Raw genomic sequence first — 72089 nt, 5'->3', positions numbered from 1 at the left:
ATATTAAATTTACTTACCACAAATTTATTATAGTAAAATAGCTTCATCTCCTGGTTTACATGCCTCCATGTAGTATCAGACGCGCAAACTCGTTCCTTCAATTTTCCAGTGATATATGTGGCAACTCGGTGGCCATCAGGAGTGAACCTGCACGAAATAATATTAAGTTATGAGAAATATATTATATATGAACTTGAATTATTAATAAAAAAATACTTACGAGTCTCCGACAACTCTAAGGACCTTGTAGCCACGAGGTGATACAGGCTGCTGCTCTGTCATAATAATATCTGCAAAATAACATTGCAACACATCATAATAAGGTTTAAAAATATGATAATATAAATACAAAATAATATGGAAGCATAATTTACTTGATGAATAATAATGTTAATACTTAATCATCATTAACATCTGACTAATCAACATTAACAGTTTTTATGTCCTCATCGCTAGATGAGCTTAGTTCAACTTCATCCTCACTGTTGGACATCTCTCCATTATCTATCTCTTCATAAGTCACATTAATATCTACAAGTAATTGAGAAGTAGATTGGAGTTGTAAATCAACTAAATGTCTCTCCACTTCATCATTCTGAAATGTATTATGATTTTGAGGAGTGACTGTGTTAGGCATCTCTATGGTCGAGTGAGGCTTGATTCGACAAACAGATAACCATTCACTAGATCTTCTTCTCTTCGTAGGATATTCAAGATAGAAAACTTGACTCGCTTGTATCTTGAAAATAAAAGTCTCAAACTTGTTGAATCGTTTATTTACATAAACCTTAACTAAATTATAATTTAGATGTATTCTAGTACCTATTCTTGGAGTCGGATCATACAATGAATATTTGAACAACACTCACCTCTTTATTGGTGATGCGGGATATTCAATCTCTATGATTTCTTCAAGTTTACCATAGTAATCAAACTCAGTGTTATTCTTGTCTATAGATCCTTTGACGTAAATACCAGAATTATAAGTTAATCTCCGTGAATCTCGTTGTGCCACGTGAAACTTAAGGCCATTAACATAGTAACCAGAATACATCTTTATTTTACGAAGGGGTCCTGATACAATATTCATTATCCTATCATCTTGCACATTTGATATTCTATGGTCTTTCACCTATAAAAATAGTTAACATATAAATTAGGGCACTTCTTAATAGCCATAAACTAAAAAATTTCACAAATTCTCTTACATATATTTGAAACCATAATGCAAATTCGGTCTCTAACTTTGCAGTTACCTCACTTGCACAAATTGATGAATTTTGTAGATATAGTTGTTGTTCGTACAAGCTGGGAAAGAAGATAATTATATAAATATTGGGATATCAAAAAGATATTTAAGAATGAATAAATGTTTAATTAGAAAAGTTAACTTACTTTATGCATGATTTGACCTCTTCACAATTTAAGAGTATGTATGTTCTTGCAGTATGGTATTCATCTTCGGTTAACCATCTAGAAAACGATGCACCCATTGACTTACCAGGAAATTTGAAAATAGAAAGTATCGATGGGTCTACCGGCTGATGAGCATCATCAAAATTTCTAGGACATTTGCAATGTCTTATTTGCACACTATCAACAAAATAATAGAAGCAGAAAGAAGATGCTTCTTCAACTAGATAAACATTAGATATTGACCCCTCAACTCTTACTTTGTTATGAACATTATTTTTTAATTTTCTCAAAAACCTTTCGAATGGATACATCCATTTGTACTGCATATGACCTACTATTTGTGCCTCGTATGATAAATGCACTGGTAGATATTGTTGGTGCAACCTTAGGTCAAGGTTGACCTGGTTGACCCGACTCGAGGTGACTTGACTCGAGTTGTATTTTGATGTTTGACTTGGGAAGATTGTCGGTGCAACCTTAGGTCAAGGTTGACCTAGTTGAGTTGCATGTTGATGTTTGACACTCGTGAGAGAGTTCTATTCTTGATGTGAGACAAGAATAGATGGTTGGGAGATTATTGGTGCAACCCTAGGTCAAGGTTGACCTGGTTGACCTGAAAAGTCCAAGTATGGAGACTTGGCACTGGAAAAGTCCAAGTAGGGAGCTTGGCACTCGAAAAGTCCAAGTATGGAGACTTGGCACTGAAGAAGTCCAAGCAGGGAGCTTGGCACGGGAAAAGTCCAAGCAGGGAGCTTGGCACGAGGGAAAGTCCTAACTGAGATGTTAGGCAATTGGAAAGTCCTGGTGAGTGAAGCCAGGCAGTGGGAAAGTCCTAACTGGGATGTTAGGCAGTGTGAAAACCCTAGTGAGTGAAGCTAGGTGAAAGTCCTGGTGAGTGAAGCCGGGCAAGGGAAAATCCAGATGGATCAAGGGTAATCGGACATCTGGTGATGGGAAGTCCAAGTAGGTCATAGGAGTGACCGGATACTTGGCACGAAGAGGAAAGTCCAAGTGGGTCAAAGGGATTAACCGGACACTTTGTGGGGAGTCTTAGCAGGTCAAGGGAGTGACCGGATGCTAAGCATGATGTACCAATAGGTCAAGGTTGACCGGATATTGGTTTGGAAGGTTTGGGACTTGGTTTGGGCAAAAACCAAACTCTGGATCGGTCTGCAGACCGATCCAGATCGTTGGTATTCGATCGACGGCGAGATAGATGACAAATGAAGGTGATCATGGTTATTTATAGCTGTGATCGATATCTGATCGGTCCCGGGATCGATCGACCTGGGATCGGTCCGGGACCGATCAGATTCCACGGAGAGTTGGGCAACTCTGCGAAAGCTTTCGATCGGTGCGGGACCGATCGATGATCGGTCCCCACGACCGTCGAGGTTCCTGATCGGTCCATGGACCGATCAGGGAACCAAGGAGGCTTCCCTGATCGGTCCACAGACCGATCAGGGTTCTAGCCGTTGCGACGCAACGGCTAGTTTCTTCGCTGTCTTCTTCGCAGGTATAAAGGGGTCGAGGGCTGCTGCTGCACTGGGACTTCTTCTCTTTGAACTTCTGTTCTTCTGCTGCTAAAGCTTCTGCTTCAACTGAGCTTTGATTGAGCTCGCCTCCGAAGCTTCGCATGAGCTTCCAGTCGTCGACAAGCTGCTGCGTTTGGGTTGTGAAGTTGCTGCTTCACCTCCAGTCGACAAGAAAGCAAGCAATTGGTAGAGTGCTATTGTATTCATATTGTATTGTTTTACTTACTGATTCTTGTACTCTTTGTTTGCTGTTGCAAACGTTTGTGGCGAGGTTTCTCCACCCACAAGGAGTATATTGTATTAGCCGGTTCTACGGGGACTCATCCACCGACGGATTGACTGGACTCGTCCACCTTACGGACACGCCGAGGAGTAGGAGCCCTAATCTCCGAACCTCGTTACATCCTTGTGTTAAGGTTTGGTTTTCTTCTCTTTCGTTTCTTTGTATTTTCCGCTGCGCTAACACGTTTTGTAGAAAGAAACGACGATTTGGGGTCGGCTATTCACACCCCCCCTCTCTAGCCGAGTACGAACGATCCTAACAAGTGGTATCAGAGCGAGGTCGCTCTTTATCGGATCAACACCCGTGGGAGCAAAGCTAGAGAATGGATCTCTATGGAGAAGACATCACCATTCCACCCTTCTACGAATGCGGCGACTTCGCGTATTGGAAGGTAAGGATGAAGTACTTTCTTATGACTAACATAATGAATTGGTTTTGTGTACAAGAAGGTTTTACTCCTCCGGTGGATAAGGAAGGAAAATCACTTGAGAAGGAGTGGACAAGAGAACAAATTCACAAATCCGAAATCAACGAAGAGGTAACGAGAATAATTGAATTTTCATTGCCTACTAACATCTTGTGTAAGATAGGTTACAACAATGCCAAGGAATTATGGGATAACTTGGCCAAGTTCCATGAGGGAAGCTCAAATTCAAGCCATGAAGAGGAGCTAAGTGAGCCAAGTAGCTCACATCATGGAGGAGAAGATTTAGAAGTTGAGGGCCACTCAACATCTAAAGAAGAAGAGGAGGAGAGTTCCTCTTCAAGGTCGGAGCAAGAAGAAAAAGCTTCTACCTCCGGAAGGGATGAAGATGAGAGCGTTCATCCATCCTCAACCCTAGGTAACTCAAGCATTTTAATTTCTAGCAAATTACACATAATGTGCTTCGAGTGTAGGGAGTTTGGGCACTACAAGAGCAAGTGTCCAAAGAGGGTTAGAAAGACTCCACCGGCACCAAAGGTCAAGGAAGCCGGCGTCCCAACACGCAAAGGCAAGAAGCACGTGGTGTGCTTTCAATGCAAGCAACGGGGACACTACAGGAGCCAATGTCCGAAGGGGAGGAAACCTCACAAGGACAAGGGATGCACATCGATAGGGGGAGCTAAGGCAAACCCTAAGGTATCTTTTAAGGCTCATTCGTGCAATTCTAGTAGGATACATGCTAGTAATTTTATTGCATTAGTCAATAATGATAAGCATGTTAACACTAGAAATCAATACATGTGCTTAGGTGCTAAACATGTCAACCTAGATAGGGATACTACTAGGAATGCTAACCCTAGGATTAACACTTCTAAGGTTAAGGAAAACCTAGGTAGAAACCCTAAATCAACTAGACACATGCCTAGAAACACCTCAAGGAAGAATGACAAATCAAAACTTGAGGTAATAGAAAAGGAGAATCAAGTCTTGAGGTCAAGACTTGATACCCTAGAAAAGGCCCTTAAAAATTTAGAGAAGTCAACTCTAGGGCCTAAGGGTCAAAAGTCCCAGGACAAGAAAGGTTTGGGTCACAAATCTAAGTCCCAAGTGGTCAAGCCCACTTACCACAATGTTCCATTCGATTATGGAACAAAACCTAGGGCTAGGAAGACCACCACCAAGGTCACAAGGGGAGTCACCCCTAGAGTTGATCTTGATGAGTCCCAAATGACCAAGGCTTTAAAGCCTAAGAGGGTCATTAGGAGGGTTGCTAGGGAAGTCATCCCTAGTGAATGTTTAGTGAACCCAATGAGCTCAAATAGGTATTGGGTTCCTAGGAGCATCTTCTCTACCCCATAAATGGGTTAGAGAGTGTCAACTCCAATAAGAAGGGTAGTTAACCCAACTTTGAGGAAATTGACACTCAAGGAGCATTTTCAAGGTTTTGTGAACCTTTGAAAATGAAATGGAATTATCATTTACTCCTTGGAAGAGTAAAATGTGCCATTATGAAAAAAAAATGATTTTAATTGGCACTGATCCGGTAGTAAGAGCGGCCCCCCCTCTTGCAATGTCAACGCCAAGTGGAAGTCACCGGAGTAGCCGCCCATCCGGGAGGAGTGTGATCCGACCGGACGGACGGATTGTCGGCCGGCTGATGGAATCGAATACCCGGATGGGTCCGGCCGGCTCGCACTTATGGTTGGAAGGCACCCTATCAAATCGGGGTTCCGACGCTCAGTTAAAAAGGTCATGGACCGAGCTGACCTTTTGACCGACCACAGTCATAAAGCACCCCTGTTTATTAGTCTCCACAAAGCACAAGTAAACCACTGTGGATGTCCGGTCGGATGTTGAGGGAGATGTCCGCTTGGACGACAAGTTTGGAGCAAGGGAAAAGACCCGAGGATTTCTTCTCTGACAATCGGTAGGCTTCACGTGTGTGCCATGCTCCAAATCTTGTGACAGGGGATTCTGCTGTCCCATCGAGGGCATGCTTTGACTATAGCGATATGGGTCAGGTAAGCTTTCTGACAGCCGCATACCTAGGAAAGGACGGGTAAGCTTTCTGACAGCCGCATACCTAGGAAAGGACGGGTAAGCTTTCTGACAGCCGCATACCTAGGAAAGGACAGAGGACACGTATGCACCTAGGTACGCGTGCCCAAACCCTTCACCAGCTCTATATAAAGAACCTCAGGTTTCGCCGGGGGGTACGTATTCTGAGACTTTGGAAGCCACTTTGTTCATCGTAGCTTACCTGACTTGAGCGTCGGAGGGTCGCCGCCGGGAACCCCTTCCCGGCTCGACTTCTGTGCAGGTTAGCCGGAGCGTCGCGCCACCAGTGGAGGATCTACATCAGCGAGCCGAAGAGCGCCCCGTGCCCAGCGTCTGTTGACTTCTGGTTCGGACAGGATCAATTTGGCGCCGTCTGTGGGAACGCTCCTGCATCCGACTGGAAACAATGGATGAGGCTGGACGACAACACACGGTGGCGCTTTCGACGGAAGAACTCGAAGCTCTGGTCGAGATAAGGGCCGCCAAACTTGTGGAACAAAAACAGAAAGCAGCAGCCGAGCGGCCTGAGCAACAAGCAACATCTGCGTCAGGTGGCCGAGCGGAAGCACCTCCAGCCACCGTCGCATTCCATCGAGCCTTGTTTCGCACCCCTGAAGCCGTACCAGCTCGAAGAGATAGGGGATCTTCTTCAGACGAAATGCCAAGGCGGGATGACAGAAAAGGGAAAGCTCCCCGGGCGGACTCATCTCCCGAGCGGATCAATCGCCAATTTTCGGAGGCTATTCTACGAGACCCTCTTCTCAAGCACTACGTGGCTCCGACGATCGGCGAGTACAACGGAACAACGGACCCGGATGATCATCTGGGTAAGTTCGATAACACAGCTACGCTCCACCAATATACAGAGGGAGTAACGTGTCGCGGCTCCCTTACCACTCTCTCGGGATCGGCTCAACGGTGGTTTCGGAGGTTGCCGGACGGATCCATCACTAGCTTCAAGGACTTCCGAACGGCCTTCCTCCACCACTTCGCTAGCAGTCGGCGTTATCAGAAGACAAGTGTCAGCTTATTTGCCATCAAGCAAGAGTCGAGAGAATCGCTTCGAGCTTACATCCAGCGATTCAACCAAGTGGCGATGGATATCCCAACGACCACATCAGAGACAATGATGAATGCCTTCACTCAGGGCCTCGTGGATGGAGACTTCTTCCAGTCGCTGATCCGAAAGCCGCCCCGAGATTATGATCATATGTTACATCGGGCCAACGAATACATAAACGTGGAAGAAGCGCAAGCCGCCCGGAAAAAGGAAACTCCTACCGAGCGGGCACTTATTCATGCCGAGCGGAAACAGCACGCCGCTCAGCAGCCGCCCAAAGGACCGAGGGCCGAAGCAATTCGATCCCCCCACGCCAGATCGCACGTACAAGAAGTGGCTGCCGCTCGGCCCAAGCCCTATGTTCTGCTCCTTCCACCAGACGGATACGCACAACACGAGGGATTGTCGAAGTCTTCCCTTCGTGGTCAATCCCGTTCCCAGGAAAGCCGAACGACGGTCTCCTCCCATCGACAGGAGACAAAGGACCCATGAAGCCGACCGGGCCCGCACCGAAAGGCGACATCAACAGACACCCGATCGGCACAGATCTCCGAGACAGGAGAATCGCCGGGCGTCCAGAGAACGGTCACGACCCCACTGGAAGAGGAAAACAGAGCAATACTTCCGGGCGAGATCAGCGTTATTCTTGGCGGGCGGCCAGGAGGAGACTCCAACCGAGAAAGAAAGGCGAGCGTCCGGTCGGCTGTAGCCAAGAGCGGGCAAGTGGACCGGAAATCACTTTCGGGCCGGAGATTTAGAAGGAGTAGAAGTGCCCCGATGCTCTGCTCATTAAAGCGGTAATAGCAAATTATACTATTCACCGCATATTTGTTGACAGGGAGCTCGATCAACATCATATTCAAGAAGGCGTTCGATCGCTGCAAATTGATCTGCTTCCCATGACGACCCCGCTCTACGGGTTTACGGGCAACGAAGTTCAGCCGGTCGGACAAATTCGGCTGGCTACCTCATTGGGAGAAGAGCCGCTCAGGAGGACCAGGGCAATAAACTTCGTGGTGGTAGACTCTCCTTCGTCCTACAACATCATTTTGGGACGACCGGCGCTCGGCGAATTCCGAGCGGTTGTCTCAACCTTCCACCAGAAGATAAAGTTCCCCGTGGAGGACAAAGTAGGAGAAGTACGTGGAGATCAGCTAATAGCTCGACGGTGCTATATAGAGATGGTCCGAGCAGAAGCTTGTTCCGCTAGGAAGGCGCCCCGAATCGAGGTACACGCCATAACCGAGAAACCTCCTGCTTTAATTTATGATGAAAAGGAGGAAGTTCAGATCCATCCGACCCGATCGGAGGCCACGACTTTTATCGCTTCTGATCTGGAGGAGGAGCAGAAGGAGGAGCTGATCCAATGCCTCCAACGAAATCATGATGTTTTCGTCTGGTCGACACATGAGTTGCCCGAATTTCGAGTCTAGCGCATGAGTTGCATGTCCGGACCGGCGATAAAGCGTAAAAAGGGATTTCGGTCGGCGTAATGCCATCATCCGGCGAAGTAGAAAAACTTCTGGAGGCCGGCCACATACGCGAAGTGCAGTTCCCGAGCTGGCTGGCTAACGTAGTATTAGTCTCCAAGCCGGGCGGCAAGTGGAGAGTTTGCATCGATTTTCGGGACTTAAACAAAGCATGCCCCAAAGATTTTTATCCCTTGCCCCGGATAGATCAGTTGGTGGACTCTACGGCCGGTTGCGAATTGATTTGCATGCTCGACGCATACCAAGGCTATCATCAGGTGCCGCTCGCCCGTGAAAATCAAGAAAAGGTTAGCTTTGTGACTGTCGACGGCACATATTGCTATAATGTGATGCCGTTCGGATTGAAGAATGTCGGGGCCACCTATCAACGCTTGATGAACAATGTGTTCAAGGAGCAGATCGGGCGTAATCTGGAAGTCTATGTGGACGACATTCTTATCAAATCCGTCCGAGCGGCCGATCTCTTCAAGGACATGGAAGAAACCTTCCGAACGCTACGCAAATATGGAGTCAAGCTAAATCCTCAGAAATGCTTGTTCGGAGCAAAAGGGGGGCGTTTCTTGGGATATATAGTGACCGAGCAGGGAATTGAAGCCAATCCCAGCAAGGTGAAAGCTCTGCAAGACATGCCGCCTCCTAGAAATACAAGGGAAGTACAACGGTTGACCGGTCGGATAACTGTTTTGTCCAGATTCATCTCCAAAACCGCCGACCGGAGCTTACCATTCTTCAAGATCCTGCGCAAGGCTACTAAGTTCCAGTGGGATGAAGAATGTGACCGAGTATTTGAAGAATTGAAAACATATCTAAATTCTCTACCTGTACTTGCCAATCCGATCGGGGGTGAGTCACTTTATATTTATCTGTCGTCAACTGAGCATGCTGTAGGCTCGGCACTTGTGAGGGCGAGCGGCGAAGAGCAGCCGGTGTATTTTCTAAGCCACATTTTGAAAGATGCTGAATCTCGTTACACCGGGCTCGAGAAGTTGGCCTTTGCTTTGGTTCTAGCCGCTCGGCGCCTTCGACCATATTTCTTGGCTCACACCATCATCGTCCGGACGAACAGTCCACTAGGAAGAGTGCTGTTGAATCCAGAAGCGTCCGGACGGCTCATCAAGTGGACGACAGAACCAAGTGAATTTGACATCCAATATCAGCCCCGCTCGGCGATCAAAGCGCAATCCTTGGCTGATTTTGTGACCGAAGTGCAGAGGCCAGAGCCGGAAGCTCTGTGGAGAATATATGTGGATGGGTCTTCCACTCGGCTCGGAAGTGGGATAGGAATATTGCTACTCTCACCTCAAGAAGAAAAGATGCACCTATCCGTCCGACTAGATTACAAGGCCACCAACAATGAAGCAGAGTATGAGGCCCTCATAGCCGGATTGCAGGCAGCACGGCATGTAGGAGCCGGTCGGGTGACACTCTATTCGGATTCACAGTTGGCCGCTCAGCAACTTTCTGGTACCTTTGAAATCAACAGCGTTCGGCTTAAGCTCTACGCTGAAGCCTTTGAAAAACTCAAAGCCACTTTCCGAGAGGTCCGTATTCAAAAAATTCCCCGAACGGAGAACCAGGCAGCAGATGACTTGGCCAAGCTAGCAAGTTCTATAGTGCCGATCACCATTCAGCAACCTATTAAAAAAGTACTGCTGGTAGCGCACGTCGACCGGATGGAAAGCCTCACGTTTCCAAGCGACTGGAGGACACCCATCATAGAGTTCCTCCGCTCGGAAGCCACACCGGCCGATCGGGATGAAGCCCAGCTGCTCAGGAGGAGGGCCGGTCGGTTCACACTTATCGGCGATCAGCTCTACAAGAAGGCTTTCTCTCGCCCGTTGTTGAAGTGTGTGAGCTCGGAAGATTCGGCTTACATCCTCCAGGAGGTACATCAAGGATCGTGCGGAGGACATCCGGGTGGACGATCACTAGCCAAGAAGATTCTGCTAGCTGGATACTTTTGGCCGACCTTACAAATGGACGCCGCTCGGACCGTCTCTACGTACCTTTCATGCCAGAAGTATCACAACTTCTCTCACCGACCGGCAGAGGTGATGAAAGCATCAACCGTTTCATGTCCGTTCGATCAATGGGGAATGGATATTGTGGGTCCCTTTCCAATGGCGACCGGGCAGAGGAAATTTTTGCTGGTAGCGGTCGATTATTTCTCCAAGTGGGTAGAAGCCGAGCCACTAGCCAGGATCACTGAACAGATGGTCAAAAAATTCATATGGCAACACATCATCTGTAGGTTCGGTATCCCTCACCGATTGGTTTCCAACAATGGGCGGCAATTCACAGGGAAGGTGCTGGAAGATTGGTGCAAAAGCTACGGCATCGAGCAACACTTCACGTCCGTGGCTTACCCCCAAAGCAACGGTCAAGCCGAAGTAGCCAACCGGGAAATTCTCCGTACCACGTGGGAGGAAGTTGGTCGGATGAAGTGCCGGGCGTTTTATGGACCATCCGGACGACTCCTAAGGAAGGAACGGGCGTTACACCTTTTCATCTGGTGTACGGCGGTGAAGCGGTCATTCCGGTAGAAGTCGGCGTCGAGTCCGTCCGGGTCCAGTGTTATGATGAAGGCAACGCCGAGCGGAGGAATATGGAGCTAGATTTGGTTGACGAAGAGCGTGCCAAAGCATCCGTTCGGGCGTACCGACAACGAATGAAGCAAAACTATAACCGGTGCGTCATTCCCCGATCATTCCGGATCGGCGACCTTGTTGGAAGAAAGTCAAGCCGGTCGGCAAGCTTGAAGCTCCATGGGCAGGTCCCTTCAAAATCATCGAAAAGCTCCGCTCGGGCGCGTATTATCTGAAGGATGAGGACGGTCGGCAGCTAGATAGGCCGTGGAGCGCGAACCACCTCCAGCCTTACCGGGCAGGGTGAAAGGTGTGCCTATGTAGATCATCCTGTGTATATTTTTCGACTGAATACTTGAAATGCAGAAATGAAAAGTCAAAAGAACGAATATAAGGCATCGTCATCAAGTAACGAAGGCCCCGCGCCGCTCGGCCGGAGGTGCATGGGTCGAGCCAATCGCTCGAGGAACGAAGGCCCCGCGCCGCTCGGCCGGAGGTGCATGGGTCGAGCCAATCGCTCGAGGAACGAAGGCCCCGCGCCGCTCGGCCGGAGGTGAATGGGTCGAGCCAATCGCTCGAGGAACAAAGGCCCCGCGCCGTTCGGCCGGAGGTAAAAGGGCCGAACCAAGCGCGCGAGTATCGAAGGGCCCGTACCGTCTGGACGGAGGGAAATTATCCGAGCCAAAGTGCTCGACGAAGCAGAGCCTGAACCGTTCGGCTAAGCGTACGTTCTCCAAGTCGGGTGAAAGGTGCGCTAAATATAAATTTATATACTTTTTGGTCGCCTAGGTACTTGCGATGCAGGAAGTTGAAAGATGAAAGCACATTGAGTATTCTCTGCTGAAAGGAAAGCCTAGGTCGCTCGACCTGGTAAGGAGTTAGCCTTAAAGGCCGTCTAGCCCAGACGTTAAACCGTAGAGCCGCGCCGTCCGGCTATAAACAGCCGTGCCGACGAGCTCCGTCGTTAAAGATCGAGAGCCGTGCCGTTCAGCCAGTAAATTATCCGAGCCAAAGGCTCGAAGATCGAAGGCCCCGTACCATTCAGACGGAGGTATATTAGCCGAGCCAAAAGCTCGAGTATCGAGGAGTATGTTAGCCGAGCCCCTAGCTCGACGACGAAGGCCTCGAGCCGCTCAGCCGGAGGTATATTGTACAAGCCAAATGCTCAATTCCGAAGACTCTGTGCCGTTCGGCCAGGTAAGCGTTATCCAAATTAGGCTTAAAAGCCCGACGAGCTCCGTCGTTAAAGATCGAGAGCCGCGCTGTCCGGCTATAAATATCCGCGTCGACGAGCTCCGTCGTTAAAGATCGAGAGACGAGCCGGCGTCTATAAATAATCCGAGCGGACGAACCGACGAGCTCCGTCGTTAAAGATCAAGAGCCGGCGCGCCGTCCGGCTATAAATATCTGTGCCGACGAGCTCCGTCGTTAAAGATCGAGAGCCGCGCCGTCCGGCTATAAATATCCGTGCCGACGAGCTCCGTCGTTAAAGATCGAGAGCCGCGCCGTCCGGCTATAAATATCCGTGCCGACGAGCTCCGTCGTTAAAGATCGAGAGACGAGCCGGCGTCTATAAATAATCCGAGCGGACGAATCGACGAGCTCCGTCGTTAAAGATCGAGAGCCGCGCCGTCCGGCTATAAATATCCGTGCCGTCGAGCTCCGACGTTAAATATCAAGAGACCGACGCTAAGTTCCGCTCAGATTCGAGGTATATAGGTTCTGATCGGCTTATAACGAGCGATTCTTACTAGCAACACAGAATGATATGAGGCCGAACGGAAGGGCTGGGGAAAACACTTGCAAGAATGCACCTCGAATGCCAAAGGTGTGATAGCAGACGAGTGGACAGCACAAGTATTAGCAAGGGGACAGTGCAAAAAGATAGAGTACACGAAAGGAAAGCATCTCATTAAAATTAAAACCTTAGGCCGAGTGGCCTAAGTACAAAAAGGTTCATGTTCAGCCAAGCGGCGATATTACAAGAATTACTCGATGTAGTCGTAGAGGTCCCTCGGAATGTTGTTAAGGAGCTCCACTTGATCGCCGGCCGGAATATTGGTGGAATCCGGAAGAAGGCCCTTCGACTTCAGGTAGGTCGTAGTGGCCTTAATGGCCAAGTCGAAAGCCGAGTACATCCGCTCGCAAATTTTCTCCGAGAACTCGGGCGATCGGATGTGTCTTTGTCGGAGAGCGGCGACTCGGCTCGGCTCGGCATCCTGGTATTCTTTGAGGGTCGCTTGGGAGCTTGTGAGGGCTTCATTCAGATGTTCAATCTTCTCCGCATCGGCCGAGCGGCTTTCCTTCTCCCGGTCGAGCTGCTCCGTCAGCTCCTTTATCTTCAACTCCAGGCCCCGGGCCTCCACGTTTTTCTTCTCCAGATCGGAGATGGCTGTGTTCTTCCGAGTGGTGGCCAAAGTTATCTTTGTGTCAAGCGACTTGACTTGTCGCTCGGACTCAGCTAGGGCGTGGGCCTGGTCGGTTGTTTTCTTCTGCTCAGCAGCCAGCAAAGTTTGAGCTTTCTTCAGCTCTTTTTGCAGCTCAGAGTAGGAAGGGCCTTGGGAGCCGCTCGGACCGCCTGCCGCCTGCAGTTGCCTTATCTCCTCGTCCGCCATAGCCAGGCGGCTGGCAACTGCTATCTCTTCCACCCATCTCTGAAGCAAGAAGGCGCAGTTGTTAAAAGTCGAGCGGAAATATTCAGGCAAAACTTCAAAAACAACAAAAAACAAAAAACTTACCCCCGTAGCCGCTTGCATGTGGTTGTTGGCTAAGTTCCGGAGGGGGATCATTGCTACGCGCGCCCGAGCGTCGGCCCACATTTCGGCAAGGGGCCCTTTCAAAGTAATGGTGTGCTCGGGCACGGTTGGCCGGTCGGCTTCTGGTAGCAACTCTTCAGTTGGAAGATGAAGAGTAACCCGTATTGTGCGGCCGTGACCAGGGATCGCCCGACCGGGGTCAGAAGATGGCGCAGAAAACCGCGAATGGATGGTCGAACGTTGGATCGATCTCAGGCGCCTTGCCTCTAGCGACTGCGGTGGGCCGGTCGGAGGGTTGGACCGCGGAGGTAGCCGAGCGCAGCGGAGTTTCCACCCGGCGCCTCTTTTGCAGTGGCTGTTCCTCCTCCCGAACGGACCCTTCCTCTGGGGCCGTTGGTTCCCTGGATGGGGTAGCTCCGCTGGCTCCCTGCTGTTGAGAGGCCGGAGCGGCCGATTCAGCCTGGGTGCCGCTCTCTCCCTCGTGAGAACCGACCGGCTGAATACCCAGCGCCTCCATTTCCTTTGCCGCCGCGGCCTCCAGCGCCGCTGCCTTTCTCTTCAGAACGCCGGCCATCACCGAGTCCATGACGATGTCAGCTGCATGAAAAGAAAATTCTTACCGAAGCCGGTCGGAAGTGGGGTCCGTATAGGACTCAGCCCAAAAATGTACATCACTCCCTCGCGAAGAAGTTTGTTGATGTCAAGCCGCAGACCGGCTAGTACATTTGCGGCGTGAAGGTAATCCGGTCGGGTCTTGAATTTCTTCAACTCGGGAGTAGGAGGTAGACTGACCTGCCACTGGGTCGGAAAGTTGGGCTGAATGGGCATGCGAATGTAGAAATAATAGTCCTTCCAATGTTTATTGGAAGTGGGTAGTTTATTGAAGAAGACCAGACCGGGCCGAGCTTGGAACATAAAGGTGCCCGGCTCGGCTTGCTTAGGGTAATAGAAATAAAAGAAGACCTCCGGTCGGAGGGGAATGTTGTGAATCTTAAACAAAACGACAACGCCGCAAAGGAGACGGAAGGTATTTGGTACTAAACTTCCGAGCGGCACGCCAAAATAATTACAAACGTCTGCTATAAAGGGATGCACGGGGAACCGCAGACCGGCGGTAAATTGGTCGCGAAAGACACAGAAACCACCGCGCGGCGGTCTATGTGGCCGAGCAGCGGGACCAGCTAGACGAACTTCGATATCCTCGGGGATTTCGAAATTGTCAGCCAAAATATCAAAATCTCGTTGTTCGAAACGGGATCGCATGGTAGTATACCATGGGCCTAGGGGTTGTTCTTCGGGATGAGAGGAACTGGCCATGATCCGGATAGGAGAAATAAAAAAAGGAAGTTCTAAAGACGAAGAAAGGGAATTTCAAAGACTGGAGCTAGGGGAAGAAAGGCGAATTAGATACCGGAAAGGAAGGAGGAAAGACCTAAGACCTTACTGAGGGGAGATGGATCGAGGAAAGGCGCCGGAGAGCGTCAGGAGGCAGCAACAAGATCGCCGGAGCTCCAAAGCGCAGAGAGCAGCAGTAGAGGTAATGGAGGCGCGTGAAGGTGAGAAGGAAACGAAGAATTTTTAGGGTGAGGGCCGGGCGGCCTCCACCGTCGGATCCAGGTCACGGGAATCAAAGCATACATCTAGCCGTTTATTTCGAATTGCTTCGATCACATCAAAATATCATGCAACCGCCTCCGTACTCTGGTGGCATTGCTCCACGTGGCAGTCAATCATTCGGAGCATTTAATGAAGGTATGATCGACCTTGATGTCGAAGATTGGCGCAGAACGCGAGGAGATCCGGTGAAGGCCATCGTTGATTCATTCAAGGATATTTCCGCGGTTGACTGAGCGGAGAGTATTAGCATGGAGGAGCCGTTCGGCTAGACTCACAGTCCAGTCAGTCGGACTATTCGCCTCCTTCGACTAGACTTGAAGGGGAGGCAAGTGATCCGGTAGTAAGAGCGGGCCCCCCCTCTTGCAATGTCAATGCCAAGTGGAAGTCACCGGAGTAGCCGCCCATCCGGGAGGAGTGTGATTCGACCGGACGGACGGATTGCCGGCCGGCTGATGGAATCGAATACCCGGATGGGTCCGGCCGGCTCGCACTTATGGTTGGAAGGCACCCTGTCAAATCGGGGTTCCGACGCTCAGTTAAAAAGGTCATGGACCGAGCTGACCTTTTGACCGACCACAGTCATAAAGCACCCCTGTTTATTAGTCTCCACAAAGCACAAGTAAACCACTGCGGATGTCCGGTCGGATGTTGAGGGAGATGTCCGCTCGGACGACAAGTTTGGAGCAAGGGAAAAGACCCGAGGATTTCTTCTCTGACAATCGGTAGGCTTCACGTGTGTGCCATGCTCCAAATCTTGTGACAGGGGATTCTGCTGTCCCATCGAGGGCATGCTTTGACTATAGCGATATGGGTCAGGTAAGCTTTCTGACAGCCGCATACCTAGGAAAGGACGGGTAAGCTTTCTGACAGCCGCATACCTAGGAAAGGACAGAGGACACGTATGCACCTAGGTACGCGTGCCCAAACCCTTCACCAGCTCTATATAAAGAACCTCAGGTTTCGCCGGGGGGTACGTATTCTGAGACTTTGGAAGCCACTTTGTTCATCGTAGCTTACCTGACTTGAGCGTCGGAGGGTCGCCGCCGGGAACCCCTTCCCGGCTCGACTTCTGTGCAGGTTAGCCGGAGCATCGCGCCACCAGTGGAGGATCTACATCAGCGAGCCGAAGAGCGCCCCGTGCCCAGCGTCTGTTGACTTCTGGTTCGGACAGGATCAGGCACAATTTGGGAAAATCTAGAGAACTCTCGAGGAAAAATGAAACATGCAAAGTTTTGAGGATAAATTTGATCTTTAAAATGGCATGAATTAATCTAGAGTTCAAGAAGTGTCAAAATTAGGATTTTAGCATTTTAGGGCAATCAAGGGTTAAATTTTAGGTTAGCAAAGTGGTTAAGGATACTTAGATAGGTAATCTAGGTATATTTATGCTAAATCTTGCCATGATTGTTTGCCCTCACATGTCATGACATCATGTTTAGTTTTATTATCATTTGAAATGTCATGATAATGCTTAGGCTAGTTTATATGTCATGCTTTATTTAAGTTTTCAAACTTTATGCCCATGACATCATGACATTGGCACATGTTTTTACTTATGATATCATTATATGCCATGTCATCATCTCTTGCATTATAATCAATGAAATTGATTTAAGGACAAACATATAATTTGATATTGAGATCAAATTGGTGTTTAGAAAATGCATGAGAACTTAGCCTAAGTTGACCTTAATCCATATCTCACATCAAATTGACTTGAATGTGGTTTGATACACCTTAGATGTGTGTGAGATATTAGGATCATGAGTTAGGATCAAGGTGCATAGTCCTTGTACCTAGATGACTCTAATTCAAGAAATTAAGGATCATAGGGAAAGCTTGTGTACAAATCATGTACATCTAGCCCTAAGATTATGGTCCTAAATTCAAATGGTTTTAAAAGCATTTTAAAATTGATTTGAAAAACCTTGATGAAGCTTTCCTAGTGATTGCATTCATCATTGAACATTGTGATACAAAGTTGAGTTAAACTTGAACTATTTCAAAGTTTTTGAACTTTGTATCAAGATTGAAAAATGGAAGTTATTTTCATAGAAAACTATTTTTCCATGATAGTGTATGATATGAGGAATGTATCCTCAAAGTTTCATAATTTTTGGAATTTTTTTGAATTTATTAGGAGTTTCTGATTTTCCGGAAGGGGAAATCAGAAGTTCTGATTTCAGTGGCTGGATCGGTCCGGGGACCGATCCAGGGAAGATCTGATCGGTCTGCGGACCAATCCAGAGTATTGTGGATCGGTCTGCAGACCGATCCAGTGAGTTCCAATAGCACGAGTGCGATCTGGTGAAGGGCTGATCGGTCTGGGGACCGATCAGGGCGTGCCAACTTGCCTGATTTCAGTCTGTTGTCTGAAAGTTCAGCTAGAAGTTGGGTTTTGTGGATTTCTAAAGGTTTGGAACTCACAAAGACATTGTTGGTGCAATGGTCAAGGGGAAGTTGACCTTTAGGGGGAGTTTTACCTAATTGTCAAGGGGGAGTTGACTTTTAGGGGGAGTTTTTACTCCTTAAGATTTTTGAGGATTAGTGATATGGGATTATCACTAAGTTGATTGTTGAGTTTAGTATCAAGGGGGAAATTAAGAGTTTCAATGAAAAGTATGGGACTTTCATTAGGAAGAAACTCTTAACCTTGATACCCTTCTTTTTCTTTTTGATGTGTGTCAAAAAGGGGAGAGTGTTCATTGGAGAATTATTGGAGAACCCAAGTTAGGTTATAGGGTTAACCTAAACTAGGGGAAGAATGTCAAGGAATGTTCGAGGAAGAACATTGGAATTCTTTTTGATGTGTGTCAAAAAGGGGGAGAATTATTGGAGAACCCAAGTTAGGTTATCGGGTTAACCTAAGGGGAGAATGTCCAGAGAATGTTCAAGGAAAGAACATTGGACATTGGAAGATGGTTAACCTAAGGGGAGAATGTCCAGAGAATGTTCAATGAAAGAACATTGGACATTGGAAGATGGTTGGAAAACCTAAGTTAGGTTATCGGTTTAACCTAATTTGATTATGGGTTTTGTCAAACATCAAAAAGGGGGAGATTGTTGGTGCAACCTTAGGTCAAGGTTGACCTGGTTGACCCGACTCGAGGTGACTTGACTCGAGTTGTATTTTGATGTTTGACTTGGGAAGATTGTCGGTGCAACCTTAGGTCAAGGTTGACCTAGTTGAGTTGCATGTTGATGTTTGACACTCGTGAGAGAGTTCTATTCTTTATGTGAGACAAGAATAGATGGTTGGGAGATTATTGGTGCAACCCTAGGTCAAGGTTGACCTGGTTGACCTGAAAAGTCCAAGTATGGAGACTTGGCACTGGAAAAGTCCAAGTAGGGAGCTTGGCACGCGAAAAGTCCAAGTATGGAGACTTGGCACTGGAGAAGTCCAAGCAGGGAGCTTGGCACGGGAAAAGTCCAAGCAGGGAGCTTGGCACGAGGGAAAGTCCTAACTGGGATGTTAGGCAGTTGGAAAGTCCTGGTGAGTGAAGCCAGGCAGTGGGAAAGTCCTAACTGGGATGTTAGGCAGTTGGAAAGTCCTGGTGAGTGAAGCCAGGCAGTGGGAAAGTCCTAACTGGGATGTTAGGCAGTGTGAAAACCCTAGTGAGTGAAGCTAGGTGAAAGTCCTGGTGAGTGAAGCCGGGCAAGGGAAAATCCAGATGGATCAAGGGTAATCGGACATCTGGTGATGGGAAGTCCAAGTAGGTCATAGGAGTGACTGGATACTTGGCACGAAGAGGAAAGTCCAAGTGGGTCAAAGGGATTGACCGGACACTTGGTGGGGAGTCTTAGCAGGTCAAGGGAGTGACCGGATGCTAAGCATGATGTACCAATAGGTCAAGGTTGACCGGATATTGGTTTGGAAGGTTTAGGACTTGGTTTGGGCAAAAACCAAGCTCTGGATCGGTCTGCAGACCGATCCAGCGATACGTTTGTGTATCTGATCGATCTGGTGACCGATCAGATGACAAACAGAAGGTGATCATGGTTCTGTGGGCTTACTGATCGGTCTGGGGACCAATCAGCGAAGCTGATCGGTCCCCGGACCGATCAGACGCTTCGGTCCCCGGACCGATCAGATTCCACGCAGAGTTGGGCAACTCTCGACCGATCGAGCTTCCGGGACCGATCAGGCCTGATCGGTCCCCACGATCGATCAGGAGGTTCCTGATCGGTCCATGGACCGATCGGGGAACCGGAGTCTTCCTGATCGGTCCACCGATCGTTCTAGACGCTATGACGCAACGGCTAGTTTCTTCACCGCCTTCTTCGCAAAGGGCTGCTGCTGCACTGGGACTTCTTCTCTTTGAACTTCGTTCTTCTGCTAAAGCTTCGCTTCAACTGAGCTTTGATTGAGCTCACCTCGAAGCTTCGCATGAGCTTCCGGCTCGATCACCTGCTGCGTTTGGGTTGTGAAGTTGCTGCTTCACCTCCAGTCGACAAGAAAGCAAGCAATTGGTAGAGTGCTATTGTATTCATATTGTATTGTTTTTCTTACTGATTCTTCTACTCTTTGTTTGCTGTTGCAAACGTTTGTGGCGAGGTTTCTCCACCCACAAGGAGTATATTGTATTAGCCGGTTCTCCGGGGACTCATCCACCGACGGATTGACTGGACTCGTCCACCTTACGGACACGCCGAGGAGTAGGAGCCCTAATCTCCGAACCTCGTTACATCCTTGTGTTAAGGTTTGGTTTTCTTCTCTTTCGTTTCTTTGTATTTTCCGCTGCGCTAACACGTTTTGTAGAAAGAAACGACGATTTGGGGTCGGCTATTCACACCCCCCCTCTCTAGCCGAGTACGAACGATCCTAACAGATATTCCATTGAATCAAAAAAACTAGGTGGAAATATGCGCTCCAACTTACATAATATAAGAGGAATGTCTGTTTCTAGCCGACGCATATCATTCATCATAATACACCTCGCTGTCAAATCTCTAAAAAATAGACTCAATTCAATGAGTGCTTACCAAACATTTTAAGAAAATAAGTCATGAAAAGCTACTGAAATAAGTCTTTGCATGAATACATGACAGTCATGACTTTTCATTCCAAACATCTTTAATCTATTCATATCCACACATCGAGCCATATTTGAGGCATACCTATCTGGAAATTTGATTTCTTCCTGTTGGTTGGTCCTAGGAAGATCGTACCGATTCCACTGTACAAAAATTTTGTACAAATGTCGAACCTTTCTTAACAACCTATTGTGTTCTTTAGAAATTAAATTCGGAATCGCAAACGGAACTTAACATTATTGATTCCAAATTTAACTTATCTGTTCTTAATGGTTTAGACTTGGATCGCAAGCGGAACTTAACACTATTGATCCAAATTTACCTATGTTACAAATTCAATTAAATATTTATTTCAAAAATTGACTCCCAAGTCAAACATGGCGAGGCACATGACCTTCTTAGGTATGGGAGCATCCACTACTGCCTCGACAGAGCCTCTTAACGAAATTCAATATTTAATTTCCTAAAATAACATTAGATTTAACCAAAAAGAATAATCGAATCACAAGATCGAAAAAATAAAAAAAAACACACAACTTCGAATATCTAATCCGAAAATCTAGAATCATATGTCTCTTGTGTTTGGAATTCATACAAAGAAAAACTAGTATGATGCAAAAAATAATTACTAGTTATACCTTTCTTTGTACGCAACGACCTCTTGATCTTCTACCGTATTCCTCTTCTTATCTCGGATGTTATGTGGGCAACGATCTACCGAGATGAGAACCACCCAAGCCCTTCTTCTTCCTTCACCAAGTTTCGGCCACCAAAGCTCCTCCAAGGATGTAGAGGTTTGGCCACCACCACCAAGCTCCAAGGGATGCTAGAAACAAAATCTCCTTTCTCTCCTTCTTCTCCTAGTTAGAACTGGCCACCAAGGACTCCTTCTTGTGTTGATGCCGCCGACCACAAAGGAGGAAGAGAAAAGGAGAAGAGCTAGAAACAATGGCTGACCACCACCAAGGAAGAGAGGGAGGAAAAATAGAATAGAGTTAGCACCCATGAAGGCACCCCTACCCCCTCTTTTATAATCTTTGGTATTGGCAAATAAGGAAATTTTAAATAAAACATTCCTTAATTTCTTTGCCATGAAAAGGAAAATTTAATTAATTAAAAATAATTTCCTTTTCATGAATCAAGTGGTCGGCCACCTTTAAGCTCCCAACAAGGAAAGTTTTAATAACACAAGAATTAAAACTTCCTAATTTGCTTTCGAAAATTTTAATAAAAATTTCTCTAATAATTTTTCCCTTCATGGTTGGTTATAAAGGAATTTTATAAATTAAAATCTCTGATGATTTCGAAAAAGGAAAGTTTTCTTTAAAATTAAAATCTTCCTTTCAATTTACAAATAAGGAAAGATATCAAATCTTTTATTTTGTAGAAACTTATAAAAGGAAATATTTAATTTTTAAAACTCTCTTTTAAAATCATGAACATGGTTACAAAAAAGGAAAATTTTATCAAAATTAAAATTTTCCTTTCAATCTACAAATAAGGAAAGATATCAAATCTTTTCTTCATCTTTTGTAGAAAGATATAAAAGGAAAGATTTAAATTTTAAACTCTCTTTTAAAACCATGATATCCACATTAAGAAAAGATTTTAAATAAAAATAAAACCCCTTTTAATATGGCCAGCCAATCAAGCTTAGGCTCCAAGCCATGGCCAGCCACTTAACTTGGCTTAATCCTTTTACTTGGCCGGCCCAAGCTTAGACTCCAAGCTTGCTTGGCCGGCCCCTTTAGGTTGGGTAAGGAAGTGGGTATAGGTTGGTATAATTCTCTATATACAAAATGCTACGATAGGGACCGAGAGGAGGAATTGGTTTTGGTCTCTCGATGAAATTAAGCTTCCCGTGTTCGCCCCGAACACCCAACTTAATTTCATCAATAATAATTCATACCACTAAAGAACTATTATTGAACTACCGCACCAATTCCAAATTACGTTTTGGGCTCCTTCTTATTATGAGTGTGTTAATCTCCATGTGTTTAAGATGTCGAATGTACACTAATTAAATGAGTTACTGACAACTCACTTTAATTAATTTCTTAGTCCAAGAGTAGTACCACTCAACATTATCGTCATGTCGAACTAAGTCCACCTGCAGGATTTAACATGACAATCCTTATGAGCTCCTCTTGGAGACATTATCAACCTATATTACTAGGACACAATTTCCTTCTATAATCAACAACACACACTATAAGTAATATCATTTCCCAACTTATCGGGTCTATTGATTTATCGAGCTAAATCTCACCCTTTGATAAGTCAAAGAAATAAATACTAAATATATGTGCTTGTTATTATATTAGAATTAAGAGCACACACTTCCATAATAACTAAGGTCTTGTTCTTTTATTAAGTCAATATAAAAAGAACTTACCTTAAATGGTCCTACTCAATACACTTAGAGTGTACTAGTGTAATTTATTAATCAAAATAAATTAATACCTAATTACACTACGACTATTCTAATGGTTTGTTCCTTTCCATCTTAGTCGTGAGCTACTATTTGTAATTTATAAAGAACCGATAACATAATCTTCTGTGTATGACATCACACACCATGTTATTTACAATATAAATTAATTGAACAACTACATTTAGCATATAAATGTAGATATTGACCAATATAATTCTTATTTCTAAGTAAATGTTTATACAAAAAGTTAGGCTTTTAGTATACATTCCAACGCTTTCAACCAATTACATAAAGCTTGCTTACCATCTTTGTCTAATGTATAACAAGCTTTTGGAAATCTATTGATTGTTTCATCCATATACAACTCTGGTCTATTAACTAGTTCTTTTAATTTTTCACGTGATTTTGCAGTGTCTTTAATTCTTCTAGGCATGTTCATAACAGTATTAAAAATATTATCGAAAAACTTTTCTCAATATGCATGACATCTAAATTATGTCGAATAAGTAGATACTTCCAATATAGTAACTTCCAAAAAATACTCCTTTTCTTCCAACCACACTTGCACATCCTAACAATGTATTTATTTAACTCATCGGAACCAGGTTAAGATACTAGTAGAAATCCATAACTATCTATTTGCTCAATGATTTCTTCACCTGAAACATGGACTAGAGGAGGTTTTCTCATTACAATATTTTTTTAAAAAAAAATCTTATTTCGTCTAAAAGAGTGATCAAGTGGTAAAAATTTACGGTAATTATCAAACCAAGATACTTTTCCACTGTAAGGTAATGAAAATACATCAGACTCTGTCATGCAGTGTGAGCATGCTAATTACCAATCGTACTCTATCCCGACAATATTGAGAATGATGGAAAATCTTTCATACACATCCATAGCTGTAAATTGTACGGTGTTAATATAGCTGGCCAAGATAAATATTGTTGCCCTGATTGACCAAATAGCTGAAATCCATCTGCGGAAAGTCTCAATCTCACATTACGTGGTTCCATTACAAAAGAGGGAAATAAAACATCATGATGTTTCCATGCAGGGGAATCACAAGGATGGCACATTATACCTCCATCGTGCTCATGCTCATGATGTCACATTATGTGGCAAGCTATAGCAGTAGATGCATACAAACGTTGAAGTCTAGCGGTTAAGGGAAAATAATACATCACTTTCCAAGCAATTTTTTTCTTCTTCTGCCCTGGTATACGAGTATCATGCTTATAACGAGGGTGTGTACAGATTTTGCATTCACGCAGATCATTATCTTCATTCCAAAATATCATGCAGTTATTTATACAACAATCAATCTTCTCTACAGGCAAACCTAAACCTCTGATCAATTTCTTTATATTATAAAAATTATCAGTCATTATGTTATCAGCAGAAAATAATTCTTACATCAATTTACATATGTCATCGTAACATCTTTCTGAAAAATGATGTTCTGCTTTCATATTCAATAACCTTGCAGTAGATGATAACTGAGAATGACCAAAGGGAATGTCTTCCCACACTTCTCTTTCACTAGCCTTTAACATTTTATATAGTTACTAATATTCAGGTGTTAGTGTTTCGTCTATATTGGAATAATCAACTGCAGCATTCATCACATCATGAACTATTAATTGCATTGCAATATCATTAGTTGATAATTCAGGAGCAGTAAAAGTTGTGACAAATGACGACCCACCGGAAGGCCTAATTGATTCATACAAATAAGGCTCTCTGTGATAATATCAATTATAATAATTTGGTACAAAATCATTTCTACATATGTGTACTTTCACGGTATCCTCATCACGAAAGGCTCTATTCCTACATTTCTTAAAATTACACGGACGCCATAACTTAGCATCATTCATACATTCTGGATGACTCTTAGCAAAGTTTACAAACTCTTCAACTTCAGCAATAAAATCATCTCTAATAAATCCATTTTCTAATCGATTGTATATCAAAATTTTGTTCATAGACATTTTCACCTAAAACTAATAAATTGAGAATTTAAAATTAGCTTATATTAACGTACAAACAAAAGAACTATATTATGTTACAGATTAATATACGAACATAACATATATCTAAATTAATCATGCTAAATAATATAAAATATAATTTACTAAATTATACCTGAAGATGTGTAGGTCAACCAGAGAAGAGCAACAAATGTTATCTATTTACAAAATAAAAATAATTTAGCACAAAATTTATCAAAAAAAATAACAAGTAGAAAGTAGGAACTGCTGCTACCGACCGGCACAGGCCAGCACAGCAGCATCCGGCACAGCCGTCAGCAAGTTGTTGGCGGCAACCGACACAACTAGGGCTAGCGTTCGACACAGCAGTGTCAGGCACAGCAACATCCGACACAGCAGCCAAACCAATAACACTCATCCATCTTTATCTCTATTCTAACTCTTTTTGAGTTTTGTAAAGATCCACAAAGTTTATTCATTGCCAGACCAATAGTACTCATCAACCTCGAAGGCAATCCACCCTTGGTTCACTTATCCTCAATCTCAGATCGAAACATAATGCTTTTATTTTAACCTTCTATACGTATTCATGTAATGTTGTCATTGTCAAAGTAGATTTTTCCATATAGATGATATTAAAACAAAAGGTGATATCAAATAATTCTATAACTTGTTCAAGTTCCAATTTTTTGTAAATGCATGCAGAACTTTCAAGTCTTGAAAGCACAAAGTGACTGCTGATAGGAAGATGATTTACAATCCAAGCAAAAGGGGTTGCTAGTTCAACTCAGATTATGACATCAACCAGCAGTAGCATAAGAATCAAACATATAAAATAAACAAAATATGGAAAATGTGTGCATGTCTATATTTTGCCCAAATATTTCGTGGTGATCAAGTCATGCTTTGCGTTAAACTGTGGCAACATAGTGCATTAAATTAATCCTACACCCAACAGCCAACTCTCCAATCCAAAGGTCAAAGGATTGACTTCTTCCAATCCCATCACAAAAAGAACATAAGAAAGAAGGTGAATTGTAGAAACATGGACTTTTACCTTGTGTAGGAAACAGGAATCAAAGAAGCATATGCACTTTGAATCCGGTACCTGGTCAACAAACTCCAAACTCCCATAAAGTTCATTAATTTCGGAGTACAATGTATTCTACTCCATAATCATCTGGCTCTAATAGCAACCTACTGAAAATCACAAGTTAATTCTGGTCCTTTCTAATTTTCTTCGCATTTGTGATGACAGCTTGAGCATTGACTTTGAATCACAGTGCTGGTGGAATGGTAATCGTAGTTGTGCCCACAAATAAAGACTGGATGGCATCAACTCCTAGTTTTGCCAGATTTCCTACGTAGTCTCACCTTGTTGCATCCTAGATATTTGGAAACCTTCTGCCTCAGCTCCAGAATCCCAATCCAGGTGAGAAGCTCTCTTCTTTCAAAAAAAAAGGTATTGATTTATTTTCTTGATGTATAGATTTATAAATTGTTCTAAGATGAGAAATCAACTTCTTTTTTTTTTCCTTCGTCATTTTGTTGTTTTCCTTCGCAATGTTACTTATTTGTTTCTTTCTCAATCATCATGAGACAGACTTAAACTGAAAGAGAGTAGCCATGAGCAGCAATTACCTTGGAGCAGAGGAAGGCCAGCATCAGCAATTCAGGCATGATCTCCTGGAAAAGCAGCTCAGTTCCATGAAGAAATCATGGTCAATAGATTCTTTTACAAGCCTCTCCGGAGGGGATAAATCCTGCATCTGTGCACCGACAAAGCACGAAGGGTCTTTTCGTTGCAGACACCATCGCCGTTCCTCAAGCATAAGTTTAAGTCAAGCCCAGCTCCCGGCTCCTCCCAAGCTTCCAACCTCACAGGAAGTTGATGAAGAAGGCAGGGGAACAAAATCTGGAAAGGCCATGGTGTCTGTCATAATTGATTGATGCTTGCAGTGGTTTTATACAAGTTGAACCTGTTTGCTGAGATTGGTATGTTAATACTACTAGTGCTTGTGTTATAATTTTACTTCAATATCCAGAGTGTTCGTGTCATAATTTCCCTTCTGCGTGTGTAATGAAGATCTTCGATATTCTCTGTAAAATAACATATGAAGTAAATAAAAGAAGGATTTTGAGTTGATCGTCTTTTTTGGGCAGTAAGTTATAAAGAGGCGTAGAAACAAATTTACAAACTTACTCAGCCTTGTTCTTCAAGTAGATACAAATTGACTCAGCCTTGTTCTCAACTGACTAGTGATTGTTTGATCTTTTGAGAAGTTGAGCCTCTGATAATATTTCAGTATCAATTAGCAAAGTATGCATATGATCCAACTGTGACAAGTTCATCAGAAAACAAACCTCAGCATATATATAGAGACAATCACAAACACCATGTGTAAGTATCTGGGTTCATTTTGATGTGATCAACCAAGTTAAGTTAAGCTCTGCATTTTGCGTCTAAGTATACAAGGACTTAGGAAAACAAAAAATCGAACAAAAGATGTTGCTAACGAGAAAGATGACACAGGAAATAAGTCGACGGACTCGGTACATTCGAGGGACAAGATGCTGCGGAAGAGTACACCGGTGGACGAGAAGGACGCGTGCAGTGTTTTCAAGGGACGAGAAGCTGAGAAGGACGAGAAGGCTAGAGTTGAGTTCATGTGAGCTCAACCCTGGATGGCCGGAGAATCACCCAAGCGACTGGAACAGCAACCGGACAAGTCAACATGAAGTTGACTTGTCTAGGCGCCCAAACTTGACAAGTCAACACGAAGTTGACTTGTCCAAGCGCCCATACCGTCTTGGGCCAGCATAGGCTCCCTTTCGGAAACGTTGTAGCAGAGATAGAGTTTGGATCCACGTCAGCAACACTCCAGGCATCCGAACCGATCCAAGCGCCCAGGTATTGATAAAGACTTTTATTAAGTCATTGAAGAATTGTTACGAAGCAGATAAGGTGCACCACTAGGGGCACCTGGACCTACTCCAAGCACTCGGAGCTACCACGTCAGCCAATGGATAAATTCGACCAGTAGACTATAAATAAAACTCTGGTCCTAGGAGTTTAGAAGAACATACTGTGCTTTCATTTCCGAATTCATTCTTTGTTTTTGTTCGAGTGTTAACGTTTGAAAGAGGTCATTCTGCCTTCACCAAAGATCTTCTAGTTGAGCTTCCACAACCTTGAATTAGCAACCTCTCCTGTTGCAAACTAAGTAAATTCTTTTATCTCTTACTGTGTTTGTATGTTTTTAATTTTTGTTAAACTAACGTGCGTTCCTTGCGAAGTTCCAAAAAGAGAGAAGTGCTAACTTTCTTACAAGGCAATTCACCCCCTCTTACCATCCTACTCGGGACCAACAATTGGTATCAGAGTCAGACTGCTCTAGAAAGATTAACCGCTAGCTAAAGCAAGGAGACGATGGCTGAACCAAGCATCTATCAGCCAAAGTTGGAGGGGAAGTTCGTACTTTGAAAACACCAGATGGAGGTATTTTTCAAAACTGATTTAGAAATTCTTTTAATAATTGTTCGTGTCGAGAATCTGAGATGACGGATCTGCCAGCGTGACGTGTCTGGAATGTTGACCGCATCTCCATGACCCGGGTGGTGAGCTGTCTTCTGTGTTGACCAAATCGTCAGAGGACCTCCGGTCAACGTTACCTGCAGCCAGCGACCAGGTTGCCCCGGTCCCTGGTACCCCGATGCTCGAGGCGAGTCCCACGAATATATAAGCAGCCGAATAGTAGGACGATGAAATGAATAAAAGAATGAAAATGGTGACATACCCTGGCCCCGGGGGGCGCCCTCGGATGAATCGGTGAGCTGATCGCGGTGTCGATCGAATCGTCGCGGCCCTGACGAGTAGATGGATGTGAGCCAGTTGAGGAGGCAGATTTGAGGGCGACGAGATGGAACCCGATGCAGCATGGATCCAAAGAGACGACACGTATGCCATATATGATAATAGCTGGCAGGCCGGCACACGGCACGCAGGTCGGATAATACCAGTAAATCACAAGCATAATAACGGTGCACACAGCGAAACACGACGGCTCGATGGCCGGAACCACATCGGCTCGCTAGCCGAACACCATCTCAACCCAAAGGCCAGCGTAGATAAATAGTACGAGCGGCGCCGGTCACTGGAGGAGGAGGCGGCGGCGGCGGCGACGGCTGCAGGAGGCTGAGGTGAAGCCCGCTGGGGGCGGCGGTAGCACCCGCTGGAGGAGGCGGCGCGAACTGGCGGCAGAGCCCGCTGACCACGGCGTGTGGAGGCGCCTGCAGCGCGTGGAGGCAGCTGGCCAGGGGGTTGCGGCGTGCTCCCAGCGGCGGCGATGGCGTGAAGAGGACGTGACACATGAAGTGAAGTAGCGGGAGCGACATCGGAGCCGTCAGTCGACGTTGGCCTCCCTGAGGCGGCGGACCAAACCCTCCTCTTCCCTCCCTCCTAGTGGTGGAAGGGATGAGGAAGTTCTCTATTCGAGATGGCGGCGCGGAACTAAAAACCAGCCCCCCCCCCCCTCGCGGCCCCGTCGGCATGCCTCGCGGTAAAGAGAAAACGAACCTGTCGGGGAGGAAAGGGGTACGCTATCACATCCCTCCACAACGTCCTAGGCCACGGTCCTGTCTTCCGATGGGAGGAGAGGGAGAGAAGAGAAGGAGGCTGGCAGTTGCGGCGGCGAACCCAACGAGCCCAAAAAACCCCCCTGGTGGCGGAAGAAACCTCCTCCAAGCGCCGGAGGGAGGGGACGAGGAAGAGGAGAAGAGGAGTGGCCGGCGGTTGGAGTCGGCGCCGACAAAGGGCGTGAAGGGAGGAAGAAAATCCTCTCTGCGATGGCCAAAAGCACAAACCGACCCTCCTCTGTTCTGTGAACAGTGCTCATAAACTCAAAACCCTTAACATATGACATGATGAAAGTGCCCTCCATCCTTATCACATTTTAAGACCTCCAGATATATCCGTATCAATAATCAAATATGATTTTGTAATACTCAAAGAACAATAAGGAGAAGAAAAAGAATAATATTTGAATTAAGGAGCAAAATGACTTCATAGTCAACGGCAAAGTGGAATTCCACTTACTAAGTGTACTATCGCCTCAAGAAGTCAACAAAATCAGCGTCTATGGATCAACTAAAGAATTCTTGGAGAAGTTCCTCGAGTTGCATGAAAGGACCTCAGAGGCCAAAATTGTAAGACGTGACCTGCTCCGAAACAAACTCAGTAACCTTTGAATAGAAAAGGAAGAATTGGTAGCTCATTTACATGCAAGAATTAAGAATCTAATCACCGGACTCATGAATCTCGAAGAAATGGTAACAAACCGAGACTCGATAAGGTATGCGCTGAATGCTTTCCTAAGAACACATGAGTGGACGTCCATAGTAGACTCTTTCTACATCATGAATCAAGATGTGCAGGTTTAAGAAATAAAAAAGAAAAGTCAGCTCAAAACCTAGCACTGAAAGCTAACCAGAAGCAAATTGGATTCTAACACATCACTCGACAAAGATGAAACAGCTTTTATGGTAAGGAAATTTTCAAAAAAAATTAAGTCTAATAACTTTGGTAAGAAACAAGCAATGAAGATAATCTGAAACAAAAAGAAGGCTTGTTGCTATAACTGTCAAAAAGAAGAACACATAAAAGACGACTACCCTAAATTGAAAAAAAGGGAGAAAGAAAAAGGAAAAGGGTCAAGACAGATGAAGCACAAAAATTTAAAAGCCACGTGAGATGAGTCTTCGTTAGAGTCCGAGATTGAGGCCTAGGCCAGACTTGCACTTATGACAAATCATCAAGAAATCGAAGACGAAGCAAGCTCATCCGAAATGAGCATCGATAAAAGGGGAGCTTCGAATTATGAGTCTGACACAGTGAGTTAGGTATAACTCTTACCTCCTAATTAGTTGTATGAAAGTATAAAGATGCTATCTAGATCATTATGCAAACTACGGAATAAATGCATGGATTTAAAAATAGAAAACAATGAGCTAAAATTAAATTTAGCAAAAGTATATCCATTAGAACTTTTGATAAAATTCAAATGGAGAACTCTAACTTAAAAGAGCAAATAGGAATATTAAAAAGAATTATCCATGTTCAAATGGTCAGAATTCTAAAAATTTTTATAAGCTAAATTGGTATTTTAGATTTCACAAGGGTCAAATTAGAAAATTTTTCTAGAAATTATATACCATGAAAATTTCTGATAAATCTAGTAGGTAGAACCTTATTTTGGGTTCCTAAATCATGTTTAACTTGATTAAAATTAATTTGTATACATGCTTTAATTTTAAATATTGTTTACAAAATCAATTAGTTTGTATACCTACTGTTCATATTTTCTGTCGAAATTTTTTACTGTGATGCACAAATGAATTAACAATTAGTATAAAAAATTTTGGGATTTGTGTTTTATTTGATACTTTGAGTCTAAGTATGCAGGAACTTAGAAGCATAAGAAGTTGAACAGAAGATGCAGCTAGCCAAAAGGATGACATAGGAAGCGAGTCAACGGACTCGGTGCATCCAAGGGGCGAGGTGCTGCGAAAGAGTACACCGGCAGACGAGAAAGACGTGTGTGGCGTTTTCGAGGAATGAAAAGCTGAGAAGGAAGACTACTCGAGGAGAAGGTCAAAGTTGGCTTCGAGTAAACTCAACTCTAGATGGCCAGAGAATTACCCAAGCAACCGAAGCAGCAGTCGAACAAATCAACATGAAGTTGTCTTATCCAACCGCTCGGACAAAGTCCAATCGCCCGGATTTCAGGCACCCGGACCTGAACTATCTTGGGCCAACACAAGTGCCCTTTCGGAGACGTTGCGATGGGGATAGAGTTTGGGTGCACATCAGCAACACTAAGTGTCCGGACCGATCCAAGCACCCAGGTACCGATAAAGACTTATCATCAAGTAGTTGAAGAGTCATTGCGAAGCAAATAAGGTGCACCGCTGAGGGCGCCCGGAGCTGCCATGTCAGTCAACGAACAAATTCAACCAGTAGACTATAAATAGAGCTCTAGTCCTAGGAGTTTAGAAGAACACATTGCACTTTCATTTCCGAATTCATTCTTTGTTTCTGTTCAAGCGTTAATGTCTATAAGAGGCTAATCCGCCTTCCCCGAAAGATATTTTCCAGTTGAGCTTCCAATGTTTTGAATTAGCAATCTCCCTTATTTTTAATTAATGTGTGTTCCTTGTAAAGTTCCAAAAAGAGAGCGAGAGAGAAATGCTAACTTTTTTTCAAGGCCTACTCTGGACCAACACCATGACCTATATTCAGGAAAAAGAGGTAAGCATTATTTCTAGAGGATAACTGGATCACATAATGTTCTTCAAATGAAAGGCAGATCCTCGAAGAAAGTTTTTAAAAAGGATCTTGATATATCTCGGATGCACGAGCACTTGTTAGGCTAGGTTTATTTGGGTGGAAAGATACGAGAAATGGACACAATGTGAACCTTTCATGTCTATAAATTATGTGCCCCTTCCCTTCCTCTCCCTTGCTCCTAGTTATCCATCCAAGTAAATCTAACTTCAATCTACCCAATTGAATAAAGAACAGACCAGGTAGCCACAAGCTAGAAACTATTAATGAATATTTAGCATAGTGCTGAACCTATCACAACAACCAGATACCAAGGGTGACATTGGGAAAAAAATGAACAGGTTTTATGTAATGTTTCCTTAAGGTGGATTAGATACACCAGGCTCCGCCACAAGAAAGTGTAACTTCATGACATAGAAACAAATCAACAATGTTTATGGAAATGCAGAGAAAAAAAAATCAGAATTGCTTCACTAACTGTTGATAAAAATTTGTTAAATGACTACAGTAGCACAATAAAACAGCCCTTCATACCAATCAGCAAGATGCCACTACTAAGATCACTGTGCTGTGCGCAGACCTGTTCTCAAAATGTTAGGATTCAGTGTTAGTGAGTGAAGACTAGTGTAAGGAATGCTGGCCCATGCATGCATCTTGCGAAGCTTCTCCAAAACTTGATATCTTTATCACTTTCATATTAATCTCTACATCTATGCATAAAAACAAAGACTAGATAGAAGCTAAGAGGCACATTTTGTGGATGAAGCAAAGAACGCGAAGAGGGAGCTGAAGCAACGCAAAGGACACAACACAACATACTGCAATCAAGCAGATAACTAGGTCATTGATGTGACCTATGAATACAAATAAAAGCTAAACAGTTCTCCACAAAAAGTCTACTAATATTTTCAGATTTCTAATGTTTAGTGTAATAAAATAACTATGATCAAAGAAGTGAAAAATATAGTATTTCTTGAGGAAAGTGACTTCTTTTATAATGAACGGAAGTCATTTCTAAAAGCATAAGCAATAGAAAAATCTAAAAACTAGTTTCCATGAAAAAAAACAGAAGCTCTTATTCATATGGATAATGTTGTCTGTCAAAAATTAACAGGTTTAGATAAAGACAAGATACACATACAAGCATCCAAACGTTCTAGAGGGACTACAACATTGTAGCAAAACAAAACAACATTAAATAAAGAAGAACGCCAAGAAAAAGAGATGCTGATCAGCAAATTTGACGATTTTCTTGGGCAACAATCAACAACTTATTAGAAAATTGACCAAAAAGAAACAACGTTGACCGGAGAGAAAATTCACTATCCTAATAGTGGCTCAAATTCGATATTTCAGTACAAAAAGTTTATAGAAATGCAAAGCTTCTCAAACTCTCTTTTACTGGTCCATCCCAATTAACACTTCATCAAAAGAACACTTACTTCGCTTACGCTCATTCATCAATCATCGATATTCTCTGAATCTGTAGCTTTCTCGCTGACCAACTTCTCCTTGATATCTTCTACCACCTCTCCATCCCCTGCCGCCTTCTGAGATCCGGTAATCCTTGCAAGCATAACAAAAGACATTCCACCAAGCACATTGTTCAAACACCTAAGCACCACCACTGAAGCCTTGAAACCAGATGAAGGCAACGCCTTCTCCATAGTGTACTCAATCCCATTAAGGGTCTGGTAACGGAAATTGCTGCTCAAGCCCATATGCAGCGCCCAGGTCAGCGCATTCAACACAGTTGGCGGCGGTTTGTTCGGTGGCACAAACCCTGGATCCATCTTCTTGCGCAGAGCGATCAACCCATTTGAGATCGCCGTCCCGGCAAGCCCCGCAGCGAAACCAACAGCAGCAAAGGTAACGCCTTTATAGGCAAAGGTGCCCATACGGGAGAATAGGGAGTAAGACCCCGGCTCAAACATGTGGCTGGTGGGGCAGGTAGCAAATATGCCAGGTAGAGCAGAGGCACCGGCAGCGGAGGCGGCGGTGGGCGCCAAGAGGTACATGAGGACGAAGTTGACGATGGATCCGACAACTAGGGTGCAAAAGACGAAGTCGAGTTCGTTGAGACCAAAGTTGGGTCGGGAGGCCATGTCGCCGAGGACACAGGCACTGACGCCGACAAGCTCCTCCATGAGGACCTTGAAGGGGAACTGAGGATCAGCGGCAACCCTAGATCTCCATCCCTCGAGGAAGAGACCTAGAGGACCTCCCAGATCGGATGAGGCGGGCTCCTCGGGATCGCGATCATCGTCTGAAGTACCATCGCCGCCTCGGCCGTTGTGGCCGGGTCCACCCGGAGGAACGGCAGGACCGCCGCCCGATAAGTCCGTGGAGATTACGTTTTGAGATAGATTAGGGTTCGCGTAGCGAGCGACGAGAAGTGGGAAGGAGAGGGTGGGGAGAGGGCGGAAGGTGGGAAGAAGGGAGGGGTCGCAGCCGAGGCGTGCGCCTCCCGCCACACGGCGGATGCCGGTGCAGTTCGGAATGGATGAAAGGTGGAGATGCGCAGAGGCGGCGGCCATGGCGGTGTAGTTCTCAGGCGAGATCAGCGATCGACCGATCGAGCAATCGGATCCTGTTATTAACGAAACGGAGATTGTGCTTCTCTATATGCTCCAATATATCGATCGAACTATAATTGATATCTATTAACGAACAAAGTCAAGCCAAATATGACAATTTGTGCCATTTTTACACACGTGCTGATACCATAAGATTACTTTGCTGTTTCCTGTGCGTGAAGAATCATAGTGGAAACGTTACAACCACTAGACTTTTGTCCAATTGCGCATATAAAAAAAAAAGATTCCGCATTCTTTTTGTTAGAGCATCCACAATGTTTAGTGTTATAACACCTATCATATTATCAAAATATATGAGTCCACTCATATACTTTATAACAACATATTTTTTCACCCACATCCTTTTTAACATTAATACTTATTATTCATGGGTCCCACCGTCCACTCACTCATTTTAACATTATACCATATTAAATAAATATGTTTTAAATATGTTTTAAAATATTTAAATTATTATTATTTTTTTAATAATAATTTTAAGTTTAAAAATAAAATTTTATTATTTTTCAATAATAAAATTATTTTTTAAAATATATTTATTAAATAAAATAAATGTTTGTGAGAAAACGAAATTACAATGTTAGGAAAACGAAATTATAAAGTTAGGAAAATGAAATTACAACTGAACACCTAAAATTATAAAGTTGGGAAAACGAAATTACAACTGAACACCTAAAATTATAAATTTGGGAAAATGAAATTATAACTGAGCGACTAAAATTACAAAGTTGGGAAAATAAAATTTTTTAAAAATATTAATTCATGGATTGTTGTTGTATTGCCCCCAGATATGCTCAACTAAGTCGACGCGAAGTTGGTGATGAACTTGAGTGTCACGTAGCTCAGAATTTGTTCGAAGATCATCCTGAAATCCTCGGTTTGAGCCATGGATAGGTTGTGCGGGTTCATCACCTTCTTCGTTGTACCAATTTGTCACGTGACCTCCCTCATCCTCAACAATCATATTATGCAAAATAATGTATGCTAACATGATTTGTTTTAACTTTTTCCTATACCAATACCGAGCTGGACCTCTGACAATCGCCCATCGAGATTGGAGCACCCCAAATGTCCGTTCAACATCTTTTCTTGCAGACTCCTGTCTTTCCTTAAACAACTTCCTCTTGGGATCCTCTGGGCAAGGAAAAGCCTTAACAAAAGTAGCCCACTGGGATATATTTCATCTGTTAGATAATAGCCCTTCGTATATGTAGTGTCGTTCACCGTGAAATTAATCTCCGGCATATTTCCTTGCAAGACGTTGTTGAATATGGGAGATTCATATAACACATTAATATCGTTACGTGAACCGGCGACCCCAAAAAATACATGCCATATCCACAAGTCATGAGATGTGACCGCTTCAAGTATGATTGTTGGTGACCCATGTCCCCTTGTAAATTGACCTTTCCAATCAACTGGACAATTTTTTCATTTTCAGTGCATATAATCAAGGCTACCTAACATGCCAGGAAAGTCATGTCTCTCATCATGCATTTAAAGAAGACGTTGAACATCATCAGCATTTGGCCTTCTTAATTACCTATCACCAAATATTTCAACAACGTATTCTCAGAACTTGAAAAGGCACGCAGTTGATTCACCCATACGTAGGTACTCGTCAAGATGATCGGCGGGGACTCCGTAAGCCAGTTGACAAATCGCAGCGGTGCATTTTTGTAGTGGTGACAACCCTTTTCTTCGTACAGTATCGTCCCTTTATTGAAAAAATGCTGAATGATTCTCTAATGCATTCACTATGCGGAGGAATAACTCTCTTCGCATTCGAAATCGTCTTCGAAATATTTCATCGTGATATACCGGGGTTATAGAGAAATAATCATTGACGAGTCTCTCATGCCGGGCTTCACGATTTCTTTGGACGAACCTTCTTCTGTGCGTGTCCCTCCTCTGATATGCTTCCATAAGTTGTTGGTGTTGTTGAAGAACCAATAACATCAGTTCTTCACCCGGATCATAAGCTTGCTCATCGATTTCAACATGGACTTCGTCTTCGATTGTCAAGCTGGAACTTGAGCTAGAGCTGCCTGTAGAATGAGACATTTTTGAAGGAAACACGTTTTAGTATATGTGTTTGAGAAATGGTATGATGGTCTATATATATTGTTTTTCTCATGCAACGACTAGTTTGCAATGACTAGTATGCAACGTCGCATTGCAACGGCTAATTTGCAACGGTAAGTTTGTAACGCCTAGTTTGCAACGGCTAGTTGTAACAGCTAGTTTCCAATGGCTAGTTGTAACAACTAATTTCCAACGACTTGTTTATAACGACTATTTTACAAAATTATAATAATTAAAAATCACATTAATCGAAATGAGAAATACAATAATTAAAAATTACAATCACTCAAAAATATAATAATACTAGAAAATGAACGTTAAGTAAACAATTTAAATATTTCATCTCGACCTAATATCCTTGCATAGACATTCATGTATGATAAGCTGCTCCTTTGTCATCTGCGAAGTGTCTTTGTTCAATATTTCATACTCCTTCAACTTCAAGCGACGATTCTTAGCTTCAGATTTGGACAATGCAACTTTTGCCTTAATCTCCTCTACTTCGAGTTGTTTTTGTTTCAAATCGACTTCGGACTTCTTCACGCTTGTGTACTCAGTGAACTTTGTGATAATATTGTTGTAGTTTAGTGTCAAATCCTCCATGGTCGATTTTACTTTGTCTTTTCCCTTTCTTTTTGCTGCCTTCTGCCCCATTGGACGAGTATCTTCATAATCCAGGTCTATACTCACATCTTGGTTGGAGGAGGTGTTGCTTGCTCCTGACTCTGAGGTCCTCGTCTTCTTTGTCACCACAAAGTGATCAGCGGACTGTGGAGTAAACATTGGGCGATCTTTGACAATTCTCCACACATGTTCGAGATTGAATGCAACACCATTGTTTTCGGATAGATATTTTTCGTACGCAAACCTCAATATATCTTCATCACTGTGACCACTTTGATATGAACTATAAATACTATTGTAATTTGCGTTGAATCGATATACCTTCTTTTGGATTGTATTGTGCCAATGTGACCGTATAACATTTGCACTTCTGGTGTTTGAACCTAGGGGAAGATTCTCATTGTAGTAGCTTGCAACCCGTCCCCAAAAAGCATCCGCCTTTTGATCGTTGTCGATTATTGGATCATCACTGATAGTGACAAAACTTCTCGCTAAGACCTCGTCTTCAACCTTTGTCCAACTTAAACGCTTTCTTGTACCCTCAGCATTTGAAACAACCTTTTCTAAATTAACCACCTCAATTGGGGATTCACGGCCGGAAAGTTGAGTCTCCGGGACAAAAATCGGAGTTGCAGGTTCATTCGACATCGAAGGAGTGAAAGACATACCAGTTGTGTGCGGGGTACCATATCCATGAACAACCGACGGCGTGAAATACGGATGACTCATGTTTTGCCAATATACGGCTGGAAGCGGTTGATATGGATCTCGAGGGGCATAATTCAGATGATTCATAGAATTTCCAAAATCTTGGAAATTTTGAAGATTTTGTGGAGGAAATGACATATTGGGAAATGGATGTGGGCAGGGGCGGATCTAGGCGAGGGCTGGAGGGGGCTGAAGCCCTCGCCAAGATTTGCCGGAGAAAGAGCTAAAGAGGAGTCACACTTGTTTTGTGTCCGGCGGCGGCGTGAGAAGCCGACAACCACTGGACAAAAAATGAAGCAGCGACGTTTTCATCTTGTTTTTTTTTTTTTTTTTTAATAAAATTTATAGGCCTTTGCAGCCCAAGCCCAAGCCCAAATGCCCAATAGGTCATGTTTTGTTTTTGCCGTCAGTTCGTCAATTGCAATTTCTCCCTCTTCGCGATCGCGAATCTCGACTCCGCCTCAGCAGTCGGCGACTCGACGCTTCGACGCTTCGTTCTGTCGTCCTATGTTCGCCGGTCCACCGCCCACCAGTCCGACACCCGCCGGTCCGCCGCCCACTGCTCCGCCCGGCGGCGCCCGCTGACTGCAGCAGCTCCCTCTAAGGTTTTTTCTCAACTTTTATTTTGTTTTCTTGTGTAGTGTTGAATGTTGATTCCGTCGTCTGCCGGTCCATCGTGGCACCGCCGACCAGTCTGCCGGCCGCCCGCGGCCCCGGCCCGCCTGTCCGCCGCGGCGTCACCCATCCACTGCAGCAGGTCAACAGCTGTCAGCTGCAAACCGCTGTTGATTTGATTAATATTTTTCTTAACTTACTGAAATCCAAAAAATACTACCCTGTTGTCTGTTGAAAGTGAGTACTATTGTGATTTGATCCTAACAATTATTTAGATTAAGATTAAAACTTGTTAATTTCAGGACTCTGTGCATTTTGTCCGGGATCAGAAGATTATTATTTGGCTCTTCCAGCAAGTACAAGTAAAGGATCTGTCTTACTCTTGATTTACAACATAGGTGGGCTCACGTCATTCACTTAATTTGTGAATTCAAGGTTATTTTTTTTACCTTTCTTATTATTTTTTTTACTTTTTTATTTCAATTTAAATTAAGAAGTTTAGGGTTTAAATTAGTTGTGATTTATGAATATTAATTTAGTTACATCATATACATGACTTTATTTTTAATTATTTATTTATGTAGATTATGGAGAGGTTTTTTAAACCTAAACGTTTTCGTGAGGGTTCTTCCAATGATCCTAATATTAATGAAGTTGTGGAAATTCAATCTCATGTGGAATTAGATTTAAATGATATTGTTAGTGATCCTGGATTACGAAAATCAATTGAAGAGTTTGATATTTCTATTCGAGATCAAGTCCGAAGAGAGTACTTGACTAGGGGGCCCTGCCAACCAATTGGGCATATGTATCCAAAAAGATCTTTTGGTAATCAAGAAAGGAGTTTCCAAGATAGTTGGTATAAAATATATACATGGTTAGAATATAGCATATCAAAAGATGCGGCGTTTTGCTTATGGTGTTATCTTTTTAAACCATCAAATAAAGGAGGTCGATATAAAGAGGATGCCTTTGTAAAAAATGGATTTATTAATTGGAAAAATGCTTTAGAAAGATTTAATTTGCATAATGGTGCCGTAGATAGTTGTCACAATCATGCTAGAGTACAGGTTGAATCTTTTCAAGATCAAAGACATAGTGTTTCAAATATATTACGAGCACATGGGCGAGATCTAGAGATTTCTTATCGCATCCGTTTAACAGCAATGTTGGATGTTACGCGATTTCTTTTAAAGCAAGGACTGTCTTTCCGTGGACATGATGAGTCAAGTAGTTCTTTAAATAGAGGAAACTTTCTTGAATTGCTTCAATGGTACAGTCAACGAAATGAGGAAGTTTCAAAGGTTGTTAATCAAAATGCTCCCGGAAACAATCAAATGATTTCTCTAGCAATTCAAAAAGACCTTACGCGTGCTTGTGCCTCTGAGATCACACTTTCCATAATCGAAGATATTGGAAACAATGTTTTCTCCTTAATGGTTGATGAATCTCGAGACATTTCAGTGAAGGAGCAAATGAGAGTTGTTTTGAGATATGTGAACAAAAGAGGACAGGTGATTGAACGATTCCTTGCAATTGTACATGTATCTGACACTAGCTCTCGTTCTTTGAAGGATGCTATCGATGCTTTATTTGCGAAACATGGATTATCATTATCTAGACTGAGAGGTCAAGGATATGATGGAGCTTCAAATATGCGGGGTGAATTCAATGGATTGAAATCTCTCATTTTACAAGAAAATCCATATGCAAGTTATATTCATTGTTTTTCTCACCAATTGCAGTTAGTTATTATTGCTATTGCCAAGAGTAATCTCAATGCGAGTGATTTTTTTAACTATGTCACTATGATTGTTAACACAACGGGAGCATCATGTAAAAGGAGAGATCAACTTAGGCAAATTGAACATGATAGGATTGTTGTAATGTTGGAGGGTGGAGACATTAGTACAGGCAGTGGCAAAAATAAAAAAACTAATTTAGTAAGGCCAGGAGACACTCGTTGGGGATCACACTACTTGACATTGGGTCGTCTATTATCTATGTGGCCTTCAGTGATTCAAGTGTTGGAGAATATTTGTGATGATTCTAGTTCTTTTGATAGTAGAGGGGTTGCCAAAAGTTTGATTCAGAAAATGAAGAATTATGAGTTTGTTTTCATGTTGCACTTGATGAAGATGATATTGGGAATGACAAATGAGTTGTCACTTGTGTTACAACAAAAGGATCAAAATATTGTCCAAGCCATAAGTTTGATTGAGAGTGTGAAAGATCAATTTCAAATATTTAGGGAAGACGGATGACATACAATTATAGATAAAGTCAACCCATTTTGTGAGTTGAATGAGATCCCAGTGCCGGAGATGAAAGACAATTGTATGATTGGTGGTCGTAGTAGACGTAGAAGGCAAGTCATCACCAATTTGCATTATTATCGTGTGGAGATTTTCTATCAGGTATTATTTTTTAAAAAAAAATATTATTATTATATTATTCATCGATCCTAGATTTTTTACTTATTAATTATTTTTTTTGTGAATTATAATGTTAGGTTGTTGATTCAGTTATACAAGAGATGAATACTCGTTTTTCAGAAGTTGGCACAGAATTGCTTAGTTGTATAGCATGTCTTTATCCAAGGAATTCTTTTTCTGAATTCAATGTTCAGAAACTCGTTCGACTTTGTGATTTATATCCTGAGGACTTCTCAACAAATGATTGTATAGTTATTGAACAACAACTTCAGAATTTCATTCATAATATACGACAGGACCCAAATTTTTTTGGAATTGAAGATTTGGGAAGTTTTGCTCAGAAAATTGTTGAAACTCAAAAAAATCAAGCTTATCCATTGGTTTATCGTCTGATTGAGATGACATTAGTTTTACCAGTTGCGACCGCTTCTGTTGAAAGAGTATTTTCTGCGATGAAGACGATAAAGACTGATTTACATAACAGAATGGGAGACGAGTGGATGAATGACAGTCTAGTCGTATACATCGAGAAAGATATCTTTTCAACAATTGAAAATGAGCAAATATTGCAGCGTTTTCAAAAGATGAAAAGCCGCAGGATGCAGCTACCTCCTCTTTCTTATCCAACGATCACCTAATATGTCATAAAGTGTTAACCGATACTTCAATAAGCAATAGTCTAATTGCAATTTATTAATTTAGTATTTTATCATTTTGTGATGTCAAATTGAACTTTTTGTTATTAAATATATTTTTTATGTTACAAAAGATATTCTATTAGCCCTCGTTAAAATTTCTCTTTGGATCCGCCCCTGGATGTGGGTATAGATAATTTGGTGGAATTTGTGGATTTTGGGAAGATGAATATTCTTGCGAGTTGTTTGTAGGATTCAAGAAATTTGTAAAAAATGCCCTATTATTTTCATCCATTTCGGATAGAAAATAAGATGGTAGGAATTTGAAAAAAATATATGGGGAGAGAATTTAGAGAGTAGAATTGAAAGAGTAGTGAGTTGGAATGAAAATATGTGTGCATATTGATGGTTATTTATAGATGAAATTTCGATCTAACCGTTAACTAGCCGTTAAAAAGTAACCGTTAAATAACTAACCGTTATTTAATTTTTAATTTAAAAATTTATATTTAAAAAATCTGTTATTTAAAAGAGTCGTTGTGTAAAAATAAACATTTTAAAAAAGTGTTACATTTTAAAAAATTTTAAAAACTAAAAAACATTATCCCTGACTTTAAAAAATATTTGTACATGGGTGGGCCCGCCCTGGCCCACCCCATGAACACTTGAACGCGTTCAAGAGATTGAACGCATTCAAGTGGTTTAACGCCATGTTAGCGTCCACAACGCGGTGTTAATGCACAGTAACATTATAACGTAACGTTTAACGTTGCGTTGTGGATGCTCTTATGAATTTGATGGCATTATGATGATATTATGTTAAATGATAAAATTTTGTTTTAATTTGATTTTGGTCGATTAATTAAAGTTTTTACGTTTTTAAACATGTTTAATGATCAATCATGAAAAACACATGTCAGTATTTGGATCATTTGGCCAAGCCCATTGTCACTGCTATAAATGGGAAGAGGTTTTAGCTTTTTAATTCATTAAATATTAAATAAAAATTATAAATTAAATTAAATTAAAAATCATAAATGAAATCAATTTATTAATTAAAAATTATCAATAAATTAAATTAAAGATCAAAATTAATTAAACTATTAAGTAAAAATGATATAGAGGTATTAAATAAAAATAATAATAAATGCAGATATATGATTTATAATATAGAATCTATCCAAGTCAAAAAAGTTATATAGAGTTTTTTTAATTATGAAAAGAATAATAAATTTTTTAGGTTTGAATTAGTATTGGTACAGCATATTGAAAATTAAAAAAAAAACTTATGAAAATATTTAATTTATGGGGAGCATGGATATTTACGGATCGAGGATGATTTATTTTTTTAGACTTTTAATTTAGATTGACTTCATCTATTTATAAAGGGAGTCTATCCAAGTCAAAAATTTTCTTACAATGAATGATCTATAAATTATGGACAGAGGATCCCAACGGAATGAATTATGAGTCATCATCTAAGACTCACAAGTATTTTTTTTTTTTTTTTTTAATCAAGCTATCCACGCCTGATTAGTGCCAGGGATGAATGACTTTCTTCCTATTCACCCATCGGATGAATCCGGAACATGAGTGGCCTATTGGTCCAGTAGTATAAATATTTGAACAAAATGATGAATTGTTTTGCCAGTTCTGAGTTTCGAACGCTGATTACATGGGTGATCTAATAGGCCTTGTCCTCGCCGTGCCAATGGTCATAAGCAAGAGACGTATTTCAATTGGATGGCCCGAGTCAATTACAATATGGGCCTCTACAAAATTTGGTCCAAACGGCAGTATTTTAATTATTTTTAGTAAAAGAAAAAAAAAATTAAAGGTCGAATTCTTAACGTGCATAATTTAATTTATACTATAGAACCAATCTACCTCTTATTAAAAAAAAAAGAAATATTCTCAGCGTTGGTATACTCATGGCCCAGCATTAGCTTTAGCATCCGTTGACATTAAAAACAAATAGAAAGAGAAAAGAAAGTCAAATAAAAAAAAACAACCAGACGTACAATGTAACGTGTATGAATGTGCTTTTATTTATTATAAAAGGCGTCTCATTTCCTTTCAATTTTTTTAAATTTTTATAGTAATTATGACTTCATAATTACTGTAATACGAATTATAATTAATATTATATAGATAATTTATTTATAATTAATACTGCCATACTAATCAATATTATATTATATAAGTTATAAAATTATAAATTTTGAATTTTAAAATGTAAAAAATGTAAAAAAAAAAAATAAAAAAAATTAAAGACGGGATGAAGTATAAATAATAATAAATACACTTTTGCAATGATCTTTTATTTTAATTGACAAAATGAGAGCAATACTACAATGTGACGCGTACCAAACCACACTACTTGAGTTTTGTGTTTCTCATTTATCCACTTAAATCTATAAATCAGTGACGAGCGGCAGTCAACGTTCGCATCAACAACGTAGCCTCGTTGACAATGGTGAGTGAGACCTGGGACGACTTTGATGTATTATTTTGCTAGAACTCAATTGCTAAGCCCATTCAAATTTCGAATTAAATATATATTTATTTTAAAGTGGGAGAAGACGATAATATCCGTCAGTTTTTTCTTCGCGAACCACGGAGTGTCTAGATGCATTCACATTCGACTGCGCCGCAAATAAGAATAGTAAGCTTATAACTTTCCATATGTGCCACAAAGGGCATTACAAAATAATATTGTGATATCGAAATATCGAAGCGTGACTGACGTGGTCCCCACGCGGCTTGGCGGGCGACGTCCTTCCGCCGACGCCATGCGCAATTAGTTAACTTTGAATGCTGCGGATAATGGTAATCCTGAATTTATAAATTTAATTTTATTATAAAATCTAATGTATTACAATATTATCACATTAAAATAAAAAAATCTATAATTTTTATAAACCCCTCCCCATAATTATAAATCTAAAAAATAATTTTATACTGGGTCATACTAATTCACGCAGTTAAAAATATTTTTATTATTTTTTAATGACCTCATGCATGTAATCTGCAACTCGATAAAATTGAGAATTTTCTAACCCACGGACTGGCCACTCCGCCCCGCCATATGAATTTTGCCTGACGACGACCTCAGCATGGCCTCATTCCGATTCTTCGAATAACGCCGCAAGTGAGAACGCGGCACTGGTTTGTCGGTTCGAGCTAGGCGTTCTAGACCGTCCGGATCGAATTAGAAATCGCCGGGTTCAAGGCGTCGGCCTCTGCCGCCTCGACGACCAAGTCGAAACGCAATCCGCGGGGGTCAGCTCGCACGTGATCTGACAAATCCATCTCATGTTTTCGATTGTTGAATAAACAAAGCTAGAAATTCATTTCAACCCCTAATGTTTATTAACTCTACTGACACTGGAAATGTTTTATAATATCCAAAAATAAAACTCTTAACACTTTCAACTTGTTATTGTTTTTCCTCCAGTTATTTAGTAATATTAAGGTTATTAATTGTCAAGGTGGTCAACAAGGGCCCGTCCGACGGGAGGTCAAGATGATCGACACCCTGTAGGTGTCCGACCGAGCAAATCACCTCCCCGATCTACGGAAAGCCGACCCGACAGATCGGCTCGACTCGGGCACGAGCTCTTGACGCCCGGCGAGTGACTAACGCGACTTAGCAACAAGAGATGGAGGCGGAGTGATTTTCGTCTCGACCGAACGAGAACTAGGACCACCGAAGTTCTCCTATTCGGTCGAGCAACGCCAAGACCTTCGTATGAGGGGCTGAGCAGATGTCCCGCTCGGCCGATCGCAACGTTAGCTGAGCGGTTCTTCCATTCGGCTGAGCAGGTGACTCTATTCTCCTCGAGACAAGTGTCGCCGACAGGCAGCATGACAGGCGGTCGGATCACTGACGGAGCCAGGATTTGTAGCTCGCCCGGGCTATCAATGTCTTTCAAATTACTTCCCGGGCTAAAGACCCTATTTTTTATTTAGGAATAAAAAATTAATGGCATCAATAGATAAAACATACATCATTTTAACTCATCCACCCGGGCTATAGCCCAGGGAAGTTTACACCTTGCTCCGCCTTTGGGCCGGATCAGACAGAGAATCGTATGACCGAAGTTTCCATTGTCACGTCAGAGATATGCTCGCGTTATTGAGGTATGGCGTTAGACACGCTTTTCTGATACACTCATTACAAGTATGCTTTGAGAGACGTACATGTCTCGGTAAGCATACACGCGCCTTCAGGGAACCCTATATAATGACTCCCATACTCTAATGGAGATATGCATGATTCATCACTATAGTTATAGTTCTCGTCATTCTACTTCGATTTCTTGCTGTCGGAGACTGACTTGAGCGTCGGAGGGTCGTCGAAGGGAACCTATTCCCGGCTCGATTTTGTGCTTGCAGGTTCTCGCCGAAGGTTCACGCCACTCACAGGGCTGCGCGGAGTCAATGAGAGCACCACGTCCCCAGCGACCGTCGACTCAGCACTCGGACAGGATCAGTTATAAAAGAGTTAAATTTAATTAAACTTTTAAAAGAGTTATAAAAGAGGCACCCGGGCACCCTGGAGGCAAAAATTATCCTGATCGCACGTCGCCACTTGGAGCTCGCTGGTTGGACTTGCCACATCTCACCAGGGCGTCCGGAAGGGATCCAGGGCGCCCCGAGCTTCATATAAAAGATGGGGCGGAGGCAGAGCTGAAAACACAACTATCAACTTAGAACTCTTAGACTGCTTGCTCTGCTGCTCAGCGCTCCAACGACGCTAACGAAGCTCCGACAACGCACTCTTTTCCTTGTAGCTTTCCTTCTGTCGGTATAGCTTTGTTTTACTGTTTATTAACATTTCTTGTACTGCCTTTGTAATTATCATTTCGAATTGCTAGTAAATTAGCCAACGAAAGTACTCACGGAGTACGAGCCTTCAAGTAGGAGTCGTCACAGGCTCCGAACGAAGTAAAAGCACCGTGTTCATTTGTCTATTGTTTTTAATTCCGCTGTGTTTATACTCATTGTTTTTTTGAATCGATATTCACCCCCCCTCTATCGACGTTTCACGATCCAACAGTAAATATCTCCCTTATGTACTAGTCACTATTTCAAAGGGTAGTAGCCGCCCGTGATTTATCTCCTCCGTGTTGGCCTTAAGACGAGTTGACGGAGACGCTGGGGACGAACGTATTCGTCTTTTTGCCACAACCAATATACAGTCACATCAAATGGAAATTTGGATGGATTAGTATGATAACGACCAAGGTTAAAATGGAAATTTTTAAAAACGTTAAGGAACATTTTGAGAATAAGGATATTACACGGGACATATTGAAATGTTAAGTATGTGAAGGGTGATATATGGTGATAAATGTTTCGTCTCTATCAGAAATTGATCAATTCTCCTCTCTAATCAACTCAGCATCAGCATCAGTAAGCATCCTGGACTCACAAACAAACCCTCACGAATGTTATAGCCGAGGCCGGTTCAATCAGACCGGTCAAAGGAGTACGCGCGACGGCAGCCGTTCCTCTATAAATACACTACAATGCACTTCGCTTCTCTCCCACTGCGTGTTCGATCAAATGCCTCAGAGAAAAAATACTTGACAGATTTTTTTTTTTGTTTTTGTTGTTAAATCATCGATTGGAGTTCGAGAATGGAGAACAGCTCTGTCCTCGACCAGTGGGCGCACAGCTGCGCCGACGCCTTCCCCGGCGACAACGACGCATCCTTCGCGGCCCTCCTCTCCCACTCGACACCTCCCGTCGTCGGCGCCGTCGCCTCTCCGGAGTCCCTTGCCTTCCTCCTGCAGCCGCCCCGCCTGGACTCGATCGCCGGGGAGCGCGTCCAGAAGAAGCGCAAGTCGCGGTCCTCCAAGCGCTCGCCGATCACCTACTTCACCGCCGACCCGGCTCACTTCCGCGAGCTTGTCCAGCGAATCACTGGCGCCCATCCTCCGGAGACGGCAAGGAGCTTTCCTCTTCCGACGCTCGACGCGTCGTCGTCGTTCGATCCGGCCGGCTTTATCCGGCCAACACCTTTCGGATCAGACCCGCTTGCCGGTGAGTTCGATCCGTTGCTTTTTGCGTCGGGTTTTCCGACGCCAGAGCTGGATTCATGGGGCGGCGATTTGTGAGCAAAAAGGCAATTTTTTACAGACGTCTGATGGGCAACGGACGGCTTCGACCCGTTCAGTTCAGAGGCTAGTGCTGCTGTAGTTTAACATAATCCTCCTAGCGTTGATGCATTTCCGCACCAGATAACACTAAAATTTGGCTGTTAAAAATTTTTTTAATTTGTATAATATTATTATTGAAAAAAAAATAATTTTACCGTATTTAGTTTACTAGAAAATAGAGAGATGAATTATCGAACTCGAACTTCAGTTTTTTTTTTTTTTTTTTTTTTTTAAAAACTTTTTGATTTTATTCTTGAAACGCAACTTTCATGTCTCAACTACCAATCTTTGAGCTTCCACACTGCAACACTATACAGTAAAAAGCACGAGAAAAAAAATTATAATTAAAAAATATATTCAGATATTGTATTCATATATTAGAAACTATTATGTTATAGTTATGTAGTATGCAATGACTCAACTAAGCTGTGCAACCAAATGCAGATACAAAAATCTAAGAGAGAAAAGGGAAATTCTTCCATAGACTCAACACAGTTATCATATAATGATACAAACAACAAAATACAACAAGAGTGTGATGAGTTTGTGCGGTAACAACTTCCCTTGATGTAGTCTTTTAGAGGATCAAATGGCACAAGCAGAGTACTACTTCGGTTCGATGTTATAAATAATTAGTTCTTGTAAATAATACAGCCATCGTAGACATAGGAACCTCCCACTTTTCACATGTCTTAGCCCATTGCATACCTCTGGGTCCAGCTCCTCGCTGTGGACTCGTACTTGGTTCTGTCTGTCCTGTACATATGGGCAATTTCAGGAACCAAAGGATCGTCTGGGTTTGGATCAGTTAAGAGGGAGCAAATTGACAACAGCACCTGTATGAGCAAAATTACAGATAGTTCTCAATATACTAATTGCATGACAGTAACAAGCCATAGGTGATTCTTGAACTCTAAGGTCTATCATTAGTAAATACAAGTACATTTTTATTCATATTTTCCAGTATAACGTGGAGCAAGGACACAAACTCAGGAATTAAAGCAAATAAAAGTGTATAACTTACCTGAACGTACTGGTACTTGTAGCTCATTAACATGAGCAAATTAAATAAGATGGACACAATCAACTTGCTAGGAGATTTGTACAAGGGAAGAAAAGGTCACCTTGGAAATAGTTAAAGCAGGACTCCATTGTTCCTTTAAGATGTCCAGGCAAATGCTTCCATTGCTGTTGATATTTGGATGAAAAACCTTGGTCCTGAAAGCAACCTGAACAAGGCATCCCCCAATACCAATAAGCCAAGCGAATATATAATGTTAACTGACTTGATTTAGTTAGAGGATCGTGTTCAAGTGCAATAGCAATCCTATGCTGAATGAATGTATCACTATAGACCAAACAATTTATCTTCAGCAATAAAGGGACTAATGGCCATCCCAAGCCTCACAATTTCTCTTGTTTTAAGCTTGATTTTTTTTTTAATCTTGAAATTAGGTAAAAAAGGTCAAAGCTTTTGCTTACTATCCACTAAACCTTATTTGGACCAAGTTCATTATGTCCAACATGTTAAGACAAAATGAGCCACCACCAACTAGACTTCTATACCTATAGTATGTTAATATGATGGAAAACAAGTGCCAAGTATCAGATTAACACAGCTAGTCCTTCAATTTATTCAACTATTTAGTGAAAAGCCACACTTCAACTACTAAAGTAGACAATCATAAAATTGTAACGATAACAATCATTTTTCCTAAAGTAGCTTGGTTTTGAACCTTTTGATAGGCAATGAGCATATCAAATTATCAATTGTGCAAATGCGAACCTATTGCTGAAATTAACTGAATTTCTGAACTTGTGCAAATGTGTCAATAAACTGAACTTGACTATGATTAAATAAATTGGCAGAACCAACATTGACATTAGCACTTAGGGGTTACCATTTCAGGTATGTGGTTTACTTGGATTCGGTTTTTTCTAATTTTTTTTACAGAAAATAATGCCCTGTGGAAAGTATAAAAATTAAACAATGTTGTAAAATAAGGTATGTGGATGCCCATAACCCCCAATGACTTCATAAACTCCCTCATCTACATAACCTATCATCTTTTAAACTCCTAAGTTATGTAAATTCATGAGGAGTTTCAATATGATTGTGTACCTATAAATACATATGTATTCATTTCAATAAGTAAGAAAAAGAGAGAAAAGGTTAATAATATTTCCTTTTCATATGCAATTGCTTATATAATTTTATAACACGTTATCAGCACGAAGAGCTCTACTTTTTCTTTTAAATCAGTTATAGGTAATATCAAAAAAAAAAAAATATATATATATATATATATATATATATTTTTTTTTTTTTCTCAATCAAAATTGTTCACATGCCAAGAAGTTAAATTTATAGTTCCTTTATCATTTATTAGCTATTATCCGATTAACTATTAGTTAGTTACTTATTTGTATGATTTGCAACGTTTTAAAAATTTTACAATATTTTACAGTTAAGTATTACCAAATCATCTTTTGATTATATCATGTTTTATCATTTATTAATAAATATATATGATGCACGATAATTATTATTAATAATTTAGTTTTCTTTGTAATAGATTCTTACTATGTCCAATCTTTCAGAGTTAGAGTTTGTGGCTCTTGACATTTTGGGAAAAAATTATCTATCGTGGATTTTGGATGCGGAGATTCATTTGGATGCTATGGGTCTTGAGACACCATAAAAGATGGAAATAAGGAATCTTTACAAAATCGTGCAAAAGCAATGATATTCATTCATCACCATCTTCATGAAGCATTGAAAATTGAATATTTGACAATTAAAGATCCACTTGAGCTATGGAATAATTTGAAGGAAAGGTATAGCCATTATAAAACCGTTATTCTTCCACATGCTCGTTATGAATGGATTCATTTATGTTTACAAGATTTTAAATCTGTAAGTGAATATAACTCAGCAATGTTTAGAATTAGCTCAAAATTAAAATTATGTGGTGAAAAAATTACTGATGAAGATATGTTGGAAAAAACATATTCTACCTTTCATGCATCTAACATGCTCCTGCAGCAGCAATATAGAGAGAAAGGTGTTAAGAAATATTCTGAGTTGATTACATGTCTTCTGGTGGCTGAGCAAAATAACGAGCTTTTGATGAAAAATCATGAGATCCGTCTAACTGGTGCTAGTCCAATCCCTGAAGTGAATGAGATAACTGGTAAAAATGATAAACAACAGCACAAAGAAAAATTTCATCATGGTCGTGGTCGTGGCCGTGGTCGTGGATACGGAAATGATCGATCTCAAGAAAATCATGATGGTTATAATAAAAGAAACACAACAACTCACCAGAAGTGGATTAACAATAATGTTCATCAAAAGTGGACAAATGACAATGGTAAAAGGGTTCAAAGTGGACAAGATAACGACGAAAAGAAATCAGAAAATTCATGTTATAGATGTGGCATGAAAGGACATTGGTCACGTACTTGTCGTACGCTAAAATACTTTATTGATCTCTACCAAGCCTCTTTAAAGGGCAAGACAAAAGATATAGAGACAAATGTTGTCTTTCAAGACAATAATACAATTGTTGATCCTTCTATGACAACACATTTGGATGTTTCTGATTTCTTTACAGATCCTGATGGAGGTATAGACAATTTGACTGGAAATGAAGATATTTATGGAAATGTCTAAATCAATCAAATATTTTAAAATAAATTAGTTCATTTGCTATTATGTTTTCTTTTACTAATCTTTTAGTTGTTTCTCATTATGTATCTCTTTTGTTTTAATGAAGAATATCATAGCTTTTGGATTAAATAATGGAGATTTATGCCTTATTGATAGTGCAACGACACATTCTATATTCAGAAAGAAAAAATATTTTTCTTATTTAGAAATGGGTGAAAGTAATGTTAATACAATATCTGGTACTACAAATATTATTGAAGGTTCTGGAAGAGCTAATATATCATTATTTGGAGGAACAAAATTTGTTATTGACAATGTATTGTTCTCTCCTAAGTCTCAAAGAAATTTGCTAAGTTTTAAAGATATTCGCCGAAATGGATATCACATTGAAACATATGATGAGAATATTGAATATCTCTATATTACAAAATTAGTGTTGGGTAAGAAACATGTATATGAAAGATTACCCGCTTTCTTATCTGGTTTGTATTACACAATAATATATGCAGTAGAAACAAATGCAATAGTAAACCCGAAGTTTACTGATTCAAATGATTTTATATTTTGGCATGACCGATTGGGACATCCTGGTTCTACAATGTTTCAAAAAATTATCAAGAATTCACATGGACACCCATTAAAGAACCAGAAGATTCTCCAATTTAATGAATTCTCATGTTCTGCTTGTTCTCAAGGAAAACTTATTATGCGACCTTCACCATCTAAAGTTGGAATTGAATCCCCTGCATTTCTGGAACGTATACAAGGTGATATATGTGGGCCTATTCACCCACCATGTGGACCATTTAAATATTTTATGGTGCTAATTGACGCCTTTGTAGGTGCAGCGGAGGCCAGCAAGAGGGGGGTGAATTGCTTCTGAAAAAATAAAGTATACCCTCCTCGAATCTTTTCAACTCAAAATAAAAGCAATAGCAATAATAATAAAAGAACTAAAACAATAAAGCTAGAGACTCGGGAGTTAACTTGGTTACAACCAAGAAGGTTGTTAATCCAGGGTGATGAGAAGCGCGCACTAGAAAAATCTCTTTCTCTGAAGGCGGAGAAGTCTTTTACACTTTGGAAGCTTAGAACTATTACTAGGAAAGACTACACAGTTGATTGCTTGAGTTGTTAAATATTTCCTAGCTCCAGGGGCCTTTATATAGCTCCTGGAAAGTCTATCCCGAGAGTCTAAGGCGCCTCCAACAAGGTTCAAGGCGCCTCCAGCTCGGTCAGCGGATAAAACTTTATCCGCAGCGCAAACGGTCACTTTTGACCAGTTGAAGGCGCCTTCATCAAGTCTGAAGGCGCCTCCAGTCTGGCTTGAGGCGCCTTAAGCTCTATTTCCAGCATCCTTTCGCCTTACTTTGACTTCTGTAGCTCCATGCGATTGGGTGATTTTGGCCAACCAAAATAGGGCTCACCCGAACCCAATTCCCGGTCTTCTCCTCGAGCAGTCTTCCTCCCCGTCTTAACGTCCCTCGAACGCCACGCACGTTCTTCTCGCCCACCGGTGTAATCTTCCGCAGCTCTCTCGTCCTTCGGACGCACCGAGCCCTTCGGCTCCCTTCTCGTGCCGTCCTTCTCGCTAGCTGCGTCTTCCGCTCGACTTCCTGTGCTCCTAAGCTCCTGCACACTCAGACACAGGGATCAAACACAAAGAAGGACCTAACCAACTTGGTTGATCACATCAAAACACCCACGGGGTCCAATAATCTCCCCCTTTTTGATGTGCATCAACACCCAAGTTCAAGTTAGGGTTAAAAATAGACAAAAAAGTAATTTTAAAAGAAAAATACTAAACTAACATGTTAAGCATCAGTTTGCAATAAATAAAATTGCAACTACTAAATTAAGAGTTAACTAGAATTTTTCAAAAATATTTTTAATTTTTAAAAAATTCTCTCCCCCTAAACTTGTACTTCTCTCTCCCCCTTTGATCACAGCAAAAACGGGGTAATAAGAAGAGAAAAATGATTTAATAAAAATATTTAGCAAATTTTAAGTTAGAAATATTTCTGAGCAAAATTTTTTTTTTAAAAAAAATATCTTAGCAAAAATGAATTTTTAGAATTTTCCAAAAAAATTTCTAAGTAAACTGAATTTTTAGAATTTTCAAAGTAATTTCTAAGTCAAAATTAATTTTTAGAATTTTTCAAAATAATTTCTAAGTCAAAACTAATTTTTAAAATTTTCCAAAAAAAATTTCTAAGTAAAACTTTCAAGAGACTTTTTTCTAGATAAAAAAATTTTAAAGAATTTCTAAGGAAATGTTTAAAAACTTTTCAAAGCATTAGTTAATTCTAATTTTAATGCTTTTATCAGAAAGTTAATTAAACATTTTTATTTCGATATTTCGGCTTCCAAGTCGTGGCGAGGCACTAGGACTTCTTGGTTATTGGAGCAACAACCACTTCCTTAGACAAAGCTTCCATAAAGAAACTCAATGTTTAATTAAAAGAGAAATTTTAAACTAGCAAAGATTTTGGAACTCAATAAAAGTTCCTTCCTACAGGGTTGGTCAAAAACTTAGGGGGTACATATCCTTTAGGTATTCTTCTAAGTTGGCCCTGATGTTTTCTTATATACCAGTTCAATTTTCTATAAATTCTTAATTTTGATTTTGAAAATTTATTTAAGCATGCATTATTATCTTTCAATTTCTCAATTTCAACTTTTAATTTTTCCTTTTCTAATTTTAGATTATCATACATTTCTAGTGGACATGCTTTTGCTAGGTTCAATTTCAATTTAGCATTTTCTTTTTCTAATTTGAATAAGTCTTTAGAAAGAGACTTAATAAAGCGAAAAGACTGAGTCGGGGTTAGATTACGTACCTTACTTACCTGACTTGGTGAGGCTCCCTTTTCACTGCAGCTTTCTTCTTCTAATGTTCCTCTCCCTTTATTTATGCTCATCTCTGAGCTTGACTCTTCTTCTATCTGATGGTTAGCCATTAGCGCTAACCCCGAGAAAGCTTCGATGTCTGATTCGGACGACGACGAATCTGACCAAGTGGTCTTCAGGTTCTTGTGCTTGGAGGATTCTGGCTTCTTGTACTTGACCTTTTCTTTTTCTTTCTGCTTGCTCTTTAATTTCGGGCAGTCATCCTTGATGTGCCCTTCTTCGTTGCAGTTGTAGCAACGAACCGTTCTCCTTTTTCGCTCATGCTTCTGCCATCTAAATTTGTTAGATTTAAAAAACTTATTAAATCGTCTTACCATTATTGCAGCTTCAGATTCGTCGATAGAGGCTTCGGAATCAGAGTCGTTTGTTCTTGCCTTCAAGGCAATGTTCTGACTTGCTTTCTCCACTTTAATGGGCTTTGCAATCCGAGATTCGTGAAGTTCAAATGTAGAAAACAAATTTTCTAAAGTACTTACCTCGAAGTCCTTAGAGATGTAGTACGCATCTACTAAGGAGGCCCACTCTGGAGTTCTGGGGAAGGCGTTGAGCGCGTACCGGATTGAGTTCTGGTTCGTTACTTCTTCTCCAAGATTAGTTAGTTGCATGATCAGCTCTTTGATCCTTGCTTAGAGTTGCGCTACCTTCTCGCCTTGGTTCATCCGAAGGTTCGTTAACTGGGTCCGGAGGATGTCGTGTCTTGCTAGCTTAGCTTCCGAGGTACCTTCGTGAAGCTCCAGGAATTTTTCCCAGAGGTCTTTCGCGGAGTCGTAGCTTCTGATTCGACTTACCTCTTGTAGTGGCAGCACGCTAAGCAGATGAAATTCTGCCTTTCCGTTGGCGACAAAATCGGCTTGCTCCTTCTTGCTCCACGTCTTTTCTTCTTTATCTTTTGGAACTACATGTTCATATTTCATAATTAAGCAAATGTCAAATTCTGTCTTGAAAAATACCTCCATCCGGCATTTCCACGTCGCGAAGTCTCCGTCGAACTTCGGGGGATGAATATTCGCTCCGGCCATTGTCTTGATCGTTGTGCTTCAGTCGGCGGTTAGTCCTTTTGAGGCGGTCTGACTCTGATACCAATTGTAAGTGCAGCGGAGGACGGCAACAGGGGGATGAATTGCTTCTGAAAAAATAAAGTATACCCTCCTCGGATCTTTTCAACTCAAAATAAAAGCAATAACAATAATAATAAAAGAACTAAAACAATAAAGCTAGAGACTCGGGAGTTAACCTGGTTACAACCAAGAAGGTTGTTAATCCAGGGCGATGAGAAGCGCGCACTAGAAAAATCTCCTTCTCTGAAGGTGGAGAAGTCTTTTACAATTTGGAAGCTTAGAACTATTGCTAGGAAAGACTACACAGTTGATTGCTTGAGTTGTTGAATATTTCCTAGCTCCAGGGGCCTTTATATAGCTCCTGGAAAGTCTATCCCAAGGGTCTAAGGCGCCTCCAACAAGGTTCAAGGCGCCTCCAGCTCGGTCAGCGGATAAAACTTTATCCGCAACGCAAACGGTCACTTTTGACCAGTTGAAGGTGCCTTCATCAAGTCCGAAGGCGCCTTCAAGCTTGAGGCGCCTCCAAGGCAGATTGAGGCGCCTCCAAGTTGGAGGCGCCTCCAGTCTGGCTTGAGGAGCCTTAAGCTCTATTTCCAGCATCCTTTCGCCTTGCTTTGACTTCTGTAGCTCCATGCGATTTGGTGATTTCGGCCAACCGAAATAGGGCTCACCCGAACCCAATTCCCGGCCTTCTCCTCGAGCAGTCTTCCTCCCCGGCTTAACGTCCCTCGAACGCCGCGCACGTTCTTCTCGCCCACCGGTGTACTCTTCCGTAGCTCTCTCGTCCTTCGGACGCACCGAGCCCTTCGGCTCCCTTCCCATGCCGTCTTTCTCGCTAGCTGCGTCTTCCGCTCGACTTCCTGTGCTCCTAAGCTCCTGCACACTCAGACACAGAGATCAAACACAAAGCAGGACCTAACCAACTTGGTTGATCACATCAAAACACCGACGGGGTCCAACAACCTCTACAAGATGGTCACATGTATGTTTATTATCAACTCGCAACCTGGCGTTTGCGAGATTGCTCGCCCAAATAATTCGGTTGAGAGCTCAATTTCCAGAATATTCTATCAAGAAAATACGTCTTGATAATGCCGGTGAATTTACATCCCAAATATTTAACTACTATTGTATGTCTATTGGAATAACTGTTGAACATGCTGTTGCTTATGTTCATACACAACCTGTTGCTTATGTTCATACACAAAATGGTTTGGTTGAATCATTTATTAAACGTCTCCAGTTAATAGCTAGACCATTGATTATGAGAACAAAGTTTCCTACATCTATTTGGGGGCATGCTATTTTGCATGCAGCAACACTTATACTTATCAGGTCAACAGTTATCATATATATTCTCCCCTTTACAATTGACTTTTGGTCAAGAGCCTAATATATCTCATTTGAGAATATTTGGATGTGCAGTATATGTGCCAATTAACCCACTACAACACACTAAAATGAGACCCCAAAGGAAATTGGGAATATATATTGGATATGATTCTCCTTCAATTATAAGATATTTGGAACCAATGACAAGAGATGTTTTTACGGTGCGATTTGCTGACTATCACTTTAATGAAACAATTTTTCCAAAGCTAGGGGGAGAAAATAAAGAGTTTCCCAGAGAAGTCACTTGGAATGCATCATTGTCGCAATTTGATCCTCGTACAAATCAATGTGAACTTGAAGTTCAAAGAATAATACATTTGTAAAATATTGCAAATCAATTGCCTGATGCATTCACTAACTTGAAGAGAGTGACTAAGTCACATATACCAGCTATTAATGCTCCAGCTCATATTGATGTACCAATTGGACAATCAATTAATGAGATTATAACTCGCCTGAAGCGTGGTAGACCAATCGGTTCTAAAGATAAAAATCCTCGAAAAAGGAAAAGAACAACTAATCAAGATGTTCATTTTGAAACGCCTAAGTCTCCTATAGAGACAACTGACATAACTTTTGATAAAACTCTAGAAGAGGTCCAGATACTTGAAAATAATGAAGAAATCTCAATAAATTATGTCAGGACAGGGAAGAAATTGAATCGATCAAGATTAGTTATCGACAATAAATTTGCATACAATGTAGCGCTAGAAATTATTTATGAAAATGATAATCAAGAACCTAAATCTATTGAACAATGTCGTAGTATGCATGATTGGCCACAATGGAAAGATGCAATTCAATAGGAATTAAACTCACTCGCAAAACGTGAGGTTTTGGGACCTGTAGTCCAAACACCAAAAGGTGTAACTCTTGTAGGGTACAAATGGGTTTTTGTACGAAAGCGAAATGAGAAAAATGAAATCATAAGATATAAAACTCGTTTAGTGGCACAAGGTTTTTCTCAAAAACCTGGTATTGATTATGAAGAAACATATTCCCCTGTAGTGGATGCAATCACATTTCGATATCTTCTTTGTATGACAGCACAAGAAAAGCTTGAAATGCGTTTGATGGATGTAGTAGCAGCTTATTTGTATGGAAAACTTAATAATGATATTTATATGAAAATCCCTGAAGGGCTCACAATGCCAGAAGCATCAAGTTCAAATTTTAAAAATATTTATTCCATTAAATTACAAAGATCTTTGTATGGATTGAAGCAATCTGGACGTGTGTGGTATAAACGTCTAAGAGGTTATTTGGTGCAACATAAATATCAAAATGATCCAATATGTCCATGTGTTTTTATAAAAAAGGATGGACTAAAATTTATCATTATTTCTGTATATGTTGATGATTTGAATATCATTGGAAGTCCTGAAAAAGTTATACATATAGTTGATATCTTAAAAAGAGAATTTGAGATGAAAGATCTAGGAAAAACAAAATTTTGTATTGGATTACAAATTGAACATTTTGTGGATGGAATTTTTATCCATCAATCAGCTTATACACTAAAGGTTCTAAAACGATTTTATATGGATAAAGCTCATCCATTAAGTTCCCCAATGGTTGTTCGATCGCTTGACGTGAACAAAGATCCTTTTCGACCTAGTGAAAATGGTGAAGAATTGCTTGGTCCTGAAGTACCATATTTAAATGCAATTGGTGCATTAATGTATCTTGCTAATAATACAAGACCAGATATAGCATTTGCTGTAAACTTATTAGCAAGATATAGTTCTTCTACAACACGTAGACATTGGAATGGAATTAAACATATATTTAGGTATCTTCAAGGTACCATCGATTTGGGCTTATTTTATTCTAATATGTCTACTTCAGAGTTAATTGGTTATGCAGATGCAGGATATTTATCTGATCCACATAAAGGTCGATCTCAGACTGGTTATTTATTTACATATGGTGGAACAGCCATATCTTGGAGATCTATCAAACAAACCATAACCGCTACATCATCGAATCATTCTGAAATACTTGCAATACATGAAGCTAGTCGGGAATGTGTTTGGTTGAGATTAATGATTCAACATATCAAGGAAAAATGTGGTTTAACTACTAATAAGAAAATTCCAACAATATTATATGAAGACAATGCGACATGTATAGCTCAATTAAAGGAAGGGTACATCAAAGGGGATAAAATTAAACATATTTCACCAAAGTTCTTCTTCACTTATGATCTACAAAAGAATGGTGATATTAAAGTTCAACAGATTCGCTCTAGCAATAATTTGACAGATTTATTTACTAAAGCATTACCTACAACAACATTTAAGAAATTAGTACATGGAATTGGCATGCGGCGGTACAGAGATCTCAAATGAAATTTCAAATAGGGGAGTAAATTTTCACTATACCATATTATGCTGTATGGTAAATTTATAGTGATACAATTGCGGAATGACGTACTCTTTTTCCTTACTAGGTTTTTTCCCATTGGGTTTTTCCTAATAAGGTTTTAATGAGGCGGATTCCTTAATTATGGGCATCCAAGGGGGAGTGTTGTAAAATAAAGTATGTGGATGCCCATAACCCCCAAGGACTTCATATACTCCCTCATCTACATAACCTATCATCTTTTAAACTCCTAAGTTATGTAAATTCATGAGGAGTTTCAATATGATTGTGTACCTATAAATACATATGTATTCATTTCAATAAGTAAGAAAAAGAGAGAAAAAAGATAAAAGGTTAATAATATTTCCTTTTCATATGCAATTGCTTATATAATTTTATAACAAACAATAAGTTATTAATTAGTACTATAACATAGATTTGGTCAATGCCGTAATAGGAGTTGCAAGGGACCATTCAAACAAGGCATGAGTTGAAAGTCTAGTTAGTAACAATAGCACACATATGTTTGGGTGTTACATATGAGAAAAAATGAATATTAATCTATAAACTTATGCTTCTAATGGGTTTCCCCAAAACATCCATAAACTATCAATTGGAAAATGACTCTTCAAACAATATTACAAGCTTCACAACAGAAATAGTGCCATTTTTTTTGAAAATATGCATCTTTAAACTCCACAAGTTCACATGAGTAAAACTAAATATCTCATTGTCCATCATAGTCCTTGGATGCACATCATCCTCTTGTTATGGAATCATATTATATGGATGAGTGTTCCATTGATTTACCATGTAGAATATGTGCAAATGAAGAAATTGATAGAGAATGGAAATTCCTTTATTTTATACAGTGAACATTACCTTGGGTGGCTTAAAGGGATAATCTGGAGGGAAGTGGATGGTGACAAGAAAAACACCCTCCGCATAAGGACTATCCGTTGGACCCATTATTGTAGCTTGCCAATGGAACATGTCTTCAGCCAGAGGGCCTGCAGGAAAACGACTCAACATTATCATTTAAACCATTTTTTTTTGTAATTCATACTTGTAACAAATGCATTGTCACAAAACTTAACAATCCCATTTGACCAACTGCTAGTCTTCTCAATCAGCAAGTTAAATCTATGCAACATTGCATTGCTATTATTAGATAGTCTACATTATGTATTCGAGCCTTATCAGTACAAATAAGTGCAGTCACTGAAGGTAACAATGCCTTAACCACACATGTATTTGTAAGCCAAAAGAAAATTGATTGATAATACTGGAGACTGACCATAAATAACTACACTAGGAAAAGAAGAATGGGTTTAAATTTCAGCAGCATATTTTCATTACTCCTAGTGCACGCATGCAGAGAAGCAAATCATCTGGCATCCACACGTACTCTATTCTTCTTCTTCATTAATAATCTTACATAAAACATTTAGTGATATCATCTCCATCATACCATCATCACCATTGTATCAGTTTCAATAATATATAACTTAGTTTTCCGAAAAGTATGCGTAGTGTAATGCGATATGAACTTACTTTTGTAGACATAATTATCCTACATATTCCAAAAGAGAAAGCTTCACATAATCAAAGACAATAGAGCTAAGATTGTTTCAGATATGTTTTAAGTTCGTCAAAGTCCAAGTTATCCATGATTTTTACCCGAGATAGAACGTAAACCAGTACTGATCTAAAGTCATAACGGGGGAAACAGTGAATGAAAGAAACGGATACAAACGGGAAAGACCTGCGCTGCAAGAAGTAGGAGGATCCTTCTGCAGATCCTTCAGTTCTTTGATGATCCGCCTAGAGGCCATGGAAGACGATCTAGTCGCTCAAAAACACTGCGTAAAACATTAGTGGAGATCGATCAAGACAAAAAAAAAAAGATATGAATCAAGAGAGAGGGGATTCCAACCCACCTCAATACGATTTTCCCTCTGCTTCGCGTCCGGCAGAGGAAACGCCGAATAAAAAGAGGAAAGCGAGAAGAGTTATATATATATATAATTATTTTAAAATATAAATAATAATTTCTATCATCACCAAAATGCATGTATGTGGACTCCATCTGATAGCGGTAGTTAGGATGAATATTCCGGTTAAATACAATCGAATTTAATTAATAAATAAATTAAATAAATTATTTTTTTTAATCAGATTAAAAATTTTAATAAAAATTGAACAGACTAATTAATAAAATATCAATTAATTTTTTACTAGCTAAATATATTTTAGTGTAATTTTCTATCAGTAAAAATTAGATTTTATTAATAATATTTATATTTTTTATTAATCAAAATTATATATAACCGATAATATTGAAATTTTTATTAGTCAAATCTATTTGATTGGTAGTCCAACTTACTCTTCACATCCAAAGTCAGATTTGACTGATAATATTTAATTTTTTTCACTAATAAAGATCTATCATTAATTTTAAATTTTACCAACCAACTTATATTTAATTGATAAATTATTTTTGTATAACTAAAGTTAGATTTGACTAGTAATTTTTAACTAGAGTTGTAATAAAATTAAACTGTAAGAGATACAAGGTCGGCTCGATTATTTTTATATAAAGTCTCTTAGTGAAGAGATATTCTTGAGCTCACAAATCACATTTTGTTAAACTCGAACGAATTCAAATGAATTTTTTTTTATGATATCATTTAAAAATCAATCTAAAATTTCATTTAAAGAATATAGTCAAGAATTATATTAATTTTGATGGCTAAAAAATTTAAAATATCATTCAATTTTTTTAATGATTTCATTTAATATTTCAATAATATTTATATTAATATTAGCTAGTAAAAAATTTAAAAATATCACATAAAATTTATTTTGATATATTTATTTTTTTACAATTTTATGATAAAATTTAATAAGATTATGGATAAAAATTTAATAAACAATTATTATAATAAATTATAATCAATTTTTAAGTCCATCAATAATTATATTATTATAAATATGTTTTTTTATTCTTATTTATGTTAATATTTATTTCACTTTTATTTAAACATTCCTTTCTTAACGAAAAACCTGTCATCTTCCTCGTAAAAATACCAACGTTTAATTCATATCTTTATTTACACCTTCTTACTGTTTCTCAATGAAAAACTCTTCATCTTCTCACAAAAAAATCTGAGTTTTTATTTCCACCACTACTCCCCTTTCCCTTCGCCTTCCTTTTGTCACGCCTGCTCAGACATTGTTGATATAAGGGCATCTTTAATCTATCACCAAAATATTAAATTTAGTATAAATTTAACATCAAATTACTCCAACCCATACATCAAATCATACACCAAATATGGTGAGGTGTTCCATTATTCACATCACCATATTTGGTGATGGAGAGAATTTTTTTAAATTTTATTATATTATTATAAAATCAAATGTAATTAACTAATAATTATTATTTTTTTATCTTTATTTATAGTATAATTAAATGTAATTATTATTTATTATAAATTTAAATTAAGTGTACTTAATAGCATATTTAAATTTTATTATGTATATTTGTAAATATTTAATTTATTAAAATTATTATGGGATCAATATAGTAATTCTAAAAAGTTAAAGTTTTGTAATATTATATTTTCAATTAAGTATCCTTGTTTGTTTTAAATATAAAATAGTAAAATATTTTATTCTAATTGGGTGTAATTTTAAAATATTTTTAAAATATATTTATGCATGAGTAATTATATAAAAATTAAAAATAAAAATTATATATCTACATGAGCACCATTTGATGTGATATTCAACTATTTTATTTGATATCAAATATTAAGAAGTATTAATTTTAAATATAATAATTATCATATAAAAAAATTAATAAGAATAATAAAATATTCTAAAGAATTTTTTTTTTTGTGTGATATGTCATATAGTATTGATGGGTTAGCATTGAAATAGTGTTTGATGTTAAAATTATATCATTTTAATATGAAAATTACACCAAACTTAATGATATGGATTGAAGATGATCTAATAACCACCCAACAGCTGTCGCCACATGCCAGCAACCGACGATGGTCCACATCCCTTTGTCATCATACGACACCTCGTCATACTCTTTTTTTTCACAATATTAATGAATTATCTATCCAATAAATTCCTCAATATCACTTTAACTTCAGCATATAACATATAATATATATTACTATTCTTCGATGTTCATATTGTAATGAATTTCATTCCCTTTTTAAAATATATTACTTTAACTTTCATCTGTATTAGTTCTGATCTACTAGAACATATTGTAATCGATGGACTGAATTGATTGAGGAGAACTGAATCGATCGACTGATCGATTCAGTATTCTTCTATTCTCTCTCATCTACGTGAAAAAAATTAACCCCAATCGATTGGTCAATCGACTGGAAGCGCAATTGATCTACTGATTAATTGGGGAAGCTACTATGCACGCGATATAAGTTTCCAATCGATCGGCTGATCGATTGGCTTGTCATTTGTCGTAGTTCTGTGTCCAATCGATCAGTTAATTGATTGGACTTGGTCTAATTTGATCACTTAATCAAATTGACCAACCTTAGCTTGCCCGAGTCAAGTCTAGGGCTTCTAAACCCAACATCCGGTCAACTGTGACTTGTTGGGACTCCCCGTGCCTAGCATCGGGTCAACTTTGACCTGCTAGGACTTCTTCATCAAGTGTCCGATCAATACTTTAACTCACTTGAACTTTTCTCCTCGTGCCAAGTATCCGGTCAACCTTGACTCACTTAGACTTACCATCTCGTGTCAAGTGTTCAGTCCTCCATAACCCACTTGGACTTCCACCAGATGTCCGGTCACCCTTTACCCATATGGATTTTCTCGTGCCAAGTATCCGATCAATCCTTTGACCTACTTGGGCTTCCCAACACCAAGTGTTCGGTCAGCCTTCTGCATGTGCCTGACTTCACTCACCAGGTTTTTCCATCTACCTGACTTCACTCACTGGGACTTTCCATCTGTCTGAATTCACTCACCAGGACTTTCACCTAGCTTCACTCATTAGGATTTTCCCACTGCCTGGCTTCACTTACCGGGACTTTCACCTGCCTAGCTTCACTAACTAGGTCTTTCACTTGGTTTCACTCATCAGGATTTTCCCTTGCCTAACCTTTAATTAGAACTTTCTCAGTCAAGTATCCAGTCAACCTTGACCTACTTGACTCTTCTTCACATCAAACTGGTAATCCGTTGACCAGAGGGGAATTGCTCCAACAATCTCCTCAATTGGACGATCGCTCCTGCAATCTTCATATATTATCAAACATCGAAACTCAAATATCAAGATTTAATCTTGAGCCAACTCAAACTTAGTCAATCTAACATAAGGGATATTATATCAATATATAGAAGATATAGTATATTTTGGTTGTAACCTTTGGAGTATTAAATAATTATAATTTAAAAGTGCCAAGACATTTTAGTCTTATTCATGACTAGTATTTATTTTACACTATATTTTTCAAGTTTTTCTTCCCAATGTTTGCCAACTTTTCTTATTATACCTTATTCTTATTCTTCTAGTATTCTAGAAGAATTTTCTTAATTTTGCTTCATATTTTTTTTATAGTTTAGCCTAATTTTTTATTTTTTAATTTTCACGATCTCCTTTCCCAACATTATTTTTTATTATTATTTGGATATGCATTATGTACATGTTTATATCTATGTACCATTTTTTAATCTTTTTATTTAAATTATTAATCTACTTAGTCTTTTTTTAAATACACATCACCCAAACTACTTCACTTACAAATTAGTTTAACCATATCAATTAAGAGAACCTCTATTTTTATTGATGTTGGACTTTCACAAACAACATCTAACGTGTCAACTACACTAGTTGTTTCTCCATCTATCGATCATCCAAATTCACCAACTATGATTCTAACATCTTCATGGTAAAATATATGTTCGCACTTGAATTCAATTCTATTAAATATTTAATATTTGTATATTATTTGAACTTGTCTAAGAATTGATAATTGTTACACATGATGTGCAGATATCTGTGTTGGTGCAATCATGCCCTAAGGAAGAAACTTCGATGATTAATGATTATTTAAGTTTAGACTAATACATTAGATCTAATATGAGTTCTAATTTGTAGGACCAAATAGGTTGAGGACCGGATTCCTGGCAAGAGAAGTTCTTACAGGTCGGAAGACCGGATGCAAGGCAAGAGAAGTCCAAGGAGGTCAGGGGACCAGATCTTTGGCACAAGAGAAGCCCTTGCTGGTTGGAAGACCGAATGTAAGACAAAAGAAGTCCAGGGAAGTTGAGAACAATATTCTTGGCGGGGCAATTGATAATAAGCAGAAGCAAAGCGTGTTAATCGATTAAGAAAAACACTTAATCGATTAAGAGGGTGTTAAGCGATTAGGCCAATCGCTTAACAAACCTTCTGTTTGAAATAGAAAGTTTTCTAATTGATTATCGTAATTGATTAGAGCACCGTAAGCAATTGGATCAATCATTTATGGTGCCTTTTTGCTTCTGATCCGGTGGTAAGAGCCCGGGACCCCTAACGAGGGGTCAACGCCACGTGGAGGTCAAAAGGTCAGATGGTCTGTCGAAGAAGGGTGAGCCGACCGGACTCATGAGAAAAGGGCAGGCTGATCGGTCTGCCAGTAAACATCTGATAGTAAAAGGCGCCCTGACAGGGATTGGGGTTCCGACGCTCAATGAAATAGTAAACAATGGCCGAGCGGAAGACCTAAGAGAAGGTAGGACGTAATGGGCGCGCCGCCCAGCCGGCGCAGGGAATTAGGGCCGTCCGGACGGCGCTCTTCGTCTAGCCGGCGGGGCGGATGTCCTGGCCGGCGGTGGGTAAATAGGGACAGGAACATCTGCTGACAGCCGTCAAGTCATATGACTAGCCCATACTCCTAGACTGACAACGGGGTGTCCTGTTGTCCCATCGAAGGTGCGATGGGACTGTTGAACTATGGCGTCAGGTAAGCTTTCTGACAAACCCATACCGAGGTATGGGCTGCGGACACGTACGCGCCTCGGTGGGTGTGTAGAAGCTCTTTCACCGCTCTATATAAAGAGCCGCAGACTTCGCCGGAGGTACGCAAGATACAAGCTTTGTAGCTACTGTTTCCACCACTTGCTTACCTGACTTGAGCGTGGAGGGTCGCCGCCGGGAACCCCTTCCCGGCCCGACTTCTGTGCAGGTTCTCCGGAGCTTCGTGAGACTAGCCGAAGATCTACATCAGCAACCCGGAGAGCGCCACGTGCCCAGCGTTCGTTGATTCAGCGTTCGGACAGGATCAAATTGGCGCCATCTGTGGGAACGCTCCTGCATCCGAACGGGAACAATGGACGAGGCTGGATGACAACACACGGTGACGCTTTCGAACGAGGAACTCGACGCTCTGATCGAGATAAGGGCCGCCAAGCTCGTGGAGCGGCCGGAGCAGCAAGCAACATCAGCGTCTGGTGGTCGAGCGGAAGCACCACCAGCCACCGTTGCATTTCATCGAGCCCTATTCCGCACCCCTGAAGCCGTACTAGCTCATAGAGATAGGGGATCCTCTTCGGATGAAATACCTAGACGGGATGACAGAAAGGGGAAAGCCCTCCGAGCGGACGCATCACCCGAGAGGATTAATCGCCAATTTTCAGAGGCTATTCTGCGAGATCCTCTGCCAAAGCACTATGTGCCACCAATACGATCGGCGAGTATAATGGGACAACCGACCCAGATGATCATCTGGGTAAGTTTGATAACACAGCTACGCTCCACCAATACACAGATGGAGTAAAATGTCGAGTTTTTCTTACCACTCTCTCGGGATCGGCTCAACGGTGGTTTCATAGGTTGCCGGACGGATCCATCACTAGCTTCAAGGAGTTCCGAACGGCCTTCCTCCACCATTTTGCGAGCAGTCGACGCTACCAGAAAACAAGCGTGAGCCTGTTCGCCATCAAGCAAGAAGCCCGTGAATCACTCCGAGCTTACATCCAGCGGTTCAACAAAGTGGCGATGGACATTCCAACGGCCACCTCGGAAACCATGATGAATGCCTTCACACAAGGCCTAGTGGATGGGGATTTTTTCCGATCACTCATCCGAAAGCCGCCCCGAGACTATGATCATATGCTACACCGGGCGAACGAATACATCAACGTGGAAGAAGCGCAAGCGGCCCGCACGCTGCTCACCCACCCAGAGGACCGAGGGCCGAAACAATTCGATCCCCCCACGCCAGGTCCCATGTGCAAGAGGTAGCTGCCGCCCGGCCCAAGACAAAGAAGAGATGGACCCCGATGTTCTGCTCCTTCCACCGGACGGATACGCACAACACAAGGGATTGTCGAAGTCTTCCCTTCGTGACTCATCCTGTGCCCCGGAATGCCGGACGACGGTCTCCCTCAGTCGACAGGCGACAGAGAACTCATGAAGCCGATCGGACGCGAGCTGATAGGCCACAACAACAACAGACTCCCGAACGACATCGTTCTCCAAGGCGGGAGAATCGCCGAGCGTCCAGAGAACGGTCCCGACCGTCCGCTAGGGAAGAGGAAAATAGAAGCAATACTTCCCGAGGCGAGATTAACGTTATTGCAGGCGGGCCGACCGGAGGAGACTACAACCGAGCTAGAAAGGCGAGCGTCCGGCAGCTCCAGATTCATGCAGTCGGCTGTAGCCGAGAACGAGCGGAAGGACCCGAAATTAGTTTCGGGCCCGGGGACTTGGAAGGAGTTGAAATACCCCACGACGATGCTCTGCTCATCAAAGCGGTAATAGCCAATTACACTATTCACCGCGTATTTGTTGACACAGGGAGCTCAGTCAACATCATATTCAAGAAGGCGTTCGATCAGCTGCAAATTGATCGAGCCGAGCTGTTACCCATGACAACTCCGCTCTACGGGTTTACGGGTGACAGATCCGGCTGGCTACCTCGCTGGGAGAAGAGCCGCTCAGGAGGACAAGGACAACAAACTTCGTGGTGGTCGACTCTCCCTCGTCCTACAACGTCATTTTGGGACGACCGGCGCTCAGCGAATTCCGAGCGGTCATCTCAACCTTCCATCAGAAGATCAAGTTCCCCGTGGAGGACAAAGTGGGAGAAGTACGGGGAGATCAGCTAGCAGCTCGGCGATACTACATCGAGATGGTCCGAGCAGAAGCCAATTCCGCTCGGAAGGCGCCCCGGATCGAGGTAAACGTCATCACTGAAAAGCCACCCTCTTTAATTTATGAAGAAAAAGAGGAAGTGCATATTCACCCAACCCGATCGGAGGCCACGACTTTATTGCATCCGATCTGGAGGAGAAGCAGAAAGAGTGTTAGGACCGAAAAGTAGCTAGAGGGGGGGTGAATAGCTTCGTGTGTGCTCGTCGAGCTTCGTTTCTTGTTTCTTCAAAGTGATGCGAAGCGGAATACAAAGAAACAAACTACAACAATTCTAACAATAGGATTTTACTTGGTATCCACCTCACAAGAGGTGACTAGTCCAAGGATCCACGCACACACACACACCTCCACTAATAAACACTCCTTTTCGGTAACTACCGAAGGCGGAGAAGCCCTACAAGACTCTCAATACAAGTAGAAGAAAGGGTAGTAAAGAATAAGCAAAAGCTTACAAGAGATGCAGTAAAAACCCTAGCTTCTTCTTCTTCTCGTTGCAACTCGCCTCTTGACTTGGATGAACCTCCAAGAACTGGCGGTGAGGAGCTTAGAGAGTGCTGGGGAGGAGCTGTGATGAATCTGGAATGAATCGGTGAAGTTTTGCCGAAGGAAATGAACGCATGCGGCTTAAATCGACGCTAACGGTCGAATCCCGATCGATTGGAATGCTCCCAATCGATCGGGGAGGCTTTGGATCGATCCACGGATCGATCCAGAGTGCCTCTGTGCTCTGGAAAAACTTCTGGATCGATCCACGGATCGATCCAGCGCTTATCCAGAAGCAGCGTCCCAATCGATCCATCGATCGATTGGGACCTCTGAATCGATCCACCGATCGATCGGTTCTGTTCGCGAGGACTCACCGGATCGATCGGTGGATCAATCCGATCGGGACCCCGGATTATGACGTTCGGATCGATCCACGGATCAATCCAACTGGATTAATCCACGGATCAATCCAAACCTGCTGGATCAATCGGCTGATCAATCCAGATCTTGGTTTTTGCCCAAAACCAAGCCTAAAGCCCCCTAAACCAACATCTAGTCAACCATGACTTGTTGGTACATAAGACCTAGCATCCGGTCACCCTTGACCAGCTAGGACTCTCTCACCAAGTGTCTGGTCAATCTCTTTGACCCACTTGGACTTTTCTCTTCTTGCCAAGTATCCGGTCACTCCCTAAGACCTACTTGGACTTTTCTTCCTCGTGCCAAGTATCCGGTCAATCCCTTTGACCTACTTGGACTCTCACCAGATGTCTGGTCAACCTTGACCCATCTGGATTTCTCTTGCCTGGCTTCACTCACCAGGACTTTCCCAATTGCCTAGCTTCACTCACTAGGTCTTTCACCTGGCTTCACTCACCAGGATTTTCCTCCTGCCTAGCTTCACTCACTAGGACTTCCCAATTGCCTAGCTTCACTCACTAGGTCTTTCACCTGGCTTCACTCACCAGGATTTTCCTCCTGCCTAACATCCCAGTTAGGACTTCCCAGTCAAGTATCCGGTCATCCTTGACCTACTTGACTCTTCTTCAATCAACCTTACATTGTCAAACATCGAAATCCAAACCAAGACTCAAGCTTGGTCAACCAGGTCAACCTTGACCTGAGGAATGTTGCACCAACAATCTCCCCCTTTTTGATGTTTGACAATACCAACACTATCACTTACAATACCACATGTAAGTTAGGCTAATCCCATAGCCTAAACCTTCTTCATGCCACTAGGTAATGAATGCATAAGTTAAGCCTTTCATTCTCCCCCTAAGAGGGCAAACTCCCTCTAGGTGATAAAAGCCTAACTTACTCCCTTTCATTCTCCCCCTATTGGCACACATCAAACCATGCCCCATTTTTGGGCACACATCAACAGATTCACTTGTTGAAAAACTCTCCCCCTGAAGAGTTGCTCATCGTCGTTCACAACTTCACTCGTTGTGATCAGCACGATAATGAAGGTCCCATACCCTTCATTAACCTTAACCCTACATTCTCCCCCAATGTAGGCAAATGCCCATCCTTGAGCATTATCCACTTGAAACCACTTGAACAATGAGGATATCCACTCCCCATTAAAGTTCAAACGCTCAACCTTGAGCATGTTCTTAACGGAAGGTTAACCACCTTCCAAGGTTCATGAAAAATAATTTTTATGTCTTTAAAGAGTCCCTCCCCATAAAGACATGGTGGTAACTTCTGTCATTGCACCAACAATGACTTGGAATCCCCAAAACTTTAGGAAACCCAATTTTAGAAGTTTTGAGGTTCAAATATTCAAAATTTGAAACAAACTTCAGCCTAAACTTCAACTTAGCCTTCCTTAACCAATCCATCCTTGTTTTTCACACGAAAACACCCTTTTTTATGTATACAAATGTATTTTCAAGGGTTTGGGATGGTTACCTAGACTAAAATAGGTTCAAAATGCTGAAAATAAGCTTTCCCAGCCAAAATCAGCATCTTCAATTGATCGGAGTTGGGTTCCAATCGATTGAACCATGCTGAATCGATCCACTGATCGATTCAATCTTCTTGGATCGATCGGCTGATCGATCCAGCGAGCTTCTGCTCGCGAGAAATGCCTTCTCAATCGATCGGCTGATCGATTGAGGCACTCCAATCGATCCACTGATCGATTGGAGGCCTGAAATTGCTGAAATTCAATTTCAGCCAATTTCAGAAACCCCTAGAAAATTCTACAAAATTCCAAAAATCGTAAAAATTTGTGTAGACATTATTTAGGGTATAATTTATCATGGAAAAATAGTTTTCTATGAAAATACATCATATTTTCAAAGATTGGCACAAACTTGAGAACTTGCAAAAATTTTAGTGTTTTCTTCAAGTTTGTGTCTAACTATTCAATGGTGATTACTATCAAAAGATAGCCTTCACCAAGGGTTTCCAAAATTATTTTGAAAACATTTTCAAAACCAATATCCCACCATGTTCCTTGGGCTTAATGCACATGACTTGTACATTAGCTTTCCCAATGATGGGAAAACACATAACTATGTGTTTTGATGAACTTAAAACTCAAGGAAATGCACTAACTCAGCATGTTGAGTTTTGTTCGTCTTCCTAACATCTCACTTGTATCTATTGTGCATAAAACACATACAAGTCATCTTATAGGTCTTTGTGAGATGTTAATTTTGGTTTTGCTCTAACCTAGGGTTCATGCATATTTATCTAGTCATCTTGTGGATATTGACCATCCACCTAGGATGTCATTTGGTATGCCACTTGATGATAACTGGCATTTGTCCTTAATTTTAAGGAAATAACATAATGCATGATAATGTTATGGCATACATCAAAAAGAAATAATTTTCAGAAGAAAATTTTCTATAACTACATGATGTATGTATGTCATGACATGGTATTTTTGAGTTTTTCATAATAAGTCATGAATGCACAAATAAAACATGATGTCATGGCATATAATGGGCAATCAAACATGGCAAGATTTTGCATAATTAAAATATATCTAGATTATCTATCTAAATATCCTTAACCCTTAGCTAATCCTAAAGCATAAACCCTAGATTGCCCAATTTCCTTAGGAAAATGCCAAAACCCAACTTGACATTTCTTTAATCTCT

At 41.2% G+C, this 72089-nt stretch overlaps 5 protein-coding genes across 5 annotated transcripts; 2 read left to right on the top strand and 3 right to left on the bottom strand.

Moving 5' to 3' along the window:
* Positions 1 to 33084: 33084 nt before the first annotated feature.
* Positions 33085 to 34631, bottom strand: LOC122005417 (protein RETICULATA-RELATED 3, chloroplastic-like). The gene has a single exon (XM_042560448.1). It carries the CDS (start codon positions 34563 to 34565, stop codon positions 33489 to 33491), a length of 1077 nt encoding a protein of 358 aa, XP_042416382.1. The 5' UTR covers positions 34566 to 34631; the 3' UTR covers positions 33085 to 33488.
* Positions 34632 to 37049: 2418 nt separating this feature from the next.
* Positions 37050 to 38180, bottom strand: LOC122004199 (glutathione S-transferase T3-like). The gene has a single exon (XM_042559123.1). The coding sequence runs from the start codon at positions 38178 to 38180 to the stop codon at positions 37050 to 37052; it is 1131 nt and encodes a 376-aa protein (XP_042415057.1).
* Positions 38181 to 38431: 251 nt separating this feature from the next.
* LOC122004198 lies at positions 38432 to 41730 on the top strand. Its single transcript, XM_042559122.1, has 5 exons — positions 38432 to 38603; positions 38684 to 38799; positions 39854 to 40442; positions 40935 to 41074; positions 41170 to 41730. The coding sequence occupies exons 1-5, from the start codon at positions 38432 to 38434 to the stop codon at positions 41728 to 41730; spliced, it is 1578 nt and encodes a 525-aa protein (XP_042415056.1).
* A 5642-nt stretch (positions 41731 to 47372) lies between these two features.
* LOC122004197 (calmodulin-binding protein 25-like) lies at positions 47373 to 47852 on the top strand. Its single transcript, XM_042559121.1, has one exon. The coding sequence runs from the start codon at positions 47373 to 47375 to the stop codon at positions 47850 to 47852; it is 480 nt and encodes a 159-aa protein (XP_042415055.1).
* A 497-nt stretch (positions 47853 to 48349) lies between these two features.
* LOC122005416 (ubiquitin-conjugating enzyme E2-17 kDa-like) lies at positions 48350 to 61315 on the bottom strand. The gene is made up of 5 exons (XM_042560447.1): positions 61232 to 61315; positions 61057 to 61153; positions 60174 to 60301; positions 49019 to 49123; positions 48350 to 48730 (listed from the first exon to the last, which is right to left on the bottom strand). Exons 2-5 carry the CDS (start codon positions 61124 to 61126, stop codon positions 48587 to 48589), a joined length of 447 nt encoding a protein of 148 aa, XP_042416381.1. The 5' UTR covers positions 61127 to 61153; positions 61232 to 61315; the 3' UTR covers positions 48350 to 48586.
* Between the last annotated feature and the right edge of the window lie 10774 nt (positions 61316 to 72089).

This window comes from Zingiber officinale, chromosome 7B (genome assembly GCF_018446385.1).
Source record: "Zingiber officinale cultivar Zhangliang chromosome 7B, Zo_v1.1, whole genome shotgun sequence".
NCBI lineage: Eukaryota > Viridiplantae > Streptophyta > Magnoliopsida > Zingiberales > Zingiberaceae > Zingiber > Zingiber officinale.
The sequence above is the reverse complement of the archived record's forward strand: the minus strand, read 5'-3'. Positions and strand labels throughout refer to the sequence as shown.

What these genes read in the sequence shown, in the direction of transcription:
- LOC122005417 (XM_042560448.1), bottom strand. Translation starts at nt 34,565, where the DNA reads ATGGCCGCCGCCTCTGCGCATCTCCACCTTTCATCCATTCCGAACTGC.
- LOC122004199 (XM_042559123.1), bottom strand. Translation starts at nt 38,180, where the DNA reads ATGTCATTTCCTCCACAAAATCTTCAAAATTTCCAAGATTTTGGAAAT.
- LOC122004198 (XM_042559122.1), top strand. Translation starts at nt 38,432, where the DNA reads ATGTTTTGTTTTTGCCGTCAGTTCGTCAATTGCAATTTCTCCCTCTTC. An exon ending in CCGCCGGTCCGCCGCCCACT is followed by an intron (nt 38,604 to 38,683) that starts GCTCCGCCCGGC and finishes TTTCTTGTGTAG; the next exon opens with TGTTGAATGTTGATTCCGTC. An exon ending in TCACCCATCCACTGCAGCAG is followed by an intron (nt 38,800 to 39,853) that starts GTCAACAGCTGT and finishes TTTCTTTTAAAG; the next exon opens with CAAGGACTGTCTTTCCGTGG.
- LOC122004197 (XM_042559121.1), top strand. Translation starts at nt 47,373, where the DNA reads ATGGAGAACAGCTCTGTCCTCGACCAGTGGGCGCACAGCTGCGCCGAC.
- LOC122005416 (XM_042560447.1), bottom strand. Translation starts at nt 61,126, where the DNA reads ATGGCCTCTAGGCGGATCATCAAAGAACTGAAGGATCTGCAGAAGGAT. An exon ending in TCCTACTTCTTGCAGCGCAG is followed by an intron (nt 60,302 to 61,056) that starts GTCTTTCCCGTT and finishes GTTTTCCTGCAG; the next exon opens with GCCCTCTGGCTGAAGACATG. An exon ending in ATCCCTTTAAGCCACCCAAG is followed by an intron (nt 49,124 to 60,173) that starts GTAATGTTCACT and finishes TGCCTTGTTCAG; the next exon opens with GTTGCTTTCAGGACCAAGGT.